General features: G+C 35.9%; 6 protein-coding genes and 1 pseudogene across 6 annotated transcripts in view; all 7 read right to left on the bottom strand.

Annotated features, from left to right (window-relative positions):
• Nucleotides 1–591, bottom strand: part of LOC135232096 (olfactory receptor 8K3-like) — a 948-nt gene extending 357 nt beyond the window's left edge. Inside the window, exon 1 of the mRNA XM_064289392.1 lies at nt 1–591. This exon is cut by the window's left edge and continues 357 nt beyond it. Within this exon, the coding sequence (XP_064145462.1) occupies nt 1–591 (591 nt within the window).
• Nucleotides 592–6321: 5730 nt separating this feature from the next.
• LOC111748973 (olfactory receptor 8K3-like) lies at nt 6322–7362 on the bottom strand. The gene has a single exon (XM_023542124.2). The coding sequence runs from the start codon at nt 7360–7362 to the stop codon at nt 6322–6324; it is 1041 nt and encodes a 346-aa protein (XP_023397892.2).
• Nucleotides 7363–26918: 19556 nt separating this feature from the next.
• LOC111749287 (olfactory receptor 8K3-like) lies at nt 26919–28727 on the bottom strand. The gene has a single exon (XM_023542611.2). It carries the CDS (start codon nt 28514–28516, stop codon nt 27569–27571), a length of 948 nt encoding a protein of 315 aa, XP_023398379.1. The 5' UTR covers nt 28517–28727; the 3' UTR covers nt 26919–27568.
• Nucleotides 28728–36156: 7429 nt separating this feature from the next.
• LOC111748972 (olfactory receptor 8K3-like) lies at nt 36157–37189 on the bottom strand (annotated as a pseudogene).
• Nucleotides 37190–43658: 6469 nt separating this feature from the next.
• LOC100665945 (olfactory receptor 8K3-like) lies at nt 43659–44867 on the bottom strand. The gene has a single exon (XM_064289391.1). The coding sequence runs from the start codon at nt 44697–44699 to the stop codon at nt 43659–43661; it is 1041 nt and encodes a 346-aa protein (XP_064145461.1). The 5' UTR covers nt 44700–44867.
• A 5973-nt stretch (nt 44868–50840) lies between these two features.
• On the bottom strand, nt 50841–51883 carry LOC111749199 (olfactory receptor 8K3-like). The gene has a single exon (XM_023542528.2). The coding sequence runs from the start codon at nt 51874–51876 to the stop codon at nt 50917–50919; it is 960 nt and encodes a 319-aa protein (XP_023398296.2). The 5' UTR covers nt 51877–51883; the 3' UTR covers nt 50841–50916.
• Nucleotides 51884–70611: 18728 nt separating this feature from the next.
• On the bottom strand, nt 70612–71851 carry LOC100659975 (olfactory receptor 8K3-like). The gene has a single exon (XM_003423422.3). The coding sequence runs from the start codon at nt 71781–71783 to the stop codon at nt 70824–70826; it is 960 nt and encodes a 319-aa protein (XP_003423470.3). The 5' UTR covers nt 71784–71851; the 3' UTR covers nt 70612–70823.
• Nucleotides 71852–72089: the final 238 nt, after the last annotated feature.

Here is a 72089-nt window from a genome sequence, read left to right as displayed (position 1 = left end):
CAATTCAGTTTCACGTGTGTTTGAGCAGAGCAGAGTTACTAAGGGGAGACAGTCACAGTAGAAAAGACTGATGACATTGTAGCCACAGAAGGATAAATTAAAAATCTTTAGGGTGACCAGAAGAGAAACAAATGTGCTGTAGAGATAGGGAATTGCCACCAACACCCAACACACCCTTTGTGACATGATGACTGTGTAGAGCAGAGGGTGACAGATGGCCACATAACGATCATAAGACATTGCTGACAGAATGAAAAATTCACTAATGAAGAACATGAGAAAGAAAGCTAGCTGTATAGCACAAAAATAATAGGAGATTTTATTTTCCTCCACAACAAAATTGACTAACATTTTTGGTCCCACAGTTGTTGAGTAACCAAGATCAGTGATAGCCAGGTATCTGAGAAAAAAGTACATGGGAGTTTGTAGCTTGGAGTCCATCTTGGTGAGGATGATGATGCCCAAGTTGCCCACCACTGAAATCATGTAGATGATGAGGAACAGCCCGAACAATGGAGCCTGCAGCTCAGGGCGGTCTGTGATTCCCGTCAGAATGAACTCATTCAGTGCTGTTAGATTGTGTTTGTCCATCTTGGTCTATCGGGTAACCTATTCTGGATAGAGACATCAGCGTAGTCATTAGGCTTTATGTGGTATCATCTGGTAGATTTGTAATATACAAAGGCAATATGCTAAATGAATAAGGTAAATACAAAGTTTCCAATACAGATATTTGAAAGCAAAACCACCTCCCACAAATAAAGCATAAGTATGTAAAGATAGAGGCAGAGGGAGACAGAAAGGGAGAGAATAGGGAGAGAAAGAGAAAGCTAACTAGGTATCAGCTGGGGAATATCTGCTCCCGAAAGAACATTTGTCAATGCCTGGGACATTTTAGATGTCACAAGTAGGAGATGGGTACTACTGGTATCTAATGGAAACCTGGGATGTTACTAAACATTCCACTGTATAGAAGGTAACTCGACACAATGATAAAATTTCTAGCCCAAAATATCACTAAGGAAGAAGTTGAGAACCCCCGATATAGATATACATATAGATGTAAATGTAGATATAGATATAGAAAAAGACGTAGGTGTAGGTGTAGGCATCTGTCTACGTGGGCAGTGGGTTACACAGGGGTATTGCAGCCTGTTCTTGGGAATCCAGTGCTGTTGGCTGGAGGGACTAGGAGGCACCACTTGTTTTCATATGCCTGTCATGGGTGGCTAGATGGAGTGGGTGGAGCAGCCAGCCCTCAGACCCCTTGTGTGGGTGGGTGAGGCCCCTGCTTAAGAGGCAGAATGGTGTCAAATGTCACAAATCTGCAGCTCCCCCTTGGCTCCTGCAGTTGAAATTTGGCTTCAGGAATATGCCCTGCTTTTTATGCTAATAAGGGCATGTGGTGTTGAATTGGTCCACACAGGTCTAGGCAGGATGAAGAGCACTGCAAGTCAGTGAACCCCTTAGGCCAGTGGCTGGACAAAGGGGCAGGTCCACAGGATTTGTGAACTCCCCCCTTGAGAAGTTCAGCCACCTTTTTAAAAAAATAAATATAGGATTGATGTTACTTCCTTAAAAAAGGAGGGCTGTGAGGAGAAAACTTATTCCCCATTGTCTTCTGCTTCCTGAACTTTGTTGATGTGTGTGCTTCAATTTTGGGGGAATTTAATTTAAGGTCAAGGAATTGGCAAATATATTAACTTTGATTTTGCTGAGCTACTGAATCGATGAGAGCCATCAGGCCCCACTACTGGACTTTTTCTTTTTTTTTTTCCCCTTCTTTTTTTAAAATAAATTAAAACCTCTTTCTTAAGCTCTCATTTGAGTGATGCATTTATTTATTGAGTGCTTCATTACATGCCTGGGAAAAACATTCCAAAATGATACAATGGAGAGAGGCAGAAGTACCACATGCAGTTGCAAAGGTTGAACACCATGGACTTGTAGGTTGTGGCATTCACACAGACTAAGATGGGAAAGAATCAGTTGAAAATATGCGATGGATTAGGTATTGTTCTGGTTAATGTAAACATCTAAGAGCTTCCCACTATAGTAATCATACAGACCAAAAGGAACACCACGCAACTCAGTGATACCTATCTCTCCCAAAGAAAATAAATTTGTCAAATCCACTTAAATGGGTTTTCCTTGAAGGGGCTCCTGAAAATGAGAGAGAGAGAGAGAGAATACTAACTGAACAGGTTGATATACAAGTTAAATATTATTGTAGTTATTACTTAAAATAATCTGTGATTCATTAAAATATTTAATGATCCCCAGTAATCTTAATAGCTGTTGTTGTTAGGTGCCATGGAGTCGGTACTGATCACAGAAACCCCACCAGCAACAGAAAAACAGGGTTCACTCAGAGACGCCTTGGAAGACAGAAAGATCTAGATCTGAAAGGCCACGGCCACTGAAAACTCTGTGGGGCCCAGTTCTCTGACACACATGGGGCCGGTATGAGCCGGAGCTGATTCCTGCTGGTTTCCTTGTCTGTTGTCTTTTATTCATATAATTATTTATATAAAGTAAAAATATTATTTAACCACATAATAATAATGTTTCAAAGATGCTTATAAGCATATAACCTCTGAAACAAATTGAGAATATTTGAAAAAAATAATATGAAGAAAAAGAAGACGGGGAGACCCTAGTTTCAAGAACTATTGAAGAGTGGAATGCACACAGAACTGAATCAGAAATCCTATTATTTTGCAACGACTTGGCCATTGAATGGAAAGCCTGGTGGCATTGTAGTTAAAAGCTATGGCTGCTAACCAAAAAGTCAGCTGTTCAAATCCACAAAGTGCTCCTTGGAAACCCTATGAGACAGTTCTACTCTGTCCTATAGGGTCACTATGAGTCTGTATCAACTCGGTGGCGTTGGGTTTGGTTGCCATTGAATAAAGGTGGGATCCTGCAAATGTCACTGAAACATTCTGGTTATTGGTAAAACTTGGAAACAGTCTTATCTTTTTACCTGCAATGAAGCCTCTGTCTTGACTCCCACATGTGTTGCTTAACACGGCATAGTGAGAAGCATTTATGGATTGTATTTCATCCTTGGCGATATTCCCTGAGGAGATGCCAAGCAATTTGTTGATTGTCCCTGGAGCATTTGAAAGCTTAACAAAATACCCGGGAGTTGTCTGTTAAATGTCCAGGATGACTTGTTTTCACCAGTGAACAAGTTTTTTTTTTTTTTCATATAATGTTTATGCATATTTGTATTTATCTGTTTCATACATTCTTACATTTTACTTTTTGCTAATGTACCATTTTAACCACACAGGGATTTGGAATAAATATTGTCTCTATAAATCAGGGCCATCAATATTTCCCATTCCTACAGTGGTCTCTTCAAATGAATGACAAAATGAAGTGTTATATGCTTTTTTATTACATTATTTAAAATACTTAGATAGAATAAAGTAATGCATTGTGCATATGTGAGGTATCACTTCCTTGTTTGCTGTTACTGCTATTGTTCAGGGGTTTTTTGTTTCTTTCTTTGTTTTGCTTTGCTTTCTTGCTGATCTCAGGAACAGAAATGTTACCCTTGCTTCTCATTTTATACTCAATTGACATCACCTGTCAGTTTAGGTTTTTTGTTTGCTTGTTTTATTTTCCTTTATTATATTTTTCTTTCTCTCTCTATATATACATATATAGAAACCCTGGTGGCGTAGTGGTTAAGTGCTACGGCTGCTAACCAAAAGGTCGGCAGCTCAAATCCACCAGGCGCTCCTTGGAAACTCTATAGGGCAGTTCTACTCTCTCCTATAGGGTCACTATGAGTCAGCATCGACTGGTTGGGAATAAGTTTGGTTTATATATAAATATATATTTCACTTGTCTTTTCTTTAATGGAAGGCACTCTTTTGGTGCAATGTACAAATACCCATCGTTAACTGAAAAGTTGGCAGTGTGAACCGTCAAGCCATTATGAGCAAAAAAGACCTGGCCATCTGCACCCATAAAGATTACAGGCTAGACAACGCTATAGGGCAGTTCTTCTCTGTCTTATAGGTTGCAATGTGTTGCAATCAACTCAAAGGCACCCAACAAAACAAAAATTCTTTAATGGTAGACATTTTTTTGTCTCCAAGAGAACATTGTCCACTTTCTTCCTTTGAACATGTTATCCAGAAACATCAGTTGCTGGAAAAGAACATCATATTTGGTGACAAAAATGGCCAACGAGAATGAGGGAAGCCCTCCATGAGATGGATTGACACAGTTGCCGCAGAAATGGACTCAAACGTACCAATGATCGTGAGGATAGCATAGGGCTAGGCAACATTTTGTTTTGTTTTCCATGAGGTCGCCATGTGTTGGAGTCTACTCGGTGGCAGCTAACAACAATCTTTTGTGATGGGCTTTTTTCACCTCAGATCATTCTACTGAGGCTCATTTACACTTTTGTGTGAATCAATAATGTGTTCTTTTTTATTGCTGAGTATTGTTTCATGTATGGGTTTACTACAATTTTATTAGAACTCTTATATAAGGAAGGATTCATAAACAATTAGAAAATGTCTTCTATACAAAAACAATTATTGTTTTCTAGAGAGAGAAGGATAACAATCTATGTGACAAAAACATGAAATTAGGAACCAATATCAATGTGGTAGAGAAAAAAAAGGTAAAAACCTGGAAACTTCTGTGGCTGACCTCAGTAAATTTATCTTAACTGGTATATACACTGATACAGACAAAAATGGTGGATTTGGATAAAATGGATACCGAGCAGCTCCTGTTGAATATAATAACTTTATTTTGTAATTGTTTATATTCCTATTACAATAAAATAATAATAAAAATAATAACAAAGTAAACAGACTCTAAGGGCTCATATATGAAAGTAAAGGCATTGATTAAAAAAAAAGAGAGAGGGATTTCAAGGTTTAGAAAGCGGACATTTGAGCAAATTCAGATGACTGAGTACTTCGAATCATCCCACCCCACTAAGCCTTCTTCCAATCAGAATTACCCACCCCAGGGCAGAGAATGAGCTCAAAACAGATGTGCTGGCACACACACACACACACACACACACACACACATACACACTTTCTACAATTTTTTTTTTCCTGCTGGGCTAGGAAAACACCAGATGGTTGGAACTCACTTTTCATTTTCTTAAAATCTTTCACCCCAAGCACATTCTAACATACTATAAAATTTCTTAGCTATTATGCTTATGATTCATCTCTTTGCTCGAGAAAGGTAGCATTTCTTATTGTTTCATGTATTATCTATTTAGAGCTCTTAGTAAAGTGATGTAGAAATATATGTTGAACTTAGCTTTGCTTTTGTGCTGGCTGTCCCATCTGGAGGCACTCAGAATAAAGTTTAAAGCCCATCAAGTAATTTATACGAATGATATGGAGGCACACAGACAAGGCTTGAAGTTCACGACGTAGTTTATAGGAACCATATGTTATACACGGCTGTAGAAAAGACGCTGCACATTTTTTTCCATGCCCTATGTAGAGCATGGTAGATTTTTTGTAGACAAAAACAGTCTATGAGACAAAATCAGCAATTAGGAAGCACCATCAATCCAGTAGGGGAAAAAATGTAAACATCTGGAAACACCTATGGTTGAGGTCAATGAATTTATCTTAACTGGTGTAGCCACTGACAGAGACAAAATGAGTTGATTTAGATAAAACCAGATACTGAGCTGTTCCTGTTGAATATACTAACTGTATTTTGTTACTGTTCTATTACTATTACAATATAGTAATAATACTAACAAAGTAAACAGACTCTGAGTACTCAAATACGAAAGTAAAGGCACTGATGATGAAAGATGGATTTCAAGGTTTAGAACGCAGACATTTGAGCAAATTCAGATGACTGAGTACTTCGCATCATCCTGCAGCACTGAGCTTTCTTGCAGTTAGAATTAGACACACCAGGGCAGGGCATGGTATGACCACTAAAACAGAAGGTTTGCACACGCTTGTGCAAACAGGCCATGTGCATGCATACATACACACTTGCACGGACATACACACACTTTCTACACATTTTTTTCTACTGCATGAAGAAAATACCTGAAACTTCAAACCCTTCTTGTATCTACTACTCTTTTCCTATCCCAATCAGCTTATTCACTCTTCATCTTTAATTCTTTTTAAATCTTTTACCTCCTACACATTCTAATATACTATAAAATTTCTTAACTATTCTGCTTATAATGCATCACTCCTGCTCAAGGAAGGCAACACTTTGGACAGTTGCATTTATTAATCTTCTTACAGCTCTTAATAAAGTGAGTGATAGAAGGCAATACTGAAATATATGTTATCTGTGCTTTTGTGCTTGCTCTCCCCTCTGGAGGCACACAGAAGAGAGTTTAAAGCCCATAATGTAATTTGTATGAATGATTCGGTATAGTGAACTTTGAGAAAATATATTGCATAATTGTCCCAAAGTCCTGTGTAAAGCATATTTCACATCATGATTCCTCAAGCCATAGACCAAGGGATTCAACATGGGGATCACCAGGGTGTAAAATATGGAAGCCACTTTATCAGTGTCAAAGGAATGACTGGACTTGGGCTGCACGTACATAAAGATTAAAGTCCCATAGAACACTACCACCACCGTCAGGTGGGATCCACAGGTGGAGAAGGCCTTGTGCCTGCCCTGAGCTGAGTTCATCCTCAGAATGGCTACAAGAATGAGCAGGTAAGAAACAAGAACTATTAGGAGGGATGAAATCAAATCAAAAGCTGCTAAGATGAGAAGGATCAATTCGATTTCATGTGTGTTTGAGCAGAGCAAAGTTAACAAGTGGAGACCATCACAGTAGAAATGCCTGATGACACTGTAGTCACAGAAGGACAAATTAAAAATTTTTATGGTGACTAGAAGAGAAACAAATGTGCTGTGGAGATAGACGATTGCCATCAGCACCCAACATGTCCTTTGTGACATGATGACTGTGTAGAGCAGAGGGTTACAGATGGCCACATAGCGGTCATAAGACATTACTGACAGAATAAAAATTTCACCATTTATGAACAAAATAAAAAAAGCTAGCTGTGTAGCACAAAAATAATAAGAGATTGTGTTTTCATCCACAACAAAATTTACCAGCATTTTGGGTCCCACAGCTGTTGAATAACCAAGATCAGTGATAGCCAGGTGTCTGAGAAAAAAGTACATGGGAGTTTGTAGCTTGGAGTCCATCTTGGTGAGGATGATGATGCCCACGTTGCCCACCACTGAGAGCATGTAGATGATGAGGAACAGCCTGAACAACGGAGCCTGCAGCTCAGGGCGGTCTGTGATTCCCATCAGAATGAATTCACTCAGCGCTGTTAGATTGTGTGTGTCCATCGTGGTCTATCAGGAAACCTCTTCTGGGTAGAGACAGCAGCATTGTCAATAGCTTTTATGTAGTATCATCTGGTAGATTTTAAGTAATCAAAGCCACTATGAATAATATGAATCCAAACTTTTCAATTATGATCACAGTAAGTTACCTAAAAAAATTTTCTTTACATATGTATATGTAAATTCTTCTAGTGTGACTTACCTTCTATGACAGGGATATGATGATGAATACTTTGAGTAGCGTGTTATCCATTTAACTGGCCCCAGCCCTTTCCTACCCCATCTTTGCCTCCACGACAAAAATCGGACCATCAGCCTGTCAGTGTTTTAGACTATACATCTACTAATTTTCTTAAAACATGTTAACATATCTTTAAGTTTACTTAAAATATGTCCATCCCTAGGGGCATTTTCATTAAGTTGTTTGTAACAAATCAGATATATTTTCTCATGAAAATACCTAAAACTGAGATGAAATTTGAGCAAATTGGGAGAAAGCAAGGCCACTGTCATTGGTTTGATATAATGAAGTTTCATTTAAAAATTCCATTTGGATAAAGAGATCCTGTAGTTTAAAAGAAAATCAGTAAAAATCACTGTATTACTCAAGAGAATAGAGACAAATTACACTGATGAGATATACACGGATTCTTGGATTTTCTTTTATATCCTTCTGTACATTAAGGACCTGAGGTACTTCTATGTGCTACTGTACAGCTCATAATGAGGATGGCAGTTTAACGTAAAAGAATTAGTGGTTTGACATGATACTACAGACAATGAAAATAGCAGTACCAGCATTCACTGAGTCAGGAATAATCCAACGAACAGAAAAATACAATCATATCATATCAAATTATAAAATGGCTCTAGGGGAAATACATTATCTCATATAAGACATTGCTTATGATGTTGTGGCTTTCTGATACCCTGCCTTGTCCCTATATACACATATTGCCTATGTCCGAAGATACTGAATTGGATATCAGTAGATATTACAATTAGGAAATCAACTCTCTTCACCGAATGCAATATAAATCTTGTTTATTTGCAATAATGAAAGGTGGAAGAAAACAAGTACTCACTCTGATACATACTGATTTTCCTATGAGGCCAGGGAAGATAAAAGGACTTCTCCTCAGTTTTGGAGTTCTCTGGAGAGCACCGGATTATTGTTCATAGGTTACTATTTTTGTTGAGTATCTACTTCTCGTTATACAAAGCCATACTCTTTGAAAAACTTACATCTTCTTTCTGCCAGATTCCACCGGATATTGAAGAACTCGGTTTGAAGAACATGAGGTGTGAGGTGGAAATGTATTTGCTTCCTCATCAAGAGATTAGTAAAAATGCACATTTATGCAGTTATTTTAATATGCATTAAACATTCAATCATATCTGAGAGGGACATAAGAGTGCCTAGAGTCACTATATAATTAAGGATTTTAAAAGACATTAATGTTGGAGACTGAATATCTACAGCTGCGTAATTCTGCTACAGTATTTTTTAATACTGTGTATGCTTCCTTTACTTTCATATTTCAGCTCTATTATTCACATAATTAGGCCAACTGGGTGGTGCAAACAATGAAGCACTCAGCTACTACCTGAAAGGTTGGTGGGTCAAGCCCACTCAGAGGCACCCTGGAAGGAAGAAAGTCTAATTCTGAAAGGTCACAGCCATTGAACACCCTACGGAACACAGTTCTCTGACCTGCGTGGAGTCAGAACTGACACCAGGACAACTGGTTTGGTTTTTGTTTTGTTTCATTTTATTTTTTATTCATATAATTATATAAAGAAAAAAATTTATTTAGTTATACAATGATGTTTCAAAGATGCTTGTGAGCATTTAGCTTCTGAAAAAAAGTGAGAATATTTGAAAAAAACAACATGAAGAAAAAAGGGGGAGAGATCCTAGTCTCAGGCACTACTGAAAAGTAGAAAGCGCACAGAACTGAGTCTGAAATCCTGATATTTTGCAATGACTTTGCCATTGAATAAAGGTGGGACCATGCAAGTGTCACTGAAACCTTCTGGATATTGATCAAATATGAAAATTGTCTATCTTTTTACCTGTAATGAAGCCTCTGTGTTGACTTCTCAATGTGTTTCTTAATGTGGCATGATGAGAACAGTTTAAAGATTTTTTTCACCCTTGGAGATTCTCCCTGAGGAGATGCCAAGCAATTTGGTGACTGTCCCTGAAGCATTTGAAAGCTCAACAAAATACCTGGGGGTTGTCTGTCAATCGTCTAGGACCATTTGCATTTGCCTGTGAATGAGTTTTTCTTCATATAGTGAGTATGCTCGTCTGTATTTATCTATTTCATATATTCTGCGTTTTACTCCTTGTGAAGGTTCCATTTTTATCACTCAGGGGTCTGGATTAAAGTGCTGTATCTGTAAACCAGAAATATCAATATTTCCCAGTTTTATAGTGGTATCTTCAAATGGATGACAAAATAAAGCAGTGATTAAACGCTTCCTTATTGTATTATTTAAAAACTTAAGTGGAATAAAAATAATGCATTGCGCGTATATGAGGTATCACTTCCTAGCCTGCTGTTGCTGTTGTTGCCGTTATTGCTATTGTTCCGGTTTTTGTTTCTGTTCTTATTTTGTTTTGCTTTCTTGTTGACCTCAGGAACAGAAATGTTACCCTTGCTTCTCATTTCACACTCAATCACATCGTCTGTCTGTTTAGCTTTTTTGCTTTTTTATTTTATTTTCCTTTATTATATTTCAATATTTTATGTTTTTCCATTCTGTCCAATCCTCATTCCAAAACATCTTTCTCACCTTTATAAATTTTCTGCTGTTCTTGACATAAGCTCTACTATATAAATATATCCTTGTAATGTGTGATATTTTGTGTGTAATATTTTACTATGATTATATATTTATTGTGCTATAAATTTTTTTGCTGTTTGTCATTGTAAATATTTCTGATGTATCCATTTGTGATCTTTTTCCTTATTTGCCTATGTAGTGGTGTGTATATATATATATACATATATATATATTTTTTTCACTTGTGTTTTTTTTAATGGAAGGATCCCTGTTGGTGCAATGTTCAAAACACTCTCTGCTAACTGAAAAGTTGGCAGTTTGAGTCCCCAAGCCATTTTGGGATGAAAAGACCTGGCCATCAACACCCACAAAGATTACAACATAGACAACCATATGGGAGATTTCTACTCTATTGTATAGGTAGCTGTAAGTCGGAATTGAAGCGACAGTACCTAACAGAGCAAAAATGGTTTATTTATTTTAATTTTATTGTGGTTTAACTGAAAGTTTACAAATGAAGTCAGTCTCTCAGGCAAAAAATTATATACACCTTGCTATGTACTCCTAGTTGCTCTCCCGCTGATGAAACAGCACACTCCTTCTCTCCGTTCTGGATTCCCCATGTCCATTCAGCCAGCTTCTGTCCCCCTCTGCCTTCTCATCTGCCTTCCAGACAGGAGCTGCCCACATAGTCTCATGTGTCTATTTGAGAGAAGAAGCTCACTCCTCACCAGTATCATTTTCTATCTTATATTACAGTCCAGACCAATCCTTGTCTGAAGAGTTGGCTTTGGGAATGGCTCCAGTCTTGGGCTAACAGAAGGTCTGGAGACCATCATCTCCGGGGTCCTTCTAGTCTCAGTCAGACCATTAAGTCTGGTCTTTTTATGAGAATGTGAGGTCTGCATCCCACTGCTCTCCTGCTCAGTCAGGGATTCTCTGCTGATGTCCCTGTCAGGGCAGTCATCAGTTGTAGCTGGGCACCATTTAGTTCTTCTGGTCTCAGGTTGATGGAGTCTCTGATTTATGTGGCCCTTTATGTTTCTTGGGCTCAGAATTACCTTGTGTCTTTGGTGATCTTCATTTTCCTTTGCTTCAGGTGGGTTGAGGCCAATTGATGCATATTAGATGGCCACTTGCTAGCATTTAAGACCCTAGACTCCACTCACCAAAATGAGATGCAGAATGTTTTCTTAACAGATTTTATTATGGAAGTTGACCTAAATGTCCCCTGAAACCATGGTCTCCAGGCCCCGTCCCTGCTACTCTGGCCTTCAGAGCATTTGGTTTATTCAGGAAACTTCTTTGTTTTTCATTTAGTCCAGTTGTGATGACCTCCCCTGTATTTTGTGCTGTTTTTCCCCTCACCTAAAATAGTTCTTGTCTACTATCTGATTAATGAATACCACTTTTCCTCCCTCACTCTTCACCCTTGTAACAATCAAAGAATATATCCCTCTGTGTTCATATATATTTGAGTATTTATAACAGTGGTCTTATAAAATATTTGTCCTTTTGCAACTAATTTCACTCAGCATAATGCCTTCCAGGTTCCTCCATGTTATGAGATGTTTCACAGATTCCTCACTGTTCTTTATTGATGCATAGTATTCGATCATGTGAATATAACATAATTTATTTATTCATTCGTCCATTGATGGGCACCTTGGTTGTTGCCATCTTTTTGCTATTGTAAACAGTGCTGTAATGAACATAGGTGTACATGTATCTGTTTGTGTAAAGGTTCTTATTTCTCTAGGATATATTCCAAGGAGTGGGATTGCTGGATCGTATGGTAGTTCTATTTCTAGCTTTTTAAGGAAGCGCCAAATCGATTTCCAAAGTGGTTGTACCATTTTCATTCCCACCAGCAGTGTACAAGTGTTTCAGTCTCTCCACAGCCTCTCCAACATTTATTATTTTATATTTTTTGGATTAATGCCAGCCTTATTGGGGTGAGATGGTATCTCATTGTAATTTGTATTTGCATTTCTCTAAGGCTAAAGGTGGTGAGCATTTACTCAAGTATCTGTTAGCTACCCAAATGTCTTCTTTGGTGAATTGCCCATTCATATCCTTTTCCCAGTTTTTAATTTGATTATTTGTCTATTTGTAGTTGAGTTTTTGCAGTGTCATGTAGATTTTAGAGATCAGATGCTGATTGGAAATGTCATAGCTAAAAGCTTTTTCCCAGTCCTTAGGTAACCTTTTTACTCTTTTGGTGAAATCGTTGGGTGAGCACAGGTGTTTGATTTTTAGGAGTTCCCAGTTATCTAGTTTCTCTTCTGTATTGTTAGTAATGTTTTGTATACTGTTCATGCCATGTATTAAGGTTTCTAGCATTGTCCCTATTTTTTCTTCCATGATCTTTATGGTTTTAGATTTTATATTTAGGTCTTTGACCCATTTTGAGTTAGTTTTTGTGCATGGTGTGAGGTATGGGTCTTGTTTCATTTTTTTGCAGATGGGTATCCAGTTATGCCAGCACCATTTGTTTAAAGACTGTGTTTTCCCCCATTTGACTTTTTTGGGGTCTTTATCAAATATCAACTGCTCATACGTGGATGGATTTATGTCTGCATTCTCCATTCTGTTCCATTGGCCCTGGTACCAGTACCAGGCTGTTTTGACTACTGTGGCGGTATAATAGCTTCTAAAATCAGGTAAAGTAAGGCCTCCCACTTTATTCTTCTTTTTCGGTAACACCTTATTTAACCGGGGCCTCTTTCCCTTCCATATGAAGTTGGTGATTTGTTTCTCCATCTCTTTCAAAAATATCGTTTGGATTTGGATCAGAATTGCATTGTATCTATAGATTGCTTTTGGTAGAACAGACATTTTTACAACGTTGTGTCTTCCTATCCACTAGCAAAGTGTGTTTTTCCACTTATGTAGGTCTCTTTTGGTTTCTTGCAGTAGTGTTTTGTAGTTTTCTTTGTATAAGTGTTTTATGGATCTGGTTAAACTTTTTTCCTAAGTATTTTTCTTCTTGGGGGCTACTGTAAATGGTATTGATTTGGTGATTTCCTCTTTAATGTTCTTTTTGTTGGTCTAGAGGAATTCAGCTGATTTTTTGTATGGTTATTTTGTATCCTGTTACTTTGCTGAACTCTTCTATTAGTTTCACTAGTTTTCTTGAGGACTCTTTAGGGTTTTCCGTGTATAAGATCATGTCACCTGCAAAGAGAGATATTTTGACTTCTTCATTACTAATCTGGATGTTCTTTATTTCTTTATCTAGCCTAATTGCTCTGGCTAAGTCCTCCAGCACAACGTTGAATACTAGTGGTGATAAAGGGCATCCTTGTCTGGTTCCCAGTGTCAAGGGGAACGCTTTCAGACTCTATTTAGGATAATGTTGGCTGTTGGCTTTGTATAAATGCCCTTTATTATGTTGAGGAATTTCCTTTCTAATTTTGCTGAGAGTTTTTAACATGAATGGGTGTTGGACTTTGTTAAATGCCTTTTCTGTTTCAATTGAGAAGATCATGTACTTTTTGTCTTTTGTTTTATTTATATGATGGATTACATTGATTGTTTTTCTAATGTAAAACCATCCCTGCAATTCTAGTATGAATCCCATTTCATCATGGTGAAGTTTTTTTTTTTTAATATGTTGTTAAATTCTTTTGGGTAGAATTTTGTTAAGGATTTTTGCATCTAAGTTCATGAGGGATATAGGTGTGTAATTTTCTTTTTTTGTGGTGTCTTTACCTGTTTTTCATATCAGGAGTATGCTGGCTTCATAGAATGAGTTTGGGAGTATTCCATCCTTTTCTATGCTGGTAATAGTGGTGTTAACTCTTCACTGAAAGTTTGGTAAAACTCTCCAGTGAAGCCATTAGGGTCAAGCCTTTTTTGTTGTTGTGAGTTTTTAAATTACCTTTTCAATCTCTTCTTTTGTCATGGTTTTATTCAGTTGTTCTACCTCTGTTTGTGTTAGTTTAGGTAGGTAGTGTGTTTCTAGAAATTCATCCATTTCTTCTTGGTTTTCAAATTTGTTAGAGTACAATTTTTCTTAGTAAACTGATATGATTCTTTTAATTTCAGTTGGGTCTGTTGTGATATCAGCCATCTAATTTCTTATTCAGGTTATTTGTTTCTGCTCCTGTTTTTCATTTGTCAGTTTGGACAATGGTTTATCAATTTTGTTAATTTTTTTTTTTAAATCAGCTTTTAGTCTTGTTAACTCTCAATTGTTTTCTGTTCTCTATTTTATTTAATTCCGCTCTAATTTTTATTATTTGTCTTCTTTTGGTTTCTGAGGGTTTCTTTTGTTGCTCTCTTTCTATTTGTTCAAGTTGTAGGGATAATTCTTTGATTTGGGCCCTTTCTTCTTTTTGGATGTGTGCATTTATTGCTATAAATTGACCTCTGAACACTGCTTTAGCTATGTCCCAAAGGTTTTCATAGGAAATGTTTTGTTCTTATTGAATTCTGTGGATTTCTTTATTCCATCCTTAATTTCTTGTATAAGCCATTCATTTTTGAGCATGGTGTTGTTCAGTTTCCAAGTGTTTGATTTCTTTTCCCTGCTTTTCCTGTTATTGATTTCTACTTTTATGCCTTATGATCCATAAAGAAGATGCTTTGTAATATTTCAATTTTTGTATTCTGTTAAAGTTTGACAAAGCAAAAATTTTTAATGGGAGATCTTTTTTTGTCTCCAACAGAACACTGTTCAAATTTCATGCTTTGGGCATGTCATCAGCAGAGATTAGTTGCTGGAGAACAACATATTTGATAAAATAGAAGGCCAATGAGAATGAGGAAAGCCCTCTATGAGATGGATTAACACAGTTGCTACAGCAATGGACTCAAACATACCAATGATTGAGAGGATAGCACAAGGCCAGGCAATGTTTTTTTCTGGTTTACATAATGTCATCACGAGTTGGAGTCACTCAAAGACAGCTACAACAACAACAACCTTTTCAGATGAATTTTTTTCACTTCACAGAATTCTATTGAGATCCATCCACACTGTTGTGTGCATCAATAACTTGTTCCTTTTTACTGCTGAGTATTTTTTTATGTATGGGTTTACTACAGTTTGATTAATCACTCATGCATAAAAGGACATTGTGGCTTGTTACCAGTTTTTAGCTATTGTAAATAATGTCTCTATGAACATCTGTTTAAGGGTTATTTATGAACATAAGTTTTCATTTCTCTGGTATAAATATCTAAGTGAGAGTTGTTTTAATTTTAACAAAGTCCAATCTATCAGTTTATTGTTTTCATATATTTGCATGTCCCAATAATTTAGTAGTTTTTATTATTGAGTGATATTCACTTGCTTAGATATACTACAGTTTATTGATTTATTCTTAAGTAAATGAACATTGGGGGTGATTTTATTTTTTTAGTATTACAAATAAAATTGTTATGGAAACTTGTATACATGGATTTATAAGGAAAAATGCTGTCATTTCTCTTGCATAAATATAAGCAAATTGGCTAAATTTTATATTAAAGCTGTGTTCAGCTTTTTAAGACCCTGATGCTTAAAACAAATTATTTTTTAAAGTATTTACACCTTTTTAACTTTCCACTAGCAGTTTATGAAGGCTCTGGTTCTTCCACATAGTTACCAAATACCTGATATTCTAATAGATGTATAGAGTTATATCATTAGTGTTTTAACTTGAAATTCATTAATAATGATGCTGAGCATTTTTATGCACTTATTTGCCAGCTGAATATGTTCATTGGAAACATTATTTTTGGGTTTTTGTTTGTTTGTTTGTTTTGACCATATTTGTGGATTGTTTCTTTTCTTTTCTTTTGTGTTTTGAGTTTTGCTGTGGGTCGGTTGGGTGGGATATATATTATGACCACATGTCATCTATGAGATATGTTATTTGAAAATATTTTCTCCCAGAAGATAACTTGTTTTTATATAAGTGTCTTGTAATGAGTAGAAGCTTTAAAATTTCCAAATGTATCTATATAGTCAATGCAAGCCCACTTAATATCCAAACAGGCTTCTTTTTTTAAATAAGTAAGCTGAATGTAAATTTACAAATAAACACTGTTAACTTTTTAATTCTCTAGTTCTATCATATTTTCTATTAGATTTATTATATAAAAATCCTGTCATCTAGCATAAAAAAAAGTTTCCCTTCTTCCTTTCCAATCTGGATACCTTCCATTTACTTATTTATTGCCTTATTGTGTTGGCTAGAATGTCCACTAAAATGTCAAGTAGATTTGGTAAGAGTAGATTTACTTGTTCTGTTCCTGGTCATACTGAGAACGTATGCAGTCCTTCATATCAGTGTGGTGGTAACTGTAGGTTGTTCATGGGTGCCCTCTATCACTTTGAGGAAGTTCCACCTTAATATTAGTTTGCTCAAAGTTTTATCACAATTATTGGGACTTTTAAAATGTTTCTGTCCTATTTATATGGCATTGTTTGTCATTCCTAATTTCTTATTATGGTGTATGTCATTAATTGATTTTTTAATATAAAACTATTCATACATTCTTGGGGTACACCTAATTTGGTGGACCATTGCCTTTACATATTGCCAGACTCAATTTCTTAAATTTTTATTTAGATTTTTCACATATGTTCCTGTTGTTTTCTTTTAATGTCTTTGTCTGTGTTTGATATTAGGGTAAAGCTATTCTCATGTTGAAAATAGGAATATACGCTCCTCTTCAGTTTTGTGGAAGAGTTTGTGTAGAATAGGCTAATTCTTTTTCCCTAAACACTTAATACGATATTCCAATCAAGCCGTTGGACCTGACTGGGAATGGGGAGTACTTTAAATTTAAATTTCCATTTGTTATTGTCTTTACTAATTTTTTTTTCTTATGTGTTTTCTAGTCTCTATATACATGGAACTATATCATACCCCTCCTTGTATGGTCCTATTCTAAAACTCAGATTGCATTTCTTCTTTATAGACAACCTTAGTGTATATAAAAATTACTTTATTTTTTCTCATTGCTAATTTTTTGAAAAAGACTAAAAATAAGAAAATATGCATGGAAATTTAGGAGGCAAAATAGAAAAACTAAGTCCATAAATCATGGCAAATATGTAAAATGACATATATCGTACCTCGTTCACGATAAACACAGCATAGTCCAAACTATGGGATGAACTCCTTTTATTTCTCCAAGTAGAATAATCAAAATTCAAGCAATAGATCCTGGTGAAAGTATAGTTCACACTCATATCACCCAATTTTGAGAAAATTTAGCTAAATAAAGCACAAGGCACACAACCTATCATATAATAGATCTCTTATGCAAGGACACATAAACAATTAGGAAATCACTTCTAAAGAGTAAATACTGTTTTATAGAGAGATAAGGAAAAGGACCTATGAGATAAAAGTGTGCAATTAATAAGTAGTATCAATCCAGTAAAGAAAGAAAGAAAAACCTGGAAACTTCCATGACTGACCTCAATATATTTATCTTAACTGGCATATCCACTGATACAGACAAAATGGTCTGATGTAGACAAAACCAGATACAGAGCTGGTCCTGTTGAATATAATAACTTTATTTTGTTACTGTTTCTATTACTATTACAATATTATAATAATAATAAATAACAAAGTAAACAGTCTCTAAGGGCCCATGTATCAAAGTAAAAGCACTGATGATGAAGGCAGGCATTTCCAGGTTCAGAAAGTGAACATTGGAGCAAATTCAGATACTGAGTACTTCAAATCATTTCACTGCACTGAGCCTTCTTTCAGTCAGAATTAGCCACCACAGGGCAGAGAAGGAGCACAAAACAAAAGGTATATGGCCTTGCACACACACATGCACACACACTCATATGCACACACACAGGGACATGCACACACATACTCACACATACACACATACTTTTTTACAATTTTTTTTATTCCTACTGGGTGAGGAAAATACCAGATAATTGGAATTCTTTCTGTACCTACTAATATCAGCATATTTACTCTTTTTTCTTTTTTAATCTGTCACTACCTAACCACCTTCTAATATCCTATATAATTTCTTAATTATTATGCTTTAATGTATCTTTCCTGCTGAAGAAAGATAATATTTTTTACTGTTTTATTTACTAATCTATTTACAGCTCTTAGTAGAGTGACTGGTAGCAGGCAATATAGAAATACATACTGAACTTATCAGTGTTTTTGTGCTTGCTATCTTCTTTGGAGGTACACAGGAAAAAAAGTTTAAAGCCCATAATGTAATTTATATGAATGATATGGTATAGTGAACTTTGAGAAAATATATTGCATACTTGGCCCAAATTCCTATGTACGGCATATTTCACCTTTTTAACCCCCAAACTACAGTTCAAGGGATTCACTATGGGGATAACCAGGGTGTAAAATATGGAAGCCACTTGATCAGTGTCAAAGGAATGACTGGACTTGTGCCTGCCTTCACCTGACTAGTTCCTGAGAATAGCTACAATAATGAGTAAGTAAGAAACAAGAACTATCAGTGGGATGAAATCAAATCAAAAGTTGCTAAGATGAGAATGATCAATCTGATTTCATGTGTGTTTGAGAAGAACAAAGACAACAAAAATAGACCATCACAATAGAAATGGCTGGTGACATTATAGCCACAGACAGATAAATTAAATTTTTTTATGTTGACCAGAAGAGAAACAAACGTGCAGTTTAGATAGGAGATTGCCATCAGCACCCAATTTGAACTTCATGACATGATGACTATATAGAGCAGAGGGTTACAGATGGCCACATAGTGATCATAGGACATTGCTGATGCAATGAAAACTTCAATAATTATGAACATTATAGAGAGAACTAGCTGTGCAGCAGAAAAATAATGTGAGATTTATTTTCATCTGCAACAAAAGTTACTAACATTTTGGTTCCACAGCTGTTGAACAGCCAAGAGCAGTGATAGCTAGGTGTCTGTAAAAATAGTGCATGGGCATTTGTAGACTAGAATTTATCTTGGTGAGGATAAGGATTCCCAAGTTGCTGACCATGGAGATCATGTAGATGGTAAGGAACAGCCGAAACACTGGAGCCTGCAGCTCAGGGTGGTGTGTGAGTCCCAAGAGAATGAATTCATTCAGCACTGTTAGATAGATTGTGTTGTCCTTCGAGGTCTATCAAGAAACCTGTTCAGGATAGAGACATCAACATCACCAATAGTTTGATGTAGTAGCATGGGGTAGATTTTTAGTATATAAAGCCAGTGTGAATAATACAAATCCAAACCTTCCAATTTAGAGTATTGAATATATACTCCCCTCCCACAAATTTTACACACATATGCACCTACACATATTAGATTCATGGATAAATTGATAGAAGAAACAAAAATTAATAAAATATTAAACCTTCAGGTACATGGATGATTATTGTACTCTTCTGAAAACTTGTCTTTTTAATATTCCTAAAATAATATGTGGATTCATTTTGAATCTTCTACCTCAAAATATTATCTTATGAAAACTCATAAGCCAATATACTTGACAAGAACTGGATAGATATGTAATTGATCACAACGAGAATTATTTGTCTTTATACATGAAAACATCCCTAGATATATACATGTAAAGATATTGTTGTTGTTAGGTGCTGTCGAGTCAGTTCCAACTCATAGTGACCCTATGTACCACAGAACGAAACACTGCCCGGTCCTGTGCCATCTTTACAATCCTTGTTATGTGTAAGCCCATTGTTGCAGCCACTGTGTGAACCCATCTGTTTGAGGGTCTTCCTCTTTTCCGCTGACCCTCTACTTTACCAAACATGATGTCCTTCTCCAGGGACTGATCCCTCCCGACATCATGTCCAAAGTATGTAGGGCCCAGTCTCACCATCTTTGCTCCTAATGAACATTCTGACTGTACTTCTTCTAAGACAGACTTTTTCATTCTTCTGGTAGTCCATGGCGTATTCAATATTCTTCACCAAAGCCATATTTCAAAGGTACCGATTCTTCTTTGGTCTTCCTTATTCATTTTCCAGCTTTCATACGCAGTTAAAAACACCATGGCTTGGATAAGGCTCACCTTAGTCCTTAAAGTGACATCTTTGCTTTTTAACATGTTCAACCCATACAGAAGGCTATGGTCTTTGATCTTCATCAGTAAGTGATTCAAATCCTCATTACTTACCCTGATGCACACTTTTCTTGACTTTACTCCTGGCACTATTCCCTTGCTGTATTTGAACAACTGTCTCTTGGTCTATGTACAGGTTCCAAATGAGCACAAGTAAACGCTCTGGAACCCTCTTTCTTCTCAGTGTTATCCATGGTTTGTTGTGATCCACACAGTCAGATAAGACACATGTGAACATCTTTCTAGTATTCTCTGTTTTCAGCCAAGATCCACTTAACAACAGCAATGATATCGCACCTTCCATGTCCTCTTCTGAATCCAGCTTGAATTTCTGTCAGTTCGCTGTTGTATATGCTGCAACTGTTTTTGAATGCTCTCCAGCCAAATTTTGCTTGTGTGTGATATTAATGATATTGTTTGATAATTTCTGCATCCTGTTGCATCACCTTTCTTTGAAATGTGCAAAAATATGGATCTCTTCCCATCAGTTGGCTAGGCAGCTTCTTTCCAATATTCTTGACATAAAAATGTGCCATTATTTTGTTGAAACATTTCAGCTGGTATTTCTTCAATTCCTGGAGCCTTGTTTTTGGCCAGTGTCTTCAGTGCAACTTTGACTTCTTCCTTCAATACCATCTATTCTTGATCACGTGCTACCTCTTGAAATGTTTGAATGCTGATGGATTCTTTTTAGGACAGTGACTCTGTATTTTTTCCTTTTTTTTTTTGGTGTTTTCTGCGTAGTTCAGTATTTTGCTCATAAAAAAAAAATAGAAACCTTCAAAATTGCAACTTGATGCTTGATTTTTTTATTGTTTTTTCAGCTTGAGAAAAGCCAAGCATGATCTTCCTTTTTGGTTTTTGAACTCCAAGTCTTTGCACATTTCATTTAAATACTTTACTTTGTCCTCCTGAGCTGCCCTTTGAAATCTTTTGTTCATGTCTTCTACTTCATCATTTCTTCCATTTGCTTTAGCTACCTGACCTTCAAGAGCAACTTTCAATCTCTCTTAACATTCATTTTGGTCTTTTCTTTCTTTCTCATCTTTTTAATGACCTTTTGTTTTCCTCAAGTATAATGTCCTTGATTCATCCCAAATCTTGCCTGGTCTCAGTCTTTAGTGTTCAGTTAGTCAAATCTGTTCTTAAGGCGGTCTCTCAATTCAGGTGGGATATACTCAAGGTCATACTTTGGCTTTCATGGGCTGTTCTAATTTTTTTCAGCTTTCACTTGAACCCACCTATGAGCAATTGATGGTCTGTTCCAAAGTCGGCCTCCAACCTAGTTTTGATTGATGTTATTGAGCTTTTTCTTTGTCTCTTTCCACAGATGTATTTTATTTGATTCCTGTATTTTCCATCTGTCAAGATCTACATGTGTAGTCACCGTTCATGTTGTAAAACAAATGTTATTTGCAATGAACAAGTCTTTGGTCTCCGAAAATTTTATCATACAATCTCCCAAGTTGTTTCTATCACCAAGGGCAAATTTTCCAACTACTGTTCCTTCCTCCTTGCTTCCAACTACCACATTTCGATCACTAGTAGCTATCAATGCATCTAGACTGCATGTTTATTCAATTTCAGACAGCAGAAGTTGGTAAAAATTTTCTTTTTCTTCATCTTAGGCCTTATTTGTTGGTGAGAATTAGTAATTCATAATGGAAATGCACATACAGAATAAAGAACTTCAGACTTTGATAAAAACAGTAAAATACTTTATTATCTGTGACCCTCACAAGTATTATGTTCTTAGGTACTGCAAGAATTAATGTATGAAACTGAACACAGTCAATAATATATCAATTTTCTCAATCTCTTTTGAAGTCTTGGATTATATTTCTACTTCTGTGACTATTTTATCTTTGGTAATTATTTTTTATGTTTTTAATAGTTAGCTTCCACTTTACTTTACTCTTTTTTACCCAATAATAATAAGAAATATAATGTGTATGTCTTTAAGTCTTCCAATTTTTTTTTTTGCAAATTGTTTGAGCTATTCTAGTTTCTTTGCCCTTCAGTTAAGTTTTGGTATCAGTTTATTTATTTCTTCTGCTGGGATTTCTTCAAAATTTTGCTCAATCTCTAGATCAGTTTCACATCTTCAAAATATTGTGCATTCCATTTCATAAGCAGGTTATATCTCCCCATACGTTTGTCATTGATTTCTTTAATCAGTGTTTTGTAGCTTCTATCATGCCAATCTTGAATGTTTGTTTAATTAATATCTAAATATTGCATGTTTTTTGATTTATTGTAAATTATACTTTTATTTAAGCTTGCAATTGTTGATTGGTAGTATGCAGAATACAATTTGATTATGAATGTTGACTTTGCAGATTATGACACTGGTATCATAAATTATTAGTTCTAATAACTTTCACAGATTCTTTTCTTACAGAAACAATCATGTCACTTTCAGACAGATGTGATTGTATTCCTTTGTTTCAAATAAGTCTTTTTATTTATTTTTCTTACCTTATTGCCCAGAGTGGTACCTCCATTATGCTGTCAAATAGATGTGGTAAGAGCAAACATCCTAGCCTTGTTTTTTTTCCTGTGGGGTAATATATTTAATCTTTTCAAGATTAAGTATGATGTCAGCTCTAGGTTTTTATAGATAATCTGTTATCATTTTTTAATAAAATTCCCTTGTATTCTCAGTTTCCTGAGCATTCATTTTTGTTTCATGAATGGATAGGAAGTTTTGTCAACTATATTGTGCATGAAGTAGATGATCATTTATTTTTTCCTCCTTTATTTTGTTGATATAGCAAATTGGATTTATTGATCTTTAAATGTTAAACTTGCCTTGCATTCTCAAAATAAATCTCCTTTGGTCATGATGCATAATCCTTATTATGTTTGTAGTATAAGTTTTGTTAATTTTTTCAGGGAGTAAGGCATAAATTGCCTTAAACATTGTAGAAAATAGTTATTATGACAATAAAAAGGAGGAAAATGAGTAAAATTATAAAAAAAAAATTTCGTGGGCTGGTCCATAATTAATTTTCTCCTTTGTATTTATTAGCAAAGCAAACAAATCTGAAGTTTTTGGGACATCTAACATGGACTGCCAAAAGAAGAAACAAACCTGTCCTGGAAGAAGTGCAACCAGAATGCTCCTTAGAAGCAAGGATGGTGAGACTGTGTCTTACATACTTTGGACAATTTGTCAGGAGGGATCAGTTCCTGGAGAAGGACAGCATACTTGGCAAAGTACAGGTTCAGCGGAAAAAAGGAAGACCTCAGGGAGGGGCATTGACACAGTGGCTGCAACAATGAGCTCAGGCGTGGCAACGGTTGTAAGGATGGCGTAGGACCGGGCAGTGTTTCGTTCTGTTGTGCACAGGGTCGCTATGAGTCAGAACCAACTTGACGGCACCTAGGAACAACACAACAATATCTCGGTAGAGTTAAACAAAAAGGTTTTTTTTTTTTTTTTTTTTTTTTTTTAATGCTCATAATACCTTAGTGTATTTCTTGTGTCAAAAACTTAGTGTTTTTTGTTTGTAACCAAGTGGAAGGGGTAATTATGATGGTCATGGTCAGAGATGCAGAATGAGAAGTCATAGTGAAAAGCTGGAGCTGAGGAAGTCAAGGAAAGGACTTGGGAAGGGGAGATCCTCTTCTCAGGAGGTGAAGTGTTGGATTAACAAGAGGCACTTGCCTTCTAGGGAAAAGTCATTGTTGTTAATTGCCATCGATTCTGCTCTGACTCACTGTGACCTTATGTACAGCAGAAGGAAATGTTGCCTGGTCCTGTGCCACCTTCATGATCATTGGTATGTTTGAGTCCATCATTCAGTTATTGTATCAATCTATCTTACTGAGGATTTCCCTTATTTTTGCTGACCCTCCACTTTACCAAGCATGATGTCGTTTTCTAGCCGTTGATCTTTCCTGATAATGTGTCCAAATTAAGGGAGCTCGATCTTGCCATTCTCACTTCTAAAGAGTATTCTGGTTGCATTTTTTCAAAGACTGGTTAGTTTGTTCTTCTGGCAGCCCATGGGAGATACAATAGTCGTTGCCAGTACGACAATTCATATGTATCAATTCTTCTCTTCTGTTTTATATTGTCCGTCTTTCTCATATACATGAGGTGATTAAAAAGACATCCATTTTGGTCTTTACCTTCTTTCCTGTTTTTTAATGACCTTTTGCTTTCTTCATGTATGATGTCCTTGATATCTTCTCACAACTCTTCTGGTCTTTGGTTATTAGTGCTCAATGAGTCAAATCTCTTCTGGAGATGGTCTCCAAATTCAGGTAGGATATAATGAAGACCATATTTTGGCTTTTGTGGACTGCTTCTTGGTAACTTTCTCTAGTTTAAATTATATATTAGACCCACACACACACATAATATATAATATATATATTACACACATAATATATATAAATATATATATTATTTATTTTTGATTTGCTGAATATCCTTGTGTGGTATGTTGCTCCTTTTGATCTGTATAATTTCTATGGTGGAGAGCTCTTGATGTTTACATTAATCATTGCATTGCACAATATATTGCATAGTTTCCCATCTTAATCTATATGAATGGCACAACATAAAATTCCATGGTCCCCAACCTTTGCAATTGAATGTGGTGCTTCTGCTTCTCCCCATTGTATCATCTAGTAATGTTTTACCCATGCATACAATGAAACACTCAACAAACAAATGGATCACTCAAACATTATCTCAAAGAAGAGAGTTTAATTTCTATTAAAAAAAAAAAAAAGAACAAGTTCAGTAGTGGGACCTGATGGCTCTCACTGGTTCAGTAGCTCAGCAAAGTCCAAGTCAATATATTTGCCAATATCTTGTCCTTAAATTAAATTCCCCCAAAATTGAGCTTACACAGCAACAAAGTCCAAAAAGCAGAAGATGATGGAGAATAAATCTCACAGATCTCCGTTTGTAAGGAAGTAACTTCCATCTTGACAAGCCTCTTAATTCTACTTCTGTCTTTACTTTTTAAAAAGCGGCTGAACTTCCTGACATTCCCCATTGCATATTTATTATAAACCTGCCCAGACTATGTCCTGGATCCATTTCATGATGGCTGTCCATTATTTGGTTTGAGCAAGTCACAGATTCAAAATGAATGGATTAGCTTGCTGAATCAATTTATTAATTCATTGTCTTTATTGAATTATTTTCTTTCCCAGTCACTGTCCTAGGTATTCACTATTTTGTAAACTCCACTACTATTTCTCTTCTTTTAATCTGATACCTGTCACAGTGAAGTTTTATTATTTTTCATCTCAGGAATGACATCACTGAAGCAGAAAACTGACATTAAGAGATAATTTAGAGTAGCTGTCACGAGCATGGAAACCCTGGTGACACAGTGGTTAAGTGCTACAGCTGCTAACGAAGAGGTCAGCAGTTCAAATCTGCCAGGCACTCCTTGGAAACTCTATGAGGCAGTTCTACTCTGTCCAATAGGGTCACTATGAGTCAGAATAGACTTGACAGCAGTAGGCTTGGTTTTTTTTTTTTTGCGGGGGGGTAGGTTATGAGCATGGAAACTGGAGCTAGTGCATGGTTGAAACTTGGCTGTAATGCTTAAGTCCTCTGTGAACATGGACACTTATTTATCCTTGATGAGTTGAACTTGGATAATTTATGCACCCTCTCTGAAACCCCATTTTATCTTCTAAAAAGGAAAATATTAATAGAACTCACCTCACAGAGCTGTTGTGATGATTAAATTAATTAAAACCTGAAGAATGACTATAATATAGCATTCAATAAGTGTAAAATATTATTACCTGGTAGTGCTTATGACCATCTTAACCTTCAAATTACTTCACCCTTTAAAAATATTTATGTTCACTTGACAATATAACATGCACCTTTTTCTCAGATTCTAATTAACTATTTTTATTTAAATTTCATTGGCTTCAAAGTGGATTTTATTTCATGACTGTGAATCAAGAAAATAATTTAGACTCTAGTAGCTTCAATAAAATCTTAGAAATTTTAAAGGAAAAAAAAATACATGGAAAAATTTGAGGAATAACATGCAGCTACTGTCCATAAGGCAAGATAACTCTATCCTTGCTACTTAACAGACCTTACTTAAATTGAAAATGCAGCATGTTGCAAACTATGGGATTAACTCTCTGTTTTCTTCTCACAACAGGGAGAATAAAAATATAGCGCATAATCAATATTGACCAAAGTTTAGGAATACCAAACCTGTGAAAGAAGGCAGCAAACTTAATTCATCATAGAATATCCTGTTGTCCACGGAAACAGCAAAAAATAATTGAATAAACATTTAATTTTTTTTGTCATATAGATAAGGAACTATAAAAACTCATGAAGCAAAAAATATGATTATTTAATAGGAACAACCTGTGAAGAAAGAATTGTAAAACCAGGAAACTCTAGGGTGGCCGTCAAGAAATTTATCTTAATTGATGTATATTCTGATATAGGCAAAATGGGTTGATTAAAACAAAGTCAGATGCAGAGCTGACCCTGTGGATTGCTAAGTTGCAAGGTATGTTGAGTTAACAGATGTCCATGTAAAAGTAAAGGCTTTAACCAGTAAAGAGTGAAGCTCCAAGGTCTGGAATGGAACATTTGAGTAAATTCGGATAATTGAGTGCTTTAAATCTTCACATACACTGAGACTCCTTGCGACTTGGTCCAGATCTAATACACCCCTCAGAAGAATAGGAAGGATAAAAAGGAAGACAAGGGCTTACACAAACATACACACAAACACTAAAACACATGCTGACATTGCAAAGTTTATTAAAGAGTTGAAAAAAATACCAGAATCTTTGTAACTCCACTTTTGTACCTAGTAATTTTTCCCACTCCCACTCAGCATATCCACTCTCTTTGCCTGATTTCACGGTTTCTAACATATTCTGATAAAGCTAAACCTACTGCCATCAAGTAGATTCCATCTCATAGCAACCCTATAGGACTGAGTAGGACTGTCTCATAGGGTTTCCAAGGAAGTAAATTTTTATGGAAGATGACTGCCACTTCTTTCTCCCATGGAGTGACTGGTGGCTTTGAATCACTGACCTTTTGGTTAGCATCCAAATACTTTAACCACTGTTCCATAGGACCCCAAGATATTCTTCTATGCTATAAATTTTACCTAATTATTATGTTTGTGACCCACCTCACCTCTCCCCTTCAAGGAAGGCAAATATTCTGTTTTGTTAATCAATGCATTTACAGCACTTAGAAGAGTAACTGGCACATAGAAGGCAATTTATGAACATATGTTGAATATATTTGTGCTCGCTATTTCCATTGGAAAAAACACAGACAAGGTTTGAAGTCCATAATGTAATTTGTAAGAACCATATGTTACATCAAACTTTAGAAAATACATTGCTTATTTTTTCCCATGTCTTAAGTATGGCATCTTTTACATCTTTGTTCCTCAAGCTATAAATCAAGGGATTCAACATGGGAATAACCAGAGTATAAAATATGGAAGTCACTGTATCAGTGTCAAAAGAGTGACTGGACTTGGGCTGAATGTACATAAAGAATAAAGTCCCATAGAACACTACCAGCACTGTCAGGTGGGAGCCACAGGTGGAGAAGGCCTTGTACCTGCCCTCAGCTGAGTTCATTCTGATAATGGCTACAAGAACCAGCAGGTAAGAAACAACAACTATTAGGAGAGATGAAATCAAATCAAAAGCTACTAAGACCAGAAGGATTAATTCAATTTCATGTGTGTTTGAGCAGAGCAAAGAGAACAAGGGGGGAATGTCACAGTAGAAATGACTGATGACGTTATAACCACAGAAGGATAAATCAAATATCTTTATGGTGATGAGAAGAGAAACAATCATGCTGTAGAGATAGGGGATTACCACCAGCACCCAACATGTCCTTTGGGACATGATGACTGTGTAGAGCAGAGGGTTACAGATGGCCACATAGCGGTCATATGACATTGCTGACAGAATAAAAAGTTCACTAGTTATGAACACAATAAAGAAAGCCAGCTGTGTAGCACAAAAATAAAAGGAGATTGTGTTCTCACCCACAACAAAATTTACCAACATTTTTGGTCCCACAGCTGTTGAATAACCAAGATCAGTGATAGCAAGGTGTCTGAGAAAAAAATACATGGGTGTTTGCAGTTTGAAGTCTATCTTGGTGAGGATGATGATGCCCAAGTTGCCCACTACTGAGATCACGTAGATGATGAGAAACAGCCCGAACAATGGAGCCTGCAGCTCAGGGCGGTCTGTGATTCCCATCAGGATGAATTCATTCAGCACAGTTAGATTGTCTTTGTCCATCTTGGTCCATCAGGAAGCCTATTCTGGACAGAGACATCAGCATAGTCACATATTCATTTGCAGTATTATCTGGTAGATTTTCAGTATACAAAGCCAGCATACTAAATAAGAAAAATCCAAATTTCCAATGTAAGTATTTAAAGGTAAACCAATCTCCCACAACTGACTCCCCTGCTCCTAACAACAACACATAGAGATAGAGGTGGAGGAAGAAGGATAGGGAGAGATGAAAAAGGGAGAGAAAGAGAGAGCTAATTGGTTATAAACTGGGAAAAAATTTGCTCCCAAAGAACATTTGTCAATGTCTGGGACATTTTGGATGTCCCAACTAGGAGAAGGGTACTATTACTATCTCATAGAGGCCCGGGATGTTGCTAAACATTCTAGTATGTGCTGGGCAACTCCCCACAATGACAAAATTTCCAGCCCAAAATGTCAATAGGGCTGAAGTTGAGAAACTCTGATATAGATACATACATACTTATACATAAACATTTAAATATAAAAACCTGTTGCCATTGAGTGGATTCCAACTTATAGCGACCCTACAGAATGGAGTAGAACTGCACCACAGGGCTTCCAAGGAGCAACTGTTAGATTCAAACTGCTGACCTTTTGGTTAGCAGCCATAGAGCTCTTAACCACTGTGCCGCCAGGGCTCCAAATTTAGATATGCATAAAAATACACACACACACACACACATATACAAGTATATAGATGAATTAAAAATAAAGAAATTTAAAAATTTTAGGTGTTTCATATATGAATGGTTACTAATGTCATTTATATAATGACAAATACATAATGAGATTAAAAAATTATAATACACATGTTAATTACATTATAGAAATGCTAAAGTGAAAATTCCCAAAATATAGGGAAGTGTTTAATATGCCTTACTTCAACACATAGTACTATGAAAGCCCTTCTACCACAGGAGATAGAGTGAAACAGTACACTTGACAGGTATTGAACACAAGGAAAATCTACTGGATCCTGGAGGGGATTATTTGCCTTTATACAGGGAAATATCCCCGGTGATAGACACATGCACGTATGTTGTTGTTGTTGTTAGGTGCCGTCAAGTCAGTTCGGACTCATAGAGACCCTATGTACCACAAAATGAAACACTGCCTGGTCCTGAGCCATCCTTACAATTCTTGTTATGCTTGAACCCATTGTTACAGTCACTTTGTCAATCCATCTCATTAAGGGCCTTCCTCTTATCCGATGACCCTCTACTTTAGCAAGCATGATGTCCTTCTCCAGGGACTGATCCCTTCTGACAACATGTCCAAAGTATGTAAGACACAGTCTCACCATCCTTGCTTCTAAGGAACATTCTGGTTGTACTGCCTCCAAGACAGATTTGTTCATTCTTTTGACAGACCATGGCATATTCAATATTCTTTGCCAACACCACAATTCAAAGGTGTCAATTATTGTCCAGCTTTCACATGCGTATCGTGCAACTGAAAATACCATGGCTTGTGTCAGGCATACTGTGGTCTTCAAGGTGACATCTTTGCTCTTCCACACTTTAAAGAGGTCCTTTGAGGCAGATTTACCCAATGCAATGCATCTTTTGATTTCTTGACTGCTGCTTCTATGGGTGTTGATTGTGGATCCAAATAATATGAAATCCTTGACAACTTCAAACTTTTCTCCATTTATCATGATGTGGCTTATTGGTCCAGTTGTGAGGATTCTTGTTTTCTTTATGCTGAGGTGCAATCCATACTGATGGCTGGGGTCTTTGATCTTCATTCGTAAGTGCTTCAAGTCCTCTTCATTTTCAGCAAGCAAGGTTGTGTCATCTGCATAATGCAGGTTGTTAATGAGTCTTCCTCCAATCCTGATGCCCTGTTCTTTTTCATATAGTTTGGCTTCTCGGATTATTTGCTCAGCATACAGTTTGAATAGGTATGGTGAAAGGATACAGCCCTGACACACACTTTCCTCACTTTAAACCAGTCACTAGCCCCTTGTTCTGTCCGAACAACTGCCTCTTAATTTATGTACAGGTTTCTCATGAGCACAATGAAGTGTTCTGGAATTCCCATTCTTAGCAATGTTATCCATAATTTAATATGATCCACACAGTCAGATGCCTTTGCGTTGTCAATAAAACACAGGTAAACATCCTTCTGGTATTCTCTGCTTTCAACCAGACATCAGCAATGATATCCTTGGTTCCACATCCTCTTCTGAATACAGCCTGAATTTCTGGCAGTTCAGCCATTTTTGAATGATCTTTAGCAAAATTTTGCTTGCATATGATAGTAATGATATTGTTTTATAATTTCCACATTCAGTTGGATCACCTTTCTCGGCAATAGCCATAAATACAGATCTCTTCTAGTCGGTTGGTGAGGTAGCTGTCTTCCAAATTTCTTGGTATAGTCAAGTGAGCACTTTCGGGGCTGCCTCTGTTTGTTGAAACATCTCAATCAATATTCGTCAATTCCTGGAGCCTTGTTCTTTCCAATGCCTTGAGTGCAGCTTAGACTTCTTCATTCAGTACTATCAGTTCCTGATTATATGCTACCTCCTGAAATGTTTGAGCACTGACTAATTCTATAGGCTTTGTTATACCTCCACTGTAGGTTATCAAATAAGATATTTAATCTCTTTATCCACATCTTCAAAATGGCCACTTCCTTTTAGGATTGTTGAATAGATAAATTAGAAATAAATATTTTGATGTGTTTACGTTGCTGGGAAATAGCTCTCAAATATCAACTATATAGTGTTTTGTTGAGCCGTATAATGACAATGTTTCAAAGATGCTTACGAGCACTTAGTCTCTGAAACAAAGTGAGAATATTTGAAAAAAATAATTTGAAGAAAAAAGGAGGGGAGAATGCACATAGAACTGAATCTGAAATCCTGATATTTTGCGATGAATTTGCCATTGAATAAAGGTAGGACCTTGTAAGTGTCACTGAAACCTTCTGGATTTGGGTAAAATATGGAAACAGTCTATGTTTTTACCTGTAATGAAGCCTCTCTCTTGACTCTCTCATGCGATTCTTAACATGGCATGGTGAGAACAATTTAAAGCCTTTTTTTTCAGCCTTGGAGATTCTCCCTGAGGAGATGGCAAGCAATTTGTTGTTGGTTCCTGAAGCATTTGAAAGCTTGACAAAAGACCTGGGGTTGTCTGTTAATTGTCCAGGAAAATTTGTATTCACCAGTGAGCAAGGTTTTCTTCATGAAGTGTGTATGCACACCTGTGTTTATCTATTTCATCTATTCTTACATTTTATTCCTTGCTAACTTTCCGTTTTTACCACCAAAGGATCAGGATTAATACATTGTATCTATAAAACAAAACTATCAATATTCCCCATTTCTGCAGTGGTCTCTTCAAATGGATGACAATGTGAAGTAGTAAACACTTTCTTATTGCATTATTTAAAAGATTTAAATTCAGTAAAATTAATGCATTGTGCATATGTGAGGTGTCACTTGTTTGCTGTTGCTATTGTTGCTGTTATTGCTAATTTTTTCAGGGTTTTTTTTTTTTTTTGACCTCAGTAACAGAAATGTGAGCCTTCTTTCTCATTTCATAATTAATTTCCATTATCTGTCTATTGAGGTTTTTTTGCCTGTTTGTTTTATTTTCCATCATATTTCACTATTTTATGTTTCTCATTGTTTCCAATCCTCATTCCAAAACATCTTTCTCACCTTGATACATGTTCTGCTGTGCTTGACATAATGCTCTACCATATCAACACACTCTCCTCAAGTGGGATATTTTGTGTGTAACGTTTCACCATGAATACGTGTTTACTGTGCTATAAATCTTTTTGCCACGTTTTGTCATTGTAAATATTTGTAATATAGCCTTTTCTTTTTTTTTTGCCTTTTCTTTAATAGGGAAACCTTGGTGGCCTAGTGGTTAAGTGCTACAGCTGCTAACTGAAGGGTCGGCAGCTCAAATCCACCAGGCACCTCTTGGAAACTTTATGGGGCAGTTCTACCCTGCCCTATAGGGTCGCTATGAGTCGGAATCCACTCTACGGCAACAGTTGGTTTTTTTTTTTGTTTTGAGGGGGGAGTTATTCTTTAATGGAAGGCTCTTTTGTGGTAGAATGTTCAAACACTCACTGCTAACTGAAAGGTTGCCTGTTTGAACCCAGAAGCCATTCGGGGAGAAAAGACCTGGCCATCCACACTCATTAGAGATCACAGCCTAGGCAACTCTATGGGGCATTTATACTCTGTACTATAGGCCGCTATGAGTCACAGACGACTCGAAGACACCTAATAAAACAAAAATTCTTTAGTGGTATATATTTTGTTACCTCCAACAGAACATTGTCTGACTTTCTTTCTTCAGGCATGTCATCAGGAAAGACCAGTTTTTGGAGGAGAACATCATATCCGGTGAAGTAGAGGGCCAACGAGCATAAGGGAAGCACTTCATGAGACGGATTGACATAGTGGCTGCGACAATGGATTCACACATTCCAATGATAGTGAAACTCTGTGGGGCAGTTCTACTCTGTCCTACAGGGTGAGGACAGCGCAGATCCAGGCAACGTTTTGTTCTGTTTTACATTAGGTCGCCACGAGTTGGGGTCACTCAATGGCAGTTAACAACACCAACCTTTTGTGATGGACTTTTTTAGCTTCACGTGATTCCATGGAGGTCCATCCCCACTGTTGTGTACATCAATAATTTGTTCTTTTTTACTGCTGAGTGTTATTTCATGTATGGATTTAGTAAACCTGGATTCATTCATTCACCCACAGAAGGACATTTTGAGTTGTTTCCAGTTTTTAGCTCTTATAAATAATGTTTCTGGGAACATTTGCATAAGGGTTTTTGCATGAACATAAGTTTTCATTCCTCTGGGATAAATGTCTAAGTGTGGGTTGTTTTAATTTTGACAAAGTCCAATCTATCAATTTGTGCTTTTCATCCATATATTTGCGTGTAACAATATTTCAGTGGTTTATTACCGAGTGGTGTTTACTTGCGGGAATAGACCCCTGTTTATCCGTCCTCAGGGAGAGGAGCATTCGGTTTCATTCTAGTTTTTGATTATCACAAATACAGTTGTTATGGACATTTGTATATATTTCTTTATACGGAAAAGTGTGTCATTTCTCTTGGGTAGATATGAGTAAAATGGCTAAATTTTATGGTAGTACTGTATTCATATTTTTAAGACCCTGATGCTTCAAACAAATCATTTTTTAAAGTATTTGCACTATTTTAATTTTCCACTAACAGTTTATGAATGCTCCATTTCCTCCACACATTTACCAAACAGCTGATATTCTAATAGATGTATAGAGACATGTCATTAGGGTTTTAACTTGAAATTCACTGAAGAATAATGAACTGAACGTTTTTATGTACTTAATTTACCAACTATATGTGTCCTTTGGATAAGTGAATGTTCATTTTTATGGTAATTTTTGTGGACTGTTTCTTTTCTTTTTTTTTTTTTTTTTTGCTTTTGAGTTGTGAGACCTCTCCCTGTGTATATTATGGAGTCCTATGGTTAAAGAAATGGTGACTAACCAAATGGTTGGCAGTTCAAGTCCACCAGCTGCTGCTTAAAAACCCTGTGGGGCAGTCCTACTCTTTTAAATTGGGTTGCTATGAGTCGGAATCAACTTGATGGCAACGGGCCAGCGGGGGTATATTATGGACACAGATCATTTATGAGTTGTATTATTTGAAAATGTTATGTCCCAGAATATAACTTGTTTTTATACTAATGTCTTTTAAAGAGGAGAAGTTTTAATATTTCATGTGGTCAAACTTCTTATGGATTTTGCATTTGGTATTATATTGATGAAATTCCTAAACGTATCTATAGGGTCATTGAAAACCCACTTAAAATCCAAACAGCCTTAAAAAAAAAAAAAAAAAAAAAACTAATAAGCTGAAAGTAAATTTATTAATAAATGTTAACATTTTAGTCCTATAACTGTATTGTAGAGTCTATTAGATTTTTTTACATTAAAAAAGTCCTCTATTAACAAATTTTCTCTTCTTTTTCAACCTAGATCCTTTCTATTTATTTATTTATGTTTTTATTGACATACTGTATCTCCTAGAACATCCACTAAAATGTGGAATAGATTTGGAAAGAGTAAGTTTACTTGCTTTGGTCCTGGTTTTACTAAGAATGTATTCAGTCTTTCAAACCATGTATGATCGTAGCTGTAGGTTGTTTATGGGTACCCTCTAACAGTTTGAGGAAGCTCCATTTTAATACTAATTTGGTCAAAGTTTTATCACAATTATTGGGATTTTAAAAACTATTTCCTCTACATCTATTTACATGACATTGTTTGCCATTTCTAATTTGTAATTATGGTGAATGTTATTAATTGATATTTTAATGTAAAATAACAATACATTCCTGGGGCACACCTAATTTGGTGTACTATTACCTTACATATGGCCAGGCTCAATTTCTTAAATTTTCCCTTAGATTTTTCACACATGTGTTCTGTTGTTTTCTTTTAATGCCTTTGTCTGAGTTAGATATCAGGGTAAAGCTATTCTCATATAAAAATGCAGATATACCCTTCTCTTAGGTTTTGTGGAAAGTTTGTGTAGAAATAGCTAATTTTTTTTCCCCCTAAACACTTTAAAGAATTTCTCAATCAAACCACTTGGACTGGTTGGGAAGGAGGTGCATTTTAAATTTAAATTTCCATTTTGTTACCTCTTCATAAAATATATTTTTCCCGTGTGTTTTCTAGTCTCTACATACATGGAAATATATCATATCCCTCCTTGTACGGACCTCTTATGCAAGGATATATAATTAGAAAATGACTTCTAAACAAGGGTAATTATTGCTTTCTGGAGAGATAAGGATAGCAATTTATGAGACAAAACACACAATCAGGAAGCAATATCAATCCAGGACAAAAAAAAAAAGAAAACATCCCAAATTTTCTATGGCTGGCCTCAGTAAATTTATCTTAACTGATATAGCCACTGACAGAGAAAAAAATGGGCTGCTTTGGACAAAAACCAGGTACTGAGATGATCCTCGTGAACATAATAACTTTATTTTGTTACTCTTTATATTAATATTACAATATAATAATAACAAATAGTAACAAAGTAATCATGTTCTAAGGGTTCACATATGAAAGTAAAGGCACCGATGATCAAAGAGAGGAATTTCAAGGTTGAGAGAACAGACATTTGAGCAAATTCAGATGGCTGGGTATTTCGTATCATCCCACTGCCCTGAGCCTTCTTCCAATCAGAATTAGCCACCCCAGGGCAGAGAATGAGAAATAAAACAGAAGGTGTGCATGTGCAGTCATATACATAAACACACAAACACATACTTTATACATTTTTTTTCCTACTAGATGAGGAAAACACCAGATACTTGAAACTCTTCCTGTCCTGTATCTACTACGATTTCACTGTCCTACACAATATATTCACTAATCTTCTTTTATTTTTTAAAAATCTATCACCCCCAGCACATTCTAAGATGCTATAAAATTTCTTAATTATTATGCTTATAGTGCATCATTCCTGCTCAAGGAAGGCAATACTTTTTACTGTTCTGTTTATTAATCTACTTACAGCTCTTAGTAGAGTGGTAGAAGGCAAGGTAGAAATGTATGTTTAGCTAATCTGTGCATTTGTGCTTGCTATTCCCTTTGGAGGCACACAGAAAAACGTTTAAAGCCCATGACATAAATTATGAATCGTAGTATAGTAACCTTTGAGAAAATAAATTGCATAATTGTCCTAAAGTCCTATGTAAGGCATATTTTACATCTTTATTCCTCAAACTATAGATCAAGGGATTCAACATGGGAATAACCAAGGTGTAAAATATGGAAGCCACTTTATCAGTGTCAAAGGAATGACTGGATTTGGGCTGCACGTACATGAAGATTAAAGTCCCATAGAACACTACCACCACAGTCAGGTGGGATCCACAGGTGGAGAAAGCCTTGTGTCTGCCCTCAGCTGAGTTCATCCTGAGAATGGCTACAATGATCAGTATGTAAGAAACAAGAATTGTTAGGAGGGATGAAATCAAATCAAAAGCTGCTAAGGCAAGAATGATCAACTTGATTTCAAGTGTGTTTGAGCAGAGCAAAGATACCAAGGGGAGACTGTCACAGTAGAAATGCCTGATGACACTATAGCCACAGAAGGATAAATTAAAAATCTTCATGGTGATCAGAAGAGAAACAAATGTGCTGTAGAGATAGGTGATTGAAACCAACACCTAACACGTCCTCTGTGACATGATGACTGTGTAGAGCAGAGGGTTACAGATGGCCACATAGCGGTCATAGGACATTGCTGACAGGATAAAAAATTCACTATTTATAAACATAATAAAGAAAGCTAGCTGTATAGCACAAAAATTATAGGAGATTGTGTTTTCATTGACCACAAAATTGACTAGCATTTTGGGTCCCACAGCTGTTGAATCACCAAGATCAGTGATAGCCAGGTGTCTGAGAAAAAAGTACATGGGAGTTTGTAGCTTGGAGTCCATCTTGGTGAGGATGATGATGCCCAAGTTGCCCACCACTGAGATCATGTAGATGATGAGGAACAGCCCGAACAATGGAGCTTGCAACTCTGGACGGTCTGCGATTCCCTTCAGAATGAATTCATTCAGCACTGTTAGATTATGCTTGTCCATCTAGAAACCTATTGTAGAAAGAGACTTGAGCATCATCAATAGCTTTTATGTAGTATCATCTGGTAGGTTTTTAGTATACAAAGCCAGTATGTCTACTGTAAATTCAAAGTTTTCATTTTAGGATATTTGAATACATATACAACTTCCACAAATTTTGCACACACGTATACACATATATGTGTTAAATAGATTGGTTGAAACATTGATAGATGAAACAAAAATGAATAACATGTTAAATATTTACATGTAAGGTACATGGATATTTATTGTACTCTGCTTAAAACTTTTGTCTTTTTCATATACATAAAAAAAGTGTCTAAACATTTTGCATTCTCTATTTCAAAACATTACATTATGAAAACTCATGACTATAGATGGTCCAGGTTGGAACAGTCAACGTACTAGACAGATTTTGGATATATATATGTATATACATGTGTATATACATATATATACACATATATATGATTGATGACAATTGGGATTGTCTTTATACATGAAAACATTCCTAGAGATTTATGTATATAGATGCAACCTCTGCTATACCTCCATTTGTAGTATATACAAAGAGATACTTTGGGCTAATAACACGTGTTATATGAACCTATTTATTCCCACCTGAAAAATCATATTCCAACACTTTCTTGCAGGGTTGTTAGGAAGGATGAATGAGAATTAAGTTCTTCAATGTGTCTATGATACTTGAAAATAAAATAGTGTGTGCCTGGGACTATTTGTCTATCTGTCTGTCTTTCTGTCTATCTATCTATCATCATCATCTATCTTTTTTGGATGTAGACAGTAATTAGTTGAAATTTTTTTGTTGTTGTTAATTGTTTTGATTTTTAAGGTATTTATATGTAAATTCTTCTGAACTGTGCTTTAAGTTCTTTGTTACCATATTCATGATGAATAGGTTCATTAAGATGTTATCCTTGTAACTGACCCCAGCCCCATAGTCCATAACACCCGTTCTATGACTAAAGCGTCTAACAGTGCCATTCTTTAGATTAGTTTCTTTTTTGGTCTACTTAAAATGCTTTCTCCTGCAATTGGGCGTTTGTATTGTAACTGACACATTCTAAGCTTTTTCTAACAAATCAGATATATATTTTTTTCTCACAAGGAAACCTAGGCTATATGAGGAAATCTGAACAAATAATGAAAAATTGATGTCATAAACTCCCTCTTATAAAAAAGAATCCTTTATTTTTTATGAAAAAAAGTTCAAAAAAATCAGTATATGACACAATAGCATAGGAGAAAAAGGAAATGTACTGGTTATGACATATATGTGAATTATTGCAAGTTACTTAGGATCTTTTTGAACATGAACTATGTCCCATTAAACATTGAAATTCCTATGTGCCATGTGATATCACAGAAAAATTTCCATATAATCTTTAAAAAATGTATCTGAGGATACCAGAGATGTTTTAAAATACAAGAATAGCCCTACTGGTTGATATAACAGAACTGTAGCTTTAAAACATCATGATCATCACTACTTCATAAGTATGTATATGCATCTGCCGATCTACCAATCAATCAATCAATCTATACATCATCTATCGATCTACTTTTCTATTTATTGATCTACATATCTATTTATCTATCCATCCTATATCTATTACCAATACCATGAGCAGAACAGTCTCTGTGTAGGCTATTAGAAAACAAATGCAGAAATTAAATTTCATAGCGTTATATTATAAAAGTGAGTACATGAAATCCACATTCATCTCACACAAAACATATAAAGAACTCAATCAAATTTCTTAATATTTTCCCACCTATGGAATCGACTCAACGGCACTGGGTTACTGGGTATGAAAACTGGAGCCTCAAAAATGTCACTAAAGCATTCCAGTTATTAGTAAAACATGGCACTACAAAAAAAAAAAAAATTCTACCTTTTTTCTGTAACGAATCTGTTTTAACACCCCATGCACTTCTTAACATGGCTTAGTGGGAAGGATTTATAGCATTCTCTCGGCCTTTAAGCCTCTCCCTGAGGAGATACCAAGCAATGTTTTAATTATGTCTGAAGCACTTGAAAGCTTAACAAAACATCTACAGTGTCTGTTAATTTTCTAAACAATTTGAATTCACCAGGGAGTTAGTTTCTTTTAGACATGTTTATTCATTTATTCTCAGTCAACTTTCAATTTGTCCCATCAAGGGATCTGGATTAAAATATTTTACTTTTAGGACAGACCACTTGATATTTCCCCATTTCAGTAATGTTTTTACATGGAATAAAATTAATACATTTCATATATATGATATACTGTTTCTTTGTGTTCTTTTCTATATATATATATATATATTTACTGTAGGGACAGATATTAGTCAATCCAACTCCTCCTTTTTTGGAAATTGTCTCTTTAAGACTTCTCTTTATTTTATTTTATTAGATTAATATGTTCTATTTTATTGGGGTGACTCAAAAAGAGAAGTAACAACTGCAAACATCTAATAATAATCAGAACATGGAATGTACAAAGTATGAATGTTAGAAATTAGAAATCTTAAAAAATGAAATGGTCTAAGTGAGCTGAAATGGACTGATATTGTCTGTTTTGAACCGGACAATCATATGGCATACTATGCCAGGAATGACAAGTTGAAGAGGAATGGCTTTGCACTCATCGTCAAAAAAAAAATTTCAAGATCTATCCTGAAGTACAATGATGTCACTGATAGGGTAATATCCATATGCCTACAGGGAATACCAGTTAATACTACTATTATTAAAATTTACACACCCAATACTAATTCAAAGATGCGGAAATTGAAGATTTCACCAACTTATGAAGTCTGAATCTCATCAAACTGACAGTTGATATGCAATAATAACTGTTGTTGTTGTTAAGTGCCATGGATTCGGTTCTGACTCATAGCAACCCTGTGTACAACAGAAGTAAACACTGCCAGGTCCTGTGCCATCCTCACAATTGTTGCTATGCTTGAGCCCATTGTTCCAGTCACTGTGTCAATACCTTTCGTTGAGGGTCTTCCTCTTTTTCACTGACCCTCTTCTTTACCAAGCATGATGTCCTTCTCCAGGAACTGGTCCCTCCTGATACAATGTCCAAATTTGTGAGTTAAAAGTCTTGCCATTGTTGCTTCTAGTAAGCATTTTGGTTGTACCTCTTCCAAGATACATTTTTTTCCTTTCTTCTGGCAGTCCATTGCATATTCAGTATTCTTCATCAACACCAGTATTCAAAGGCATCAACTCTTCTTGGGCCTTCTTTTTTTATATATATAATTTTTATTGTGCCTTAAGTGAAAGTTTAGAAATCAAGTCAGGCTCTCACACAAAAACTTATATACACTTTGCTACATACTCCCAATTACTCTCCGCCTAATGAGACAGCCCGCTCTCTCCCTCCACTCTCTCTTTTCGTGTCCATTTCACCAGCTTCTAACTCCCTTTACCCTCTCATCTCCCCTCCAGGCAGGAGATGCCAACCTAGTCTTAAGTGTCCACCTAATCCAAGAAGCTCACTCCTTACCAGCATCCCTCTCCAACCCATTGTCCAGTCCCATCCATGTTTGAGGGCCTTCTTTATTCACTGTCCACCTTTAGCATTCATATGGGCCAAGCGAAAACACTATGGCTTGGGCCAGGCACACCTTAGTCCTTAAAGTGACCTATTTGCTTTTTAACGCTTTAAAAAGATCTTTTGCAGCAGATTTTCCCATTGGAAACTATCATTTGATTCCTTTACTACTGTTTCCATGGGCTTTCATTTTGGATTCAAGTAAAATGAAATCCTTGATGGCTTCAAGCTTTTTGTTTCCTTTATGTTGAAGTTTAATGCATACTGAACTCTGTGGTCTTTGATCTTCATCAGTAAGTACTTCAAGTCCTCTTTACTTTCAGCAAACAAAATTGTGTCATCTGCATTTTGCATTTGTTAATGAGTCTTCCTGCAATCTTAACGCCTTGTTCTTTTTCATGTAGTCCAGCTTCTTAGAATATTTCTCGGCATACAGATTGAATAGATATGGTGAAAAGATACAACCCTAGCACACGCCTTGCTTGACTTTAAAGCACGCAGTATCCCCTTGTTCTGTTTAAATGACTGCCTCTTGGTCTAAGTAAAAGTTCCTGACGAGCACAATAATTAAGTGTTCTAGAATTCCCACTTTTTGCAGTGTTATCCGTAATTCATTATGATCCACACAGTCTAATGCCTTTGCATAGTCAATAAAATGCAGGTAAACATCTTTCTGGTATTCTCTGCTTTCAGCCATGATCCATCTGATATCAGCAATGATATCCCTTTTTCCATGTCCTCTTCTGAATATGGCTTGAATTTCTGGCAGTTTCCTGTTAATGTACTGTGGCAACTGCTTTTGAATGATCTGCAAAGTCTTCCTTGTGTGTGACAATAGTGATATTGTATGATAACTTCCACTTTCTGTAAATATTATCTTTAGTGTTAGTTTGGTCAAAATTTTACCACAATACGGGGCTTTAAATTTTTTTGTACATGTATTTATGTGGCATTGCTTTGCCATTCTAATTTGTTATTATGGTGAATGTCAGTAACTGCTATTTAAAAAACAATCATACATTCTTGGGTAACACCTAATTGGGTATATTAGTGTCTTTACCTATTGCAAGACTCAATTTCTCCTTTTTATTCTTTAGGTTTTTCACATATATGCTCTGTTATTTTCTTTTCTTTTAATGTTTTCAACTGTATTTGATATCAGGGTAAAGCTATCCTCATATAGAAAATGGCAATATACCCTACCCTCCTCTTCAGTTTTCTGGAAGAATTTGTATAGTATTGGATTTTTTGTTTTCCCTAAATGTTTAATAGAATTACTCAATCAAGCTACTTGGAATTGATCTTGGGATAGATCGATACTATTTTAAATTTCCATTTTTTATCCTCTTTAGCAGCGATTTTTTTTTTCTCATGTAATTTATCTAGTCTCTACGTAAATTTTTTTTTTCTACATAGGTGGAAATTTATCATATGCCCTCCTCATATGGTCCTAACCTAAAACTGAGATTGAATTTTTTTTTAATAATAAAACCAAAACCCAGTGCCGTCGAGTCTATTCCTACTCATAGCGACCCTATAGGACAGAGTAGAACTGCCCCATAGGGTTTCCAAGGAGCACCTGGTGGATTCAAACTGAGGACCCTTTGGTTAGCAGCTGTAGCACTTAACCACTAAGTCACCAGGGTTTCCTTTTTTTTTAATAGACAACTTTAATGTATCTAAAATCTACTTAATTTTTTCTGGTTAAGAAATTTTTGAAGGTTTAAAGAATAAAGATAAGAAAATGTGGATGGAAAATTCATAGGGAATATAGAGTAACTATGTCCGGAAACCCTGGCAAATATGTAAAAACCTACATATCGCACCTCACTCACCAGAAACACAGCATAGTCCAAACCTTGGGATTATCTCCTTTTGCTTCTTCCAAACGGAATAATCAAAATGATGAATTCAAACAATAGATCCTGATCAAAATATAGTGCACACTCATATTAACCAAATTTGAGGAAATTCGGCCAAACAAAAACAAGGCAAGGAACCCATCTCATCATAAAATAAACTTCTTATGCTAGGACGCTTAAACAATTAGAAAATATCTTTTAAAGATGAGCCCCAGACAAAAAAACCCAGTGCCGTCGAGTCGATTCCGACTCATAGCGACCCTATAGGATAGAGTAGAGCTGCCCTACAGAGTTTCCAAGGAGCGCCTGGAGGATTTGAACTGCTGACCCTTTGGTTGGCAGCCGTGGCACTTAACTACTATACCACCAGGGTTGTTTTCTAAAGAGATAAGGATAACAATTTAGGAATCAATACCAATCTGGTAGAGAAAAAAAAAAAAAAAATGTAAAAACCTGGAAACTTCTGTGGCTGACATCAATAAATTTATCTTAACTGGTATATCCGCTGATGTAGACAAAATGGGTTGATTTAAACAAAACCAGATGCTGAGCTGATCCTTTTGAACATAATAACTTTATTTTGTACTCTTTTTATTAGTATTATAAAAATAATAACAAAGTAAACAGCCTCTAAGGGCTCGAATATGAAAGTAAAGGCATTGATGATGAAAGAGAGGGATTTCAGGATTTAGGAAATAGATGTTTTAGCAAATTGAGATGAATGAGTAGTTCTTCAAATCATCCCACCGCACTGTTGAGCCTTCTTCAAATTAGAATTAGCCACCTCGGGGCAGAGTACGACCACTAAAACGGAAGGTGTGCATGTCTGCACGCATACACACACTCACTATTCTTCTTTTTCTTTTGAAATCTATTGGCCCCTAACACATTCACTGTACGATATAATTTCTTAATTATGCATGTAATGCATCTCTCCTGCATAAGGAAGACAACAATTTTTGTTGGTTTATTTATTACTGTATTTACAGCTCTTAGAAGACTGACTGGTAGACAGCAATATAGAAACATAGATTGAGCTTATCTGTGTTTTTGTGCTTGGTATCCCCTCCGGAGAAACACAGGAAAATATTTAAAGCCCATAGCATAATGTATATGAATGACATGGTATAGTGAACTTTGAGAAAATATATTACATAATACTCCTAATATCCTATGTAAAGCATATTTCACATCTTTATTTCTCAAACTGTAGATCAAGGGATTCAACATGGGGATCACCAGGGTGTAAAATATGGAAGCCATTTTATCAGTATCAAAGGAATGACTGGACTTGGGCTGTACATACATAAAGCTTAAAGTCCCATAGAACACTACCACCACAGTCAGGTGGGATCCACAGGTGGAGAAGGCCTTGTGCCTGCCCTCAGCTGAGTTCATTCTGAGAATGGCTACAAGAACAAGGAGGTAGGAAACAAGAACAATTAGGAGGGATGAAATAAAATCAAAAGCTGCTAAAATAAGAATGATCAATTCAATTTCATGTGTGTTTGAGCAGAGCAAAGATAACAAGGGCAGACCATCACAGTAGAAATGCCTGATGACACTGTAGCCACAGAAGGATAAATTAAAAATCTTTATGGTGGTGAGAAGAGAAACAACTGTGCTGTAGAGATAGGGGATTGCCACCAGCCCCCAACATGTCCTTTGGGACATGATGACTGTGTAGAGGAGAGGGTTACAGATGGCGACATAACGGTCATAGGACATTGCTGACAGAATAAAAAGTTCATTAGTTATGAACACAGTAAAGAAACCTAGCTGTGTAGCACAAAAATAATAGGAGATTGTGTTTTCATCCACAACAAAATTTACCAACATTTTGGGTCCCACAACTGTTGAATAACCAAGATCAGTGATAGCCAGGTGCCTGAGAAAAAAGTACATGGGAGTTTGTAGCCTGGAGTCCATCTTGGTGAGGATGATGATGCCCAAGTTGCCCACCACTGAGATCATATAGATGATGAGGAACAGCCCGAACAATGGTGCCTGCAGCTCTGGGCGGTCTGTGATTCCCATCAGAATGAATTCATTCAGCACTGTTAGATTGTGTTTGTCCATCTTGGTCTATTAGGAAACCTATTCTGGAGAGAGACATAAGCATTGTCAATAGCTTTTTTGTAGGACCTTCTGGTAGACTTTTTAGTTTACAAAGCCAGTATAAATAAAATAAATCCAAATTTTCCATTTTAGGATATTTCAATACATACCCACCTCCCACTAATTTTATACACATACACATACACACATATATATATTAGACAGATTGATGGCTACATTGATAGAGAGATGAAACAATAATGAATAAAATGTTAAACTTCTAGGTGTTAGGTACATGAATGATTATTGGACTCATCTTAAAATCTTTGTTTTTTCATATACCTAAAAAACATATGGATACATTTTGGACGTTCTACTTCAAAATGTTACCTTTTGAAAACTTATTATTATAGATGGCTCAAGATGGAACACTCAAGATACTAGACAGGTTTTAGATAGATACATAACTGACCACAAGGGGATTATTTGTCTTTATACAGGAAAACATTCCTAGAGTTATATGTATATAGATATATCCTCTGCTATACATCCATTCGTAATATATATATTATACATCCATTCGTAATATATACAAAGTGGTACTTTGGGCAAATAACATAAGTTTTAGGAATCTGTTTATCCCCACCTGAAAAATCATATTTCAATACTTCCTTGCAGGGTTGTTAGGAAGTATCAATGAGAATTAAAGGCTTCAATGAGTCTAGGATACCTGAAAATAACTCTAAAAGTGTGTATACATAGTAAAATTTCTTTATCCACCTGTCTATCTATCTGTCTGTCTGCCTATCATCATCATCACAGCATCTATCTTTTTTTGAATGTTGATAGTACTTGCTTGAAATAATTTTTTTTGTTGTTGCAGTTAATTGTTTAGATCTTTAAGATATTTATAGGTAAATTCTTCTGGACTGTGACTTAAGCTTTGTCACAATTTCTATGATGCTATCCTTGCAACTTATCCGAGTCCCACATTCCATAACACCAGTTCTATGAGTAAAGTGTCCAAAAGTGCTGTTCTTTAGATTACTTTTTTGTTGGTCTACTTAAAATACTTTCTCCTCCAATTGGGCATTGGTATTATAACTGACACATTCTAAATTTTTTGTATCAAATCATGTATTTTTTTTTTTCCTCTTGGAGAAACCTAGGGTATATGAGGAACTCTGAACAAATAGTGAAAAACTGACATCACATACTCCCCCATTGTAAAAAAGTACCCTCTACTTTTAATGAAAAAAAATTTTTAAAAATCACCATATGACACAATAACATTAGAGAAGAAGACAATATACTGATGTTGACATATATGTTAATTACTGAAAGTTATTTAAAATCTTTCTGAACATGAAACACATCCCATTAAACATTGGAACTCTATGTGACATGAGGTATCATAGATAACTTTAAGTATAATCTTTAAAAAATATATCTGAATATACCACAGATATTTTTAAAAATATGAGAATATTCCTATGGGTTAAGATAACAGAATTATTGGTTTAAAACTTTGTGAGCATCACTCCTTCATAAGTATTATGTATCTCTATCTACCATCTATCTATCTATCTATCTATCTATCTATCTATCTATCTATCTATCTATCTATCTATCTATCTATCTATCTATCTATCATCTATCTATCTACCTATCATCTATCTATCTATCATCTATCTATCTATCTAACTTGCATATATCTATTCCTGAATACTATGAGCAGAGCAGTCTCTGAGTAAACTATTAGCAAACCAATGCAGAAATTAAATTTCAAAGCAATAAATTATTAAAGTGAATACATGAGATCCACATTTATCTCATAAAAACTTACCAGGAATAATGGTGGAAAGCAGACAGAATTCACTCAATATTCTTAATAATTTGCTGTGACTTTGAAATCAATTAAAATGGTGCCTTGAAATGTTACTATAACATTAGACATTAGTAAAACATGGCACTACTTAAAAAATTCTACCTTTTACCTGTAATCAATCTGTTTTAACACCCCATGGACTTCTTAACATGGCATAGTGGGAACAACTTATAGCTTTCTCTCAGCCTTTGAGGTTCTCCCTGAGGAGATACCAAACAATGTGTTAATTATGTATGAAACTCTTGAAGGCTTAACAAAATGTCTAGGGTGTCTGTTAATTTTCTAAACTATTCATATTCACCAGGGAAAGTAAGTTTCTTTTAGATACATTTATTCATTTTTTCTTAGTTAACTTCAAATTTGTTCCATCCAGGGATCTGGATTAAAGTCTTTTATCTTTAGGACAGACCACTCAATATCCCCCCATTTCCATAATGTTCTCAAATAGAATGAAATTAGTACATTTCATACATACAATATGCCATTTCTTTGTTTTTTCTATATTTTCTTTTCTTTTTGACCTCGAGACAGATATTAGCTACTCCAATTTCTTTTACTGCAAATTGCCTGTTTAAGACTTCTCTCATTTTATTTTATTAGATTAAGATATCATATTTTATTTTTCCCATTCTGGCCAATTCCCATTCCAGTTATTCTTTCCCACCTGGATACATACTCTACTGTGTTTTATGTATGACATACAACATCAATGTATCCTTATAAAAATGTAGTATTTTGTGTATGTGTTTCACTCTGCACATTTAATTTGTGCTGCCTTAATGTCGCATTTCCCAATCATTTTAATGACTGGCAATCTATCCATTTTGGGACACATACACACACGTTTTTCTCTGCTTCTTGCTACGTGATAATACATGAGTCGGAATCAACTCGGCATCAACTAACAACAAAAACAGCACATATGTAACACCGTACTTTTCTAGTTTCCAAATGGTATATATTTTATTTATCTGCACCTCCCAGCTATCCTCACCATCACCACCACATGCAGCCTTGAGCATTTCCCTTTCCACTGCTCTTAAAAAATTGTCTTCATGATATATGTCAAGTATATATGTATATTCATGCACACACACGCACACACACGCACATCAGTGACATGTCTTTGTAAAATGAAGCATTACGTCCCCATTAATTTTGCTGAACAATTAAAATTTGTTGTAGAAATATGTACTTCCTCCATTAAATGCTTGATGTTTCCTGGATTCTGACATCCTTCATCATGTCATTGTTAATTGGACATTAATTGTAAGCATTATAGATTTCATCTCTTATACCATTGTCTCTTTTCCTATTCCAGTTGTCCATGGTTAATAATTCATGTGTATTACCTGCGAGTTAATTTCTACTCTTGCTTTTTTCCCTTGCTTTTGGTCATTGGGATCAATTTCTTGGCATGTATGGTGATCATTTTATCGGCTTTATTGGAGTATAATAAACAACAATATGTATATTTAACATATACAATTTAATGTTTTAACATAGGTATGTACTTGAAAAACTATTACAGTAGTAAAGATAATGGACATATCCAACACCCCAAAAGTTTTCTAATGTCCCTATTTAATCCGTTTCTCCTGACCCTCTCTGGCCCACTTCCAGCCCTGTTTAGCTATTGATGTGCTTTCTATCATGATCTATTTGTTTGCATTTTTAAAAAATGTTATATAAACAAATTTTATCTCATATACTTTTTTTGAATCCGACTTATTTCACTCACCATACTTACTTTGATATTCATCCGTGGTTTTTCATATGCTAACAGTTCATTTCTTCTTTGTGCTTTGTTTTTGTTGTTGAGGTGGACTCAATTGTATGGATATACCACAGTTTGTTTATTTATTCTCTCCTGAATAAACATGTGCATTTCTTTCATGTTTCAGCTATCATTAATAAAGGCCCTATGAACATTTGCGTACAAGTCTTTGTAAGATCATATGCTTTCATTTCTCTTAGGTAAATACATAGAAGTGAGATGCCAGGATTGTATGGTAGAGGTAAGTTTAACTTTTTAAGAAAATTCAACACTGCTTTCCAAATTAGTTGTTCTATTTTACAATGAGGTGGATTGACAGAGAGGCTGCAACAATGGGCTCAAGCATCAAAATGATTGTAAGGATGGTGCAGGACAGAACAGTGTTTCATTCTGTTGTGCATGGGTCAGAGCCAACTCCAGGCACCTAACAACAACATTTTACTTTTGCAGTGGTTAAACGTTCAGCTGCTAACCCAAAGGTTAGCTGTTCAAACCCACCCAGAGGCTCTGAGGGAGAAAAGATCTAGGGATCTACTCTCATAAAGATTACAGCCTTGAAAACCCTATGAGACGGTTCTACCCTGTCCTATAAGGGCTCAATGAGTCAGAAACAACTCGGTGGGAACGGCGTTTGGTTTTGGTATCATTTATTTATGTTTCAGTTTCCTCCACATGCCTATAAAATTAGCCATTCTAATATGCATGTGCTGATAACTCTTTGAGGTATAAATTAAATTTGAGGTGATATTTCATCAAGATTTCTTTTCATAAGCTTATTTGCTATACTTACATATTCTTCTACGAAGTGTTTGTTCAAATCTTTTCCCCCCTTTTTGAGATTGTTTTCTTATTATTGAGTTTGAGGTTGCTTTATACAGTGTGGATATTCATCCTTTAACCATTGTGGCACAATGGTTAAGAGCTCGGCTGCTAACCAAAAGGTCAGTGATTCTAACCCACCTGTGGCTCCGCAGGAGAAAAATACCTGGAGAGCTGCTCCCATAATGATTTCAGCCTAGGAAGCCTTATTACTCAGTTCTACTATGTTCTATAAGGTCAGTGTGAGTCGAAACGGTCTCAACAGCACACAGTAACAACATCTTGTTACAGATATAACATTTGAAATATTTTCTCCAAGTCTATGGCTTGTCTTCCAATTTTTTAATAACGTATTTTAAAGAGCAGTAGTTTTAAATTTTGATGTAACTGAATACAATAAATACTTATTTTATGGATTTTGCTTCAGTGTTATGTATAGGAAATATTTTTCTAACCCAAGGTAAAAAATTTTCTGCTGTTTTATTTTCCTTTCTAAAAGCTTTAAAATTTGATGATTTACATTTAAACTCTCATGCACTTTGAGCTAATTCTTGCATATGTGTAAGTTATAGATCCACATTCATTAATTTGTATATAATATCTAATTGTTGAATGGCTATCCTTTCTCCACTGATTTTTCTTTGAATCTTTATGAAAAAATTAGTTGTTCAAATATGTGTGGCTATGTTTTTTAACTCTTGCTAATATGTCATTGACCTATTTGCTAATTTTTTGCCAATCACACTTTGTCTTGATTATCATAGTTTAAAATAAGTCTTGGAATCAGTTCTTTTTTGTCATCTGTCTTTGGTCTCTTCTTTCAAAGTTGATTCAGCTATACTAGGTCCTTTGCATTCCATTATAGATTTTAGTTTTCTTGTCAATTTTGACACAGACCAAAAAAAAAAGTCAGTTGAATTTTCATTGGAATTGCATTGACTCTGTAAATACAGTTGGGGAAATTTGACATCTTAACAATATCAAGTCTTCTGACTTTTAAGCATAGCTTATCTCTTCATTTATTTAAGTCTTTATTTCACAATATTTTCTAGTTTTCAATGTAAAGGCCTTAGGGAATGTCTTCCCCCAAATACCCACATGGCCAACTCACTCAACTTCTCAAGTGTTTGATTAAAAGTCATCTCCTCATAGGGTTCCCCTAAAGATCTTCATTAAAATTTTAACGCTCATCTGCCTACTGGCCCTATTTCATTTTCATATAACTCAATACCTTCTATCATATGATATAATCCACTTATCATTATGTATTTTCTTCACTCTCCTACAGAAATGTAAGCCTTATGAAGTGAGGGGTATTCATTGTTTGATTTAAAGTATTTCTTTATTAAATATAATGAGTCCATTAACATAATATTCACCAGGCATCTTTTTTGTGCCTTTTACTGTGCTAAGTACAACAGATTAAGTAGTGAATGGACTACACAGAGTCCCTGGCTTCATAAAGATAGATGTTCAGTGAAAGGAACATATAAACAGGCTATATGTGAGAATAATTAGGAATGTACCTTGTAGGGATATATCTAATCTAGGCTTGAAACCAAGTATAAGTTGATACCTGAAGTATAAGCAGGAGTTAGCCATCTCTGGGTGATTAACTCTGGCTAAAAAATAAGGAAGAAATTTCTGTGTATCTATACTTATCACTAATTCATTCTATTCTTTCCATGGAGACAAACAACACAAGGCTAACGGAAAATCGGATGTAGGATATATTGCCTATTAAATAATTATTCTTATCGTATCTTACAGTTTATTTTAAGTAGAATATTTAAACACAGTCTCCAGGTTCTGTGTACAGCATTTTTCACCTCTTTATTCCTCAAACTATAGACGATGGGATTTAACATAGGTATTACCAAAATGTAAAAGACAGAGGCCATTTTATCAGTATCAAAGGAATGGCTGGATTTGGGATGCACATATGTAAAGAATAGAGTCCCATAGAAAACAACTACCACTGTCAAGTGAGATCCACATGTGGAGAAGGCCTTGTGCCTGCCCTCTGCAGAGTTCATCCTGAAGATGGCAATGAGTATCAGCGTGTAGGACACAAGGACTATTAGAAGGGATAAAACTAAACTAAAAGCCGAAAAGATCAGTATTATTAATTTAATTTCATGTGTGTTTGAGCAGATCAAAGAAATCAAGGGCAAACCATCACAGTAGAAATGCCTGATAACATGGCCACAAAATGATGCAATGAAAATTTTTATGATTGTCAGCAAAGACAAAAAGAGACTGTAGAGATAAGGTATGACCACCAGCACCTGGCATACTTTTGGTGACATGATGACTGTGTAAAGCAGAGGGTTACAGATGGCCACATAGCGGTCATAGGCCATTGCTGACAGAATGAAAATCTCACTACTTATGAAAATACTGAAGAAAGTGAGTTGCATAGCACAGCAGTTATAAGAGATTGTAGGTTGATCTACAATAAAATTCGCTAGCATTTTGGGTCCAATTGCTGTTGAATACCCAAGATCAGTGAAAGACAAATGTCTGAGGAAAAAGTACATGGGCGTATGTAGCCTAGAGTCCATCTTGGTAAGGATGATCAAGCCCAGGTTACCCACTACAGAGACCATGTAAACAATGAGGAGGATCCCAAATAATGGAGCCTTCAGGTCAGGGCGATCTGTGATCCCCACTAGAATAAATTCATTCAGCACCGTTAGATTGTATTTGTCCATCCAAGCCACTTAGGAAACTTCTATGAGGGAAAAGTACGAAAATAATCATTAACTTTCATGACCTGTTACTGAAATATATACATATATGCATAAGATCAATCCATATTCTAATTTCAGAGTTTTGATATAAATCTTCCCTTTAATCTTGAAGGTTGGAAACCCCAGTAGTCTATTGGTTAAGAGCTACGTCTGCTAATCAAGTTGTCAGCAGTTGAATCCATCAGGCATTCCTTGGAAACTCTAAGAGGCAGTTCTACTCTGCTGTATAGGGTCATTTTAAGTCAAAATCAACTCAACGGCCATGTTTTTTTTTGTTGTTGTTGATCTTGAAGGTAGAGAAAATGAAGCTATCTTTTTGTAAGTTGCAAACAGCAACACACAGAGTAAACTAGGAAATTAAGTCACACAAGTAAAGAATATCAATAAAGAGATAGAAATTGTAGAAAAGAAGAAGAGTAGATGGGAAGTGGCTACTTAATGGATATCAGCTCCCTTTTGGGGTGAAGAAAATGTTCCGGAACTAGATAATAGTGATGGTTTCACAATATTTTGATTGTATTTAATGTCACTGAATTGTACATTTTAAAATATTTGACATGGTGAATCCTCTGTAACGTGTATTTTACCATATATTTAAAAAAAATTCTTTTACAACCTCATTTCCACAGGACTGTATTTGTCATGCTTACGTTTACTTTTATGTTATCAACCTTTACAGCATATATTTTATCAAATACTAATCATAACTAGATTTTGTATGCTTTGTCTGTATTGTAATTTAATTTATGAAAATCAATGGGTAATATTTGTAGTATTATAATAATGTAATACTTTTCTCCACTTATCGAAGTAATTCAAAATTAAAGTGTTTTTTCTCTCTTACAGATCATTTATTTTGCTTTCACTTAATAAAATAGAAGCATTCATTGCCATTTTAAAAATATAACATGACCAGTGATCTCAGCAATTTGACAGATCTCCAGTGTTTAAAAATATAAACGTCTATGCCAAACATATGGAAATAATAATTAAGGCCTACCAATTATCTCACATCATGAATGTCTTACAAATCCATGGCCATCTGGTATACCTTCCTGGCCCCTATATATGACTTGTATACTTGTATACTGAAATAATTCTCAAGGGACAATGTATTTAGGGACCTATAATAAGAATGAGTATAACTCTTGTATGTCTGAATTAATAAGATACTATAAAAACTATCATTTTCAAAACCCATGTTGTTGTTAGGTGTCATTCAGTGGATTCTGACTCAAAGCGACCCTATGCACAAGAGACGGAAACACTGTCCAGACCTGTGCCATCCTCACAATTGTTGCTAGCTTAAGCACATTGTTGCAGCCACTGTATAAATCCATCTAGTCTTCTTTTTCTCTGACCCTCTACTTTACCAAACATGATGCCCTTCTCCAGGGACTGATCCTTCTTGATAACATGTCCAAAGTATGTGAGAAAGTCTCACGATCCTTGCTTCTAAGGAACATTTTGTTTGTACTTCTTCCAAGTCAGATTTGTTCATCTTTTTTGGCAGTCCCTGATGTATTCAATATTCTTCACCAACACCACAATTTGAAGGCATTAATTCTTCTTGGGTCTTCCTTATTCATTGTCCAGATTTTGCATGCGTACAAGGTGATTGAAAACACCATGATTTGGGTCTGGCGCATCTTAGTCCTCAAGGTGACTTCCTTGCTTTTAACACTGTAAAGGGATCTCTTGCAGTCAATTTGCCCAATGTAAAGCTTCTTTGGATTTCTTGACTGTTGCTACCATGGGTGTTGGTTGTGGATCCCGGTAAGACAAAATCCTTGACAATCTCAATGTTTTCTCCATGTATCATAATGCTGCTTATTGGTCCAGTTGTGAGGATTTTTGTTTTCTTTATGTCGAGGTGTGAGCCATATTGAAGGCTGTGGTCTTTGATCTTCATCAGTAAATGCTTCAAGTCTTTTTCACTTTCAGCAAGCAAGGTTGTGTCATCTGCATAATAAAAAATGCAGGCTGTTAATAAGTCTTCCTCCAATCCTGGTGTCCCATTCTTCATGTAGTCCAACTTCTCAGATTATTTGCTCAACATATGGGTTGAATAGGTATGGTGAAAGGATACAACCCCGACACGCACCTTTCCTGACTTTAAACCATGCAGTATCCCCTTGTTCTGTTTGAAAGACTGCCTCTTGATCCAGGTGCAGATTTCTCATGAGCACAATTAAGTGTTCTGGAATTCCCATTCTCTGCAATATTATCCATGATGTGTTAAGAGCCACACAGTTGAACACAGGTAAACATCCTTCTGGTATTTTCTGCTTTCAGCCAGGATCCATCTGACCTCAGCAAAGATATCCCTGGTGCCATGTCCTTTTCTAAATTCATCTTGAATTTCTGGCAGTTCTCTGTTGAGATACTGCTGCAGGTGCGTTTGAACTATCTTCAGCAAAATTTTGTTTGCTTGTGATATTAATAATACCATTCAATAATATCCGATTCAGTTGGATCACCTTTCTTGGACATAGGCATAAATATGGATTTCTTCCAGTCGATTAGCCAGGTAGCTGTCTTCCAAATTTCTTAGCATAGATGAGTGAGCACCTCCAGTGCTGCATCCATTTGTTGAAACATCTGGATTGGTATTCCATCAATTCCCGGAGGCTTATTTTTTGCCAATGCCTTCAGTGTAGCTCGGACTTCTTTCTTTAGTACCATCAGTTCCTGATCATATGTTAACTCATAAAATGGTTGAACACTGACCAGTTCTTTTTGGTACAGTGACTCTGTGTATTCCTTTCATTTTCTTTTGGTGCTTCTTGTGTCTTTTAATATTTTCCCTGTAGAATCCTTCAGTATTGAAATTGAAGGCTTAAATTTTTTTTTCAGTTCTTTCAGCTTGAGAAATGCTGAGCGTGTTCTTCCCTTTTGGTTTTCCATCTCCAGGTCTTTGCAAATGTCATAATAATACTTTACTTTGTTTTCTTGAGCCACCCTTTGAAGTCTACTGCTTGGCTCTTTTACTTCATCATTTTTTCCTTTTCCTTTACCTACTCAATATTCAAGAGAAGTTTCAGAGTCTCTTTTGACATCCATTTTGGTCTTTTCTTTCTCTCCTGTCTTTTTAATGATCTTTTGCTTTCTTCAAGTATGATCTCCTTGATGTCATTCCACAATTCGTCTGGTCATCAGTCATTAGCATTCAACATGTCAAATCTATTCTTGAGATGGAGTCTAAATTCAGGTGGGATATACTCAAAGTTATACTTTGGCTCCTGTGGACTTGTATCTAATTTTCTTCAGTTTCAACTTGAACTTGCGTATGAGTAATTGATGGTCTGATCCACAGTTGGTTTGTGGACTTGTTCGACTTATGATATTGAGCTTTTCCATTGTCTCTTTCCACACATGCACATGCAGTCGATTTGATTCCTGTGTATTCCATCTGGCAGGTCCATATTTATAGTTATTGTTTATGTTGTTGAAAAAAGGTATTTTCAGTGAAGAAGTCATTGGTCTTGCAAAATTCAGTCTTGTGATCTCCAGCATTGTTTCTATCACCAAGGCCATATTTTCCAGCTACTAATCCTTCTTCTTTGTTTCCTATTTTTGTATTCCAATCACCAGTAATTATCAATGCATCCTGATTGCATATTCAATCAATTTCAGACTGCAGAAGTTGGTAAAAGCCTTTAATTTCTTCATCTTTGGCCTAGTGGTTGGTGTGTAAATTTGAATAATAATTGTATTAACTGTTTTTCCTTGTAGGCTAATGGATATTATGCTATCACTGACAGCATTGTACTTCAGGATAGATTCTGAAATGTTCTTTTTGACGAATAATGCAACACCATTCCTCTTCAAGTTGTCATTCCCAGCATAGTAGACTGTATGATTTTCTGATTCAAAATGGCCAATACCAGTCCATTTCAGCTCACTAATATAGATGTTTATGTGTTCCATTTCATTTTTCATGATTTCATATTTTCCAAGATTCATACTTTGTACATTCCAGGTTCTGATTATTAATGGATGTTTGCAGTTGTTTCTTCTCATTTTGAGTCATGCCACATCAGCAAATGAAGGTCTGGAAATCTTGACTCTATCTATGTCTTTAAGGTTGAGTCTACTTTGAGGACGCAGCTCTTCCTCTGTCATATTTTGAATGCCTTTCAACTTGAGGGGCTCATCTTCAGGCAGTATATCAGAGAATATTCCACTGCTATTCATAAGGTTTTCACTGGCCAGTTCTTTTCAGAAGTACACTGCTGGCTCCTCCCTCCTAGTCTGTCTTAGTCTGGATGCTCAGCTGAAACCTGTCCTCCGTGGGAGACCCTGCTGGTATTTGAATACCAGTGAAATAGCTTCCAGCATCACAGCAACACACAAGCCTCCACAGTACTACAAACTGAGGGATGCCTGGGGGAAAATCCGTGTTAATAAATACAAATTTCTCTATAAACAAGAAAAGATATACGACATTTCTCTCAAAGAATTGAAAATACATCCCATACAGAGAGCTTAGAATTGCACTTTCACTATTAGACCAGACCTCTTTAAGAGACTGGAAAAGCTGAATCATTCTGCAGTATTCCCTACCCCCTTCAAATGCAGCTTTCAACATTAAGATCTGGAAACCAGTCGTCATCCAGTTAACTGCAGCTAATGGTGGCCCCATGTGTCACAGTAGAACAGTGTTCCATATGGTTTTCAATGGCTGAATTTTCAGAAGTGGATCTCCAGGACTTTATTCTGAGGTCCCTCTGAGTGGACTGGAACCTCCAACATTTCAGTTATCAGCCCAGCACATTAACCATTTTCACCACACAGGAACTTCCAATGCTTAGATACCAAAAAACCAAACCCTTTGCCATCAAGTCAATTCTGACTCACAGTGACCATATAGAACAGAGTAAAACAACCCAATAGTGTCTCCAAGGAGCAGCTGGTGGATTTGAACTGCCTTACCTTTTTGTTATCTGGTAAGCTCTTAACCAATGCATCACCCAGTCTCCATATAATACTAAGATGGTGATCATAAATGTATTTGCACCACGAATTATCAAGAAAAATATAAATTTCTTGGGTGGTGCCTGTCTACCATTACTGAAAGTTTAGACCAAGGACCCAATAAATGAATATTGATCAGAGGAAAAACATGGAACAGAACTTCAAACTTCTACAGAAACCAGATTTAATGGATTCATTGAGACTGAGGGAACCCTCGAATCTAATGCCTGGAAATAGTCTTAAAAACTTGAACTGAAACTATCCCATGAAGCCATAGTTAAACTAAATATCAATTTAATACAATAATAAAAACTGTTTACATAATGCTCTTATAAAAAAGTTATCTGAGTGTGAACTTACAACAGTTAATCTAAATCACAAATGAAAACTTTAAGTGGCAGAAAGCTTAAGTTAATGGTGATATGGTTAGAGATAGAATGATGACATAATGTGAAGTATGTAACCAATGTCACCAAACTGTTCGTATAAAAATGGTTAATGGATATATGTTTGGAGTGTACTTCTCCAAAAAAAAAAGACTTTAAAAAAGAAAAAATAGATATTTCAATACAGTTATTTAAATATCCCAGTAATTTTTGTGTGAGAGCTAACAGAAAGAAGACCTGGGGCCACTACAAATGAGAGGAAAACACATCTCAATTTAAAGCATGATAGATAATGCTGCTTTTTAATTTTGCAAGGTTTGTTACTTTGTTAACTTGATCAAAATGGGTAAATGTGGAAGAGAATTTAAAATTTTTAATGGAATCCAGACTTCCTGGGGTGAATGAGGCTGGATGAATCTCTGAAACTGTTGCCCTGAGATAATCTTTCAACTTTAAATCTTAAACCAAAACTATCCCCTGAAGTCTTCTTTGAACCTAACAATAATTTAGCTTAATTAGTAAAGTACGTCTGCCTTGAGGATTGTGCTCTTTCAAAGAATCGCCTAGGCAAAATCGCATGAACAACAGGAATTCTAAAGTTTAGATGAGAAGCTTAGGGGCAGTGAATTTATGTTAACAGTGATTGAATTATCTGGAAAAGGATAACGAGAATGGTTTGTACAGCTTGAAGAATATAGTCAATGTCACTAAATTTTACATGTAGAAATTATTGACATTACGTATCTTTTGCTGTGCAGATTTTCCAAAAACACTAAATAAAATAAATCCTACCTGACCTACCAAGATCCTGGCTTTTTCTTGTGTAGAGTGCATCTGTTTTTCTCTCATGTTCAATAGATGAACTTATCTGAAGTCAGTTACTCTTCACGTGTAATGGAACTGATTCTTTTAGGGTTCAACTATGAAACAGAACACAATCAATTTTTTTCTTGTAGAAAAGCACAAAATAGTCAATAAAAACCTGTTGCCGTCAAGTCAATTCCAACTCACAGCGACCCTATAGGACAGAGTAGAACTGCTTCATAGAGTTTCCAAGGAGCACCTGGTGGATTCGAACTGCTGACCTTTTGGTTAGCAGCCATAGCACTTAACCACTACGCCACCAGAGTTTCCAAATAGTCAATAGAGTAGGCAAAACTCTTTATAATCTCAAAGGCACATCTTCAATGTTCTTATATTTGGACTGCTTTCACACTAGCCACAGTGGAAATAACCAGAGAAGTGCAGAATTTCTCTCATCAGACCTCAGGCCCTGTTGCTTAAACATCTCTTCCTTTTTTTCTCATTGAGATTCTAAACATACTACTAAAGGTATCTGAGAAGTTCACATCTAGCCTTTTACAAAGGCACCTGTATTTAGAGTGTTGGTGTATTAGCCCGTGGAGCCTGGCAGACTAGGAGACACCCGGCCAATGATGTGAAGTTGCAACCTGAAGCGAGATTTTAATTCATTGCCTAAGTGAAATGCACTTTTGAAGAGGCATGGAGGATTCTCTAGCACACATGCCCTTTCTGAGTTGACACAATATTTTCAACGCTCTGAGAAATTCATTGCAGATTTTCCGTATATAAGTTCTTGCTCTTGAAAAACTTGTATTTTAGGCAGGGAACTTACCCACATGTCTAAAATGTTACACTTCATTAGAATAAACTCAGTCCAAACCAGTGTCTAACTTTAAGTTAGAATATTAACTGATTTGTTCAGTGTGTGTGTGTGTAACCAAAACCAAAAAACTAAACCCAGTGCCTCCAAGTCAATTCCGACTCACAGCGACCCTGTAGGACAGGGTAGAACTGCCCCATAGAGTTTCCAAGGAGAACCTGGCAGATTTGAACTGCTGACCCTTTGGTTAGCAACAGTAGCACTTAACCAGTACGCCACCAGAGTTTGTATACACATATATATACATACATATATATAAGATTTAATATGTATATCTTATACTTGTATGTATGTTATATATATATTGTCTTTATTCTGTTTATCAAATATCTTTTCATCTACTGTCAGTGTGATATTTGCCCATAACATAAAAATTTATTAAACAATTTTGACAACTACTTTTCTGTATCTAAATGTAGACTACATATATGGTGAAACTTGCAAAAGCTGGAAACTGAATAAGGTGGAAATCTGTCAGAGAAGGAAAATTCAAATATTTTTCCACTAATAAAGAAATAGAGAGCAATAGAGAAGTAGTAAGCTATACCCTGACAAAGGCAGAAAACTTGTGGCTCTCACAATTGTCACTGTATGTATACATATACATATATATATATATATATATATATATATACATATGGTGCAATTCTACTGTGCCTTGTAGGGTCACTCTAAGTCGGATTTGACTAGGTTGAGATGGATTTGGGGGGTTTTATATGATACAAGCATATAAAATAGGAGTCCCTGGGTGGCACAAGTGGTTAACTGCTCAACCATTAACCAACTTCGGCAGCGCGATCACACCCAGAGGCTCCTTGGAAGACAGGTCTGCTGATCTGCTTCTGAAAGGTCACAGCCTTGAAAATTCTGTGGAGCAGTCCTACTCTGCAAGAAATGGGGTTTCCATGAGTTGGAATCGACTCAACTTTAACTAACAACAACAGCAGCAATATATATAAACACATACATATTATTTCAGGAAATATTTTAGTTGAAAAGATTACCTTCATCACAATTAACACACCAAAATTCATACTGGAGCTGAAAGAATATAATTCTGAGCTTTTGAAGTTTTACTTTGGACAGTAGGTTTTTACAGAACAGTCTTAGAGATTCATTGACTTCTATAAACTCCCGAGGAGCACAACTGAAGCCTTGCTGGCTTATAAACATTCTAAGGAGAGTTTGGCCAAGGGTCATACAGAATATTTGGAGTTGCTATTTTGTTTTACAGCAAAATGTTTCAACTCTATTAAGAAGATCGAAGCTGTATTATGGATGATTTAATATTCAGCATTTTCTCTTACCAACATTTCTTTTTAATTTGTATATTAAAGGATTTGCAATTGGTATAAAATTAGAGAATTTAATTTCTATAGGGCAGCTATGAGTTGGAATTGCCTCAACAGCAACGGGTTGGGTTTTATTTATTTCTATTTAGGAACATAAAGATATATTTTCTGGAAAAAAAAAAATTCACTGGCATTAACCTGATAATCATGAAGATAGGTACCATCTACTCACCTAAGATGAGGAATGAGTTTTCACTCCCCAAGTGATTACTAATCTGGCTGCAATCAGAAGGATAATTTATGAGTGTCTCTCCCCTCTGAGACATTCCCCAGGGAGCTGGAATGCAAATTTCTTCATTATTCCCATAGTGTCTGAGAACAGGAAACAATGCCATTGGGTTTCTGATAATTATTCAAGATACCTTTGATTTCCCTATTGACCCAATATTCTTTTATATACAATTCCCCTGCTTTCTTTGTTATTTTTATTACTCCCAGTCTAAGATCTGGATCTAGGTATACAATTTGCTGAGTACCTGCTTTGATCTCCCCAAAATTACTTCAATATTCACCATTTTCTACTGTGGTTTCCTCCAAGTTTTATGTGCAATGGCAAAGGCAGAACTCCTAGATTGTATTTTAAGATTCAGAAGACATAAAAATTAAGAATATGTATGTAACTCTAAAGAAAACATGGTGGCCTTTTTATGAGTTAACAGGACTCCTTAACAACTACATACATATTCATAATTTGCATTCCTCCTGAATGTTTAAAAAAATCCTACGACTTCAAATACAAAAAATGAACATGGTTGTAAATCAATAAGCTAGAAATAGATGGGAAATGCCTCAATATGTTAAAGGGGAAAAATAGTAAGTAGTATATTCAATGGCGAAAACAAAGTAAAAGGACTAACACTTCCCAATTTCAAAACTTACCACACTTCTACAGTCCTCAAAACATTATGGTCCTGTCATAGGATAGATATATAGATCAATAGATTAGAATTAGATTCTAGAAATACACCCACACTTCTACAGTCAATGGATTTTTCACAAGGTGCCAAGGCTATTTAATGGGTAAAAAACACTCTCTTCAAGAAATGATGCTGAGACAAATGAACACCCACACACAAAATAATGAATTCATGTCCTTACCTTACATCACATACCAAATTTAACTTGAAATGAATCAAAGGCCTAAATATAAGAACCAAAATCATAAAATTCTTAAAAGAAAATGTATGAATAAATGTTTGTGACCTTGGATTTAGCAATGGTTTCTTAGCTACAAAACCAGAATACCAAGCAGCAAAAGAAAAAAACCAGTAAATTGAACTTCACCTAAATTAAAAGCTTTTGTTCATGATAGGACACTACCTGACAATGAACAGATAACCACGGAATGGAATAAAAGATTTGCAAATCATATGTCCAGAATATACAAAGAGCTCTTACAGCTTAACAACAAAAAGACAAGCAATCCAATTAAAAATGAAAAAAGGGATTTGAATAAATATTTCTCCAAGAAGCTACATAAATGTCCAACAAGCAAATGAAAAGATGTTCAACATCATTAGTCATTAAAAAAAAAAAAAATTTTTAGTCATTAGAGACATGCAAATTAAAACCACAAAGCGATGTCAATTCACAGCCAGCACGATGATATAACAAACAAAAATAAACAAACAACAACAAGAAAAATAACAAGTGCTGTCCAGGATGTGGAAAAATTGGAAACCTTGTGAATGCTGTTGGGAATATAAAATGGTACCGCCTCTGTGGAAAACATTTTGAAAGTTCTTCAATAAGTTAAACATAGAATTACCACAGGATCCAACAATTCAGCTCCTAGATATATACCCAATACATTTGAAAACAGGTGTCAATCAAAAACATGTACACAAAAGCCTAAAATGATAAAGATCATGGAAGAAAAAAATAGAGACAGCACTAGGGGCCCAATACATGGCATAAAGAGAATACAAATCATAATGAACAAGGCACAAACACCAGAAGATAAACTAGACAACTGGGAGCTCCTAAAAATTAAGCACTTATGCTCGTAAAAAGACTTCACAAAAAGAGTAAAAAGAGAACCTGCAGATTGGGAGAAAAAAAAAAAATTGGTTACAACATGTCCGACAAGAGTTTAATCTCTAAAATCTATAGAATACTTCAACACCTCAACAGCAAAAAATAAAAATAATCCAATTAAAAAATGAGCAAAGGATATGAGCAGACACAGGAGGAAATGCTCCCAATCATTAGCCATTAGAGAATGCAAATCAAAAATACCGTAAGTTAACAGCTTACTCCATTACTGACACTAATTAAAAAAAGAAAAAAAAAAAAAAACAGAAAATAACAAACGTTGGAGAGGTTGCACGGAGATTGAAACTCTTAGGCACTGCTGGTGGAAACGTAAAATGGTGCAACCACTATGGAAAATGATATAATGTCTCCTAACAATTTAGAAATAGAATACCCTGTGATCCTGTAATCCCACTCCTAGGAATATATCCTAGAGGCATAAAAGCCAGCACACAAATTGACATGTGCACATCCATGTTCATTGAAGCGTTAAGCAAAAAAACAATAGCAAAAAGATGGAAACAACCTAAGTGCCCACCAACAGAGGAATGGATAAATGAATTATGGTACATACACACAACGGAATACTGCGTGATGAAAAAGAACAATGAGATGAATCTGAGTAACATCTCACAACATGGATGAATCCAGAGGCCATTATGCTGAGTGAAGTCAGTCAATCACAAAAGCACAAATACTGTATGAGACCACTACTATATAAAACAAAGAAAAGGTTTACACACAGAAAGTAACAATCTTTGATGCTAATGAAAGAGGGGAAAGGTAGTGAGGGGAGGGGCAATCACTAACTAGATAATAGACAAGTTTGGTGAAGGGAAAGACAACACACAATATATGAGATGAGAGCACATCTTGACCAAGGCAATGTCATAGAAGCTTCCTAGACACATCCAAACACCTTGAGGGACCGAGTTACTGGGGATGAGGGCTGGAAAGCATGGTCTTCGGGGACATCTAGGTAAATTGGCATAGCATAGTTCATAAAGAAAATGTCATACATTCCTACTTTGTTGAGGGGCATATGGAGTCTTAAAAGCATGTGAGCAGCAGCCTAAGACATTTCTATTAGTCCCATCATGTTCGGAGCAAAGGAGAATGAAGAAAACCAAAGGCACAAGGAAAAGATTAGTCCAAAGGACTAATGTGGACCATATGAACCACAGCCTCTACCAGTCAGATTCCATAAGAACTAAATGGTGTTCAGCTACCACCACCAGCTGCTCTGGGAGGGATCACAACAGAGGATCCCAGACAAAATGGGAGAAAAATGTAGGACAAAATTCAAATTCACAAAAAAAGACCAGAATTACTGGTGTGCCAGAGACTGGAGGATGCCCTGAAACTGATCCTCGGACACCCATTTAACTCTTAACCGAAGCCACTCCGGAAGTCCACCTTTCAACCAAAGATTACATAAGCCTATAAAACAAACAATAACACACATGAGGAATACGTGTCTTATTTCAACCAAGTATATGAGACCAAATGGGCAACACCTGCCCAAAAGCAAAGATGAGAGAGCTGGAAGGGACAGGAAAACTGGACTAATGGACACAGAGAGCCCAGAGTGGAAGGGAAAAGACGGAGGATGTTGACCCATTGTTAGGGCAGCAACGAGTGTCGCAAGGCAATTCATGTATAAATTTTTTAGTGAAAAGCTAATTTTCACTTTATACTTTCACCTAAAATACAATAAAATAAAAAGAAACTTGTACACAAATGTTCATAGCAGCTTTATTCACAATAGCCAAAAGATGTAAATGACACAAATGTCCGTCAATGAACAGATAAACAAAATGTGCTACATATAATGGAATAAATGAAGTACTGATACATGCTAAGGTAAAAATGAATCTTGAGAACATAATACTAAATCACAGAAGTCAGCCACAAAAGGCCACACACTTGTATGATTCCATTTATATGAGATACCAAAACAGACAAATCTGTAGAGACAGAAAGAAGACAGTTTAAGAATAAGGAGGGTTGATGTTATGACATAAAGCTCTACTTCGCTTTCTTCCAGCCACATGGACAATTTTTGGTGAACTTTATTTCCTTCCTGGATTTATTTGAAAAAAATTTTTTTTTTTTTTCGTGAGGTGGCTTGTGGAACAAAACACTTTGGGAAGCAGACATAACAGAAAGACCTATGACAAACCAGATGTCTGCAAAAAGGTCTGCGACCTTTCAGAGACAAGGATATAATGCTTAAGCCAAGCTTACCTAGACTTTCTTTTTGTTTTCAGGTGCTGTCTAGATGGTTCTGACTCATAGTGACCCTGTGTACAACAGAATGGAATACTACCCTGCCCTGCATCATTCTCACAATCATTGTTATGTTTGAGCCCATTGTTGCAGCCACTGTGTCAATCCATCTCATTGAGGGTCTTCCTCTTTTTCGCTGACATTATACGTTACAAAGCATGTTGTCTTTCACCAGGGACTGGTCCTCCTGATAACATGTCCAAAGCATGTCAGACAAGTCTCACCGTCCTCGCTTCTAAGAAGCATTCTGGCTGTACTTCTTCCAAGACAGATTTGTTTGCTCTTCTAGTAGTCTGTGATATATTCAGTATTCTTCACAGCATCATAATTCAAAGACATCAATTCTTCTTTTGTCTTTTTTACTTAGTGTCCAGCTTTCACATGCACAGCTTGGGTCAGGTGCACCTTACTCCTCAAAGTGAAATCTTTGCTTTTCAACATTTTAAAAGATCTTTTGCAGATTTGCCTAATGTAATACTTCTAGACCTTAAGGGACAAGAAAATCTCCATTTTGTTCTGGGTAGAAATTATGAGACCTTAAAATTCCTTAATCTTGCTTTCAAATTAAAATAATCCTGAGTTTGAGTCATGGTAATTGGTATCTTCCTCTCTTTAGTTTTTGATGCAGCAGAAGAGTCCTTAAAACCAGAGGATTGGGATGTATGTAAAATATTGAGATTCATGATTAGAGTCCTTCAAAGTAAAATGAGTTTCTCAGTGAATCATTAGTGAATCCATGGATTTTCAATAAGATGAATTCGGTGTGTAAATTTGTATAGTGACACTAGTCTTCTGAATCTGAATCTGGGAAGTTTGTTGACTGCCTGTTCTCTGAAGCACATGAACCTCTAACAAAATGTCTAGTGTATCTGTACATTTTGTATTCACCAGTGAGTAAGTTCCTTTTAGACACATTTTTTTCCTTTATCTTAAATTACATTTCTATTTGTCCCACCCAGGGTTAAGATATCTTACCTTTAGGACAGACACATGCATTATTCTATTGCCTCTTCCCTTTGCTGTTGATATCGTACACATACACACATTTCTCTGCTTCTTGCTACATAGCAATATATTACATCTAATGCATTTCACATGTCTTTTTTTATTCTCCAAATGGTGTATATTATGTTTTTCTCCAACTCCCAGCTATTCTCAATGGCACTGCAATGAACAGTATTGCGATTATCTCTTTAAACCGCTGTTAAAAAATGTCTATACAATATGTGTTGAGTTTATGTGCGTATATATATACACACACACACAGACACATACACAGTGGTGAAAATTCTTTTAAAATGAAATATAATAGCCCAATTAATTTTGCTAAGCAGCTCAATTTTCTTGCAGAAGTATGTACTTTCTTCATTAAATGCATGCTATTTCCTGGATCCTTGTATTCTTGGTACAAAAAAAAAAAAAAAAAGTTGCCTTTGAGTTGCTTTCAACTCATAGTGACCCTGTAGGACACAGTAGAATTGCCCCATAGGGCTTTCAAGGAGCAGCTGGTGGATTCGTATTGCCGACCTTTTGGTTAGCAGCCAGTTAGCAGACATTGTTATTGGGCATTAATTGTATGAAATATAGCTTTCAACTCTTATACTATTGCCTTTTCCATTTCCTGTTTGTGTTCTGCAATGAATAGCTCGTAATTTATATATGTGCTATCTGTGAGTTGATATCTACCTCTGCTTTTTACTCTTGCTTTTGATTGTTGGGTTTGATATCTTGGCATGGATGGGAATCTTCCTATCAACACTATTGAGTTATAATGGACAACAATAAACTCCACATATTTAAAGGGTACCATTTGATAAGTTTTAACATATGTATGTGCTTGAGAAACTATTACAGAATTAAAGATAATGAACCTACTACCCTAAAAGTTTTCAAATGCCCCCATTAGATCCCTCTTTCCTGACCCTCCCATGAGTTATAGATCAACATTTATTAATTTGTATATAATATATAATTGTTCTACTACCATTTGTTGAAAGGCTCTCCTTTCACCACTCAACAATCTTTGCACCTTTATAACAAGATTGTTGTTCTCTTATCTTTGGGTCTATATTTGGACTTTTGATACTGTTTCAGTGGCCTATTTGGTAGTTTTTATGCCAATAACACTCTATCTTCACTATGATAGTTTATAACATCTTGAAGTCAGTTATTGTTTATCTTCTAACTTTGGTATCCTTTTTCAAAGTTAATTCGGCTATTCTAGGTTCTTTGCAGTCAGTTAAGGATTTTAGTTTGTCAATTTATGAAAAAAGAAAAATGCCAGATGAATTTTCATGTGATTGCATTGAATCTACAAATACACTTGGAGAAATTTGACATCCTATGAGTTGGAATTAACTCGACGGCAATGGGCTATGGGTTTGACAATATCGAGTCTTCTGACTCATAAACATGGCTTATCTTTCATTTATTTAGTGATGTTTTCTAGTTTTCAATGTGAAAGCCTTGGGAGAGACTTTCCATAGATAACCGCATAGCTCAAATCACTCAACAACTCAAGTGTTTCATTAAAAGTCAACTCCTCATAGAGTTTTCTTGAAACCCTTCATTAAATTTTAATCTCCATGCTGCGTACTTGTCCTAATTCATTTTCATATGGACCTGGCAGTCTACTACTGAAAAACTTAAGCCAGTGAAAACCTTATGAATAGCAGCAGGACATTGTCTGATATAGTGCTGGAAGATGAGCCCACCAGGTTGGAAGACACTCAAAAGATGACTGGGGAAGAGCTGCCACCTCAAAGTAGAGTCTACCTTAATGACGTAGATGGAGTAAAGCTTTCGGGACCTTCATTTGCTGTTGTGGCATGACTCAAAAAGAGAAGAAACAGCTGCAAACATCCATTAATAATTGGAACCTGGAATGTATGAAGTACATGTAGGAAATTGTCAAAAATGAAATGGAACACATAAACATCGATATCCTAGGCATTAGTAAGCTGAAATGGACTGGTATTGGCCATTTTGAATTGAACAACCATATAGTCTACTATGCCGGGAACGACAACTCGAAGAGGAATGGTGTTGCATTCATTGTCAAAAAGAAAGTTTCAAGATCTATCCTGAAGTACAATGCTGTCAGTGACAGGATAATATCCATATGCCTACAAGGAAGACCAGTTAATACAACTATTATTCAAATTTACCCACCAAACCATAGGCCATAGATGAAGAAATGGAAAATTTTTATCAGCTTCTGCAGTCTGAAATTGATTGAACATGCAATCAAGATGCATTGATAATTACTGGAAATTAGAATGCAAAAGTTGGAAACAAAGAAGGAGGATCAGTAGGTAGAAAATATGGCCTTGGTGATAGAAACAATGTCAGAGATCGAATAACAGAATTTTGCAAGACCAACAACTTCTTCATTGCAAATACCTTCTTTCACCAAGATAAATGGTGACTATACACATGGACCTCGCCAGATGGAACACACAAAAATCAAACTGACTACATCTGTCGAAGGAGACGATGGAAAAGCTAAATATCATCAGTCAGAACAAGGCCAGGGGCCAACTGTGGAACAGACCATCAATTTCTCATATGCAAGTTCAAGTTGAAACTGAAGAAAATCAGAGCAAGTCCACAAGAGCCAAAATATGACCTTGAGTATATCCCACGTGAATTTAGAGACCATCTCAAGAATACATTTGCTGCACTGAACACTAGTGACCAAAGACCAGACGAGTTGTGGAATGACATTAAAGACATCATCCATGAAGAAAGCAAGAGGTCACTGAAAAGACAGGAAACAAAGACCAAGGTGAATGTCAGAGGAGACTCTGAAACTTGCTCTTGAGCTTCGGGCAGCTAAAGCAAAAGAAGAATTCATGAAGTAAAAGAACTGAAAAGAAGATTTCAAAGGGCCTCTTGAGAAGACAAAATAAAATATTATAATGACATGTGCAAAGAGCTGGAGATAGAAAACCAAAAGGGAAGAACACACTCTGCGTTTCTCAAGCTGAAAGAACTGAAGAAAAAATTCACGCCTCGAGTTGTAATAGTGAAAGATTCCATGGGGAAAATATTAAATGATGCAGGAAGCATCAAAAGAAGATGGAAGGAATACACAAAGTCATTATACCAAAAAGAATTAGTCAATATTCAACCATTCCAAGAGGTGGCATATGATCAGGAACCAATGGTACTGAAGGAAGAAGTCCAAGCCATTCTGAAGGCATTGGTGAAAAACAAAGCTCCAGGAATTGATAGAATATCAATTGAAATTTTTCAACAAACAGATGCAGCGCTGGCGGTGCTCACTCTTCTATGCCAAGAAATATGGAAGACAACTTCCTGGCCAACTGACTGGAAGAGATCCATATTTATGCCTATTCCCAAGAAAGGTGATCCAACCGAATGTGGAAATTATACAACAATATCATTAATATCACACACAAGCAAAATTCTGCTGAAGGTCACTCAAAAATGGCTGCAGCAGTATATTGACAAGGAACTGCCAGAAATTCAGGCTGGTTTCAGAAGAGGATATGGAACCAGGAATATCATTGCTGATGTCAGATGGATCCTGGCTGAAAGTAGAGAATAACAGAAGGTTGCTTACATGTGTTTTATTGACTCTGCAAAGGCATTTGACTGTGTGGATCATAACAAACTTTGGATAACACTGCGAAGAATGGAAATTCCAGAACACTTAATTGTGCTCATGAGGAACCTTTACATAGATCAAGAGGCAGTCTTTGGAACAGAGCAAGAGGATACTGATTGGTTTAAAGTCAGGAAAGGTGTGTGTCAGGGTTGTATTCTTTCACCATACCTATTTGATCTGTATGCTGGATAAATAATATGAGAAGCTGGACTCTATGAAGAAGAACGGTGCATCAAGATTGGAGGAAGACTCATTAACAACTTGCATTATACAGATGACACAACCTTGCTTGCTGAAAGTGAAGAGGACTTGAAGCACTTACTAATGAAGATCAAAGACCACAGCCTTCAATATGTATTACATCTCTGCATAAAGAAAATAAAAACCCTCACAACTGGACCAATGAGCAATATCATGATAAACGGAGAAAAGATTGAAGTTTTCAAGGATTTCATTTTACTTGGATCCACAATCAACAGCCATGGAAACAGCAGCCAAGAAATCAAAAGACGCATTGCATTGGGCAAATCTGCTACAAAGGACCTCTTCAAAGTGCTGAAGAGCAAAGATATCACCCTGAAGACTAAGGTGCACCTGACCCCAGCATGGTATTTTCAATTTCATCATACGCATGTGAAAGCTGGACAATGAATAAGGAAGACCGAAGAAGATTTGACGACTTTGAATTGTGGTGTTGCTGAAGAATATTGAATATACCATGGACTGCCAAAACAACGACCAAATCTGTGTTAGAATAAGTACAACCAGAATGCTCCTTAGAAGCAAGAATGGTGAGACTGCATCTTACATGTTTTGGACATGTTGTCAGGAGGAATCAACTCCTGGAGAAGGACATAATTCTTGGCAGAGTACAGGGTCAGCAGAAAAGAGGAAGACCCTCAACGAGGTGGATTGACACAGCGGCTGCAACAACGAGCTCAAGCATAACAAAGATTGTAAGGATGGTGCAGGACAGGGCAGTGTTTCGTTCTGTTGTTCACAGGGTCGCTATGAGTCGGAACTGATTCGATGGCACCTAACAACAACAACAACATCATATGATAAAACTTCTTCATTATGTCCACTGTCTTCATTCTCCTATAGGAATGTAGGCCTTATGAAGTCAGAGATATTAAATGTTTGCTTTAAATATTTCTTTATTAAATATAACGAACCTATTAACATAATATTCACCAGTCATCTTTTTCTCATGGGGCCTTTTACTGTGCTACGTACAACAGATTAAATAGTGAATAGAATATAGATAGTCCCTGGTATCCTAAAGATACATGTTCAGTGAAAGAAACATGTGACCAAGCATGTAGGGATGTACACAATCTAAACTTAAAACCAAATATAAGTTGATATCTGAAGTATAAGCAGGAGTTAGAGATCTCTAAGGAATAAAATCTAGCTGTAAAATAAGGAAAAAAAAATTATTTCTATACTTATCACTAATTGATTTTTGACTTGCCATGGAGACAAAAACAGTACAAGGCAAAAAGAAGGTCTGATGTAGTATATATTGCCTATTATACAATTTATTGTTTTTTTTATAACCTACAGTTAATTTTAAGTAGAATATTTGAACACACTTTCCAGGTTCTATCTATAGCATTTTTTACCTCTTTGTTCCTCAAACTGTAAATTGTGGGGTTTAGCATAGGTATCACCATGGTGTAAAATACAGAGGCCATTTTATGGGTATCAAAGGAATGGCTGGATTTGGGATTCACATACATAAAGAATAGAGTTCCATAGAATACAACTACCACTGTCAAATGAGAACCACAAGTAGAGAAAGCCTTGAGCTTACCCTCTGCAGAGTTCATCTTGAGGATGGCCACAAGGATCATCATGTAAGAGACAAGGATTATCAGAAGGGATAAAACTAAATTGAATCCTGAAAAAGCCAGTATTATCAATTTAATATCATATGTGTTTGAACAGATCAAAGATATCAAGGGCAGACTATCACAGTAGAAATGCCTTATGACATTATAGCCACAAAATGATGAAATAAAAATTTTTATGGTCATCAGAAGAGACAAAAAGACACTGTAGACGTAAGGTATGACCACCAGCATCTGGCATACTCTTGATGACATGATGACCGTGTAAAGCAGAGGGTTACAGATGGCCACATAGTGGTCATAGGCCATTGTTGAAAGAATGAAAGTTTCACTAACTATAAGTATACAAAAGAAAGCTAGCTGTGTAGCACACCAATTATAAGAAATTGTATGTTGACGTACAATAAAATTTGTTAGCATTTTGGGTCCAACAGCTGTTGAATAACCAAGATCAGTGAAAGCCAAATGTCTGCGGAAAAAGTACATGGGTGTATGTAGTCTAGAGTCTATCATGGTGAGGATGACCAAGCCCAGGTTACCCATCAAAGAGACCATGCAAACAATGAGGAAGAATCCAAATAATGGAGCCTGCAGCTCAGGGTGATCTGTGATTCCCATTAGAATAAACTCATTCAGCACCGTTAGATTGTGTTTGTTCATCAGGTCACTCAGGAAACCTACAGATGAAAAAGTATAAAAATAATCACTAACTTCCAGGAGATATTACTGAATATACATACTTATATAAGGTCGATCTATATTTCTAGCTCCAGAGTTTGACATAAATTTCCCCTCTAACCTTTGTATTTTTTAATCTTGAAGGTAGAGAAAATGAAACCATCTTTTTGTAAATTGAAAACATCAACACACAAAGTAAACTAGAAAATTATGTCACACTAATAGTAAATATTGGTATAGAGATGTAAATTATAAAAAAGGAATGAAAAGAAATTCAAAGGCATAAAT

The sequence above is a fragment of the Loxodonta africana genome, chromosome 7 (assembly GCF_030014295.1).
Source record: "Loxodonta africana isolate mLoxAfr1 chromosome 7, mLoxAfr1.hap2, whole genome shotgun sequence".
In the NCBI taxonomy this organism is placed as follows: domain Eukaryota; kingdom Metazoa; phylum Chordata; class Mammalia; order Proboscidea; family Elephantidae; genus Loxodonta; species Loxodonta africana.
Note: the sequence above shows the minus strand (reverse complement) of the source record. Positions and strands in the feature narration are given on the sequence as shown.

Coding starts and splice junctions, on each gene's coding strand:
- LOC100659975 (XM_003423422.3), bottom strand. CDS start 71,783: ATGAACAAACACAATCTAACGGTGCTGAATGAGTTTATTCTAATGGGA.
- LOC111748973 (XM_023542124.2), bottom strand. CDS start 7,362: ATGGACACACACAATCTAACAGCGCTGAGTGAATTCATTCTGATGGGA.
- LOC111749287 (XM_023542611.2), bottom strand. CDS start 28,516: ATGGACAAAGACAATCTAACTGTGCTGAATGAATTCATCCTGATGGGA.
- LOC111749199 (XM_023542528.2), bottom strand. CDS start 51,876: ATGGACAAATACAATCTAACGGTGCTGAATGAATTTATTCTAGTGGGG.
- LOC100665945 (XM_064289391.1), bottom strand. CDS start 44,699: ATGGACAAACACAATCTAACAGTGCTGAATGAATTCATTCTGATGGGA.